The sequence below is a fragment of the Pinus tabuliformis genome, chromosome 5_2 (genome assembly GCF_031772625.1).
Source record: "Pinus tabuliformis cultivar Carrire ecotype Pingquan chromosome 5_2, CPIR1, whole genome shotgun sequence".
NCBI classification, from domain to species: Eukaryota; Viridiplantae; Streptophyta; class Pinopsida; order Pinales; family Pinaceae; genus Pinus; species Pinus tabuliformis.
Genome location: NC_142306.1, coordinates 109,225,559 through 109,297,647, shown reverse-complemented (window position 1 = coordinate 109,297,647; position 72,089 = coordinate 109,225,559). Strand labels below are relative to the sequence as shown.

The window sequence follows — 72,089 nt, the reverse complement described above, 5'->3', positions numbered from 1 at the left end:
CGTGGGCATCCGTTTTTTTCTAACTTCAAAATAGAATTTATAACAAAAGCCACTTGATGGCAATGTCCATGCCCTTGAATTTTTAACATTGCCACCACTTTGTTTTTGTTTAAAAATAATGTTTTGTTTTTATTCTAATCAAAAAATAATATATTTATAAAGTTTTATATATATTATAATTATATTTTAATAATAACATGTATAGTTATATAGTAGAATTTTTAAGATTTTATATTGATCCAGATTTGATTTTGTGTGAAAGGTGTTTTATTTACTATTTAATTAAATAATATTGATTACATTATTAAAAGCCTTTTCGATATGGAAAGGTTAAATTAATTTATAAAATATATTGAGTTGATATGGTAAACATTGATCACTCAATTAATGGAAATTTAAACAAAAAAAATAAAAATAAATAAATAAAAAGGCTACATACCAATTCATAATCGCCCTTTTAAAATTGTTCACTAAATGTACATATCAAATGACTCAAATTGCATATGAATGGTACATATAGTATTGTGTTGTTATGATGACCCTAGCTCTACTCGTTTTCCATTGCCAAGACAAGAGGGAAACAATTTTTATCTCAGAGAAATTTTTCCATCACATAAATGAAAATCTTTATATATGAATAACATAACCCTAAATTTACATTTATAAAACAATACTACCTTCTTTTTTTGTAAGTCAATCTTCTATTAATTTCAGAGAAAGGAGTACATATAGATGTTAACCAAAAAGTTCACCATATGACAAAAATAAAAAAGGGCCTCTAAAGGCAAACACCAAAACCGATTAGGCCATAGGCACCAAAACACAGCTAAAACGAAAAATACTCCAGAAAGCATACTAGTCACCAGTCCAGGGCAATTCCAAGAGACGATGGAGGGCGGAAGTTGCATTGGACGTGCCCTTCGAAGTGCGCCATCCAAGTCTCTAGCATTTCAACTTTCTCTGAGAGGATACTCTGACCTCTCCACACCACAACTACACACTGCCTGGGTTTACTCTGGAAGTAGTGAAGCCGCTCTAAGGTTGCCATCTGCAATGCATGTTCTTCTCTCCGGATGCGTTGAGCAACATCCATTCGATTCATTATAGTAACAATGAGGTCTCCGCAGTTTCCCCACAACACTAGTGGTGGACTTGCCCTTCTTGAGCTTCAAACGTTCCCGTGCCGCTTTTCACTCCACCTCAACGTCCACCACCCCGCTCCTCTACCTGCGACTGTTCTCCACATCCCCCAGCTCATCACCTATTTTCCACCTCTCCTAACACCTCCCCCTCAGCAAAGCCTAGTTGTCCTCCACCTCATGACCCGCCAACACCTCGTCGCGAGCTCTCAGTTGTTTTGCCACCACAGCGAGGTGGATCCAGAACCAACGCTTAGGCGAGATATTCCTCAGTAGTAAGAGGACCAAAGGAGGAATCCTTCCATGACAAAGTCTTCATGGCAACATGCCCAGACAAGGAATTGAGCAGAGCTTCCAGCTCCAAATTGAACCCCACCGGCCTGCACTCGCACTAAACAAAAATTATCCAAAACACAGTCCACTGAATGTCACAGTGTTCCGAGCTTTCTCCCCGAAAATGGCGTCCTCCAAATTTAAGAAGATTTTACCAAATTGGAACATAAATTTGAAGAGTTTCCACCCACAGAATTCGACAAACCAAACTTGATAGCAGGCCCTCCTAGTTTTCCACTGCAGATGAACAGGGATGCCACGAGGGCGGGTCGTCTGCAACTGCACAAAGAATGAAGGTCGATCCAACGACTGCCACCACCCTACCCCATTGCTACACTGCCAATTAACCACTGGAGCCGAAGGAGGGACTCTCCATACTCCGAATATGCCAAACACGCTAGAGAACGTAGCTCCGCAAGCAATGGAAGCCCCCCTCTTCCCTGCGCCTAGAACCTCCCCAACACACATTCAGAGCTATCTGCCCACAAAAACCAGGCTTACCAACTCACCATGCCTTCCAACCACCAGCATGTCACCTTCCTCCAGACATGAATGCAAACATAGATGCAAATACCCAAGATTTCCATCACTATGTTGTATTTCACATCATTCTTGAGAATGCTCGTCGAACACTTGACCACCCTCAACAACATTCTTGAGAATGCTCGTCACACGCTTGACCACCCGCTCCACTGTACCACTCCCCACAACTACTAATTCCTGAAAGGACCGGAAGGCCCATACCTCCCACCTCAAATATTTGGATTTAGTCATGTGGTGACACAACCACATGATTGTCAGCTTTGCACCCACATCAGGGAATAAAACAATATTACCGTTTTTAAATAAAAATACAAATAAAATAAAATAGAAATGTGTCCATAAGAAACAAGTATTTTGTTTTGTTAATTAAAATTACTAAACAATAAAGAAAATTAAAAACATGTATATATACTTTGAAAAGGTGAGTTTCATATAATAATGTACTCATATATATGAACAAGGAAAATTAAAATGTTCCATAGACATAACAATGTAATATGGACCTCTTAAGTATGTATCATATTAATAATTTTAAATATATCAAACACCTAATTGTATAGCATCTTGTGTTTCTTTATGTAAAGAATCAAAAGCTCTTTAAAATGTGGCAAGTCGATTTTGCATTGTAATTGGATATATGGATAAAATAAATCTATGTTCAAATTTCTTGCTCCTAGTCCTTTAACCAATTTCAATGTGTGGAAACAATAGAGAGAATACCCATTATAAACAATACTGCAACATGATAATCAAATTCTATAAAATGAAGAAATTTTATTTTTATTTATAGTAAAATTGTTATGATTTACTCGCTTTTTTAAAAAAATAATAAATAAATAAATAAATTTTTTGGAATATTTAAGTCAAAATTTTGATAAAATTTATAATAATAAAAAATAAAAAACTAAATAATTGAGTTTCTCTAATGCTTTATAATAAAAATTAATCGACTAAATATCAACCAAATAAGCCTGACCGTGCTAGAAATGATATTCTAAAAATATTTTATTTAATTACATGACCGCTTTTAAAAGCCCCATGCGTAAAAAAGGAGTTGCAGCCCGAGGGAGCGAAGGAGCTTTTGTATTTATGATAGTTTCATGAAATAGGACTCCTATGAACATTCATTCATTTCAAATCAGTGTCGCATCTGTTGTTTCCTGTAAGATTTTTGAGATACACAGATCTAGATCTGCAAAACAATAAACAAGCTTGCAAGAGAAGGAAGGAAGCGAGCAAGAATTGAGAAAAGAATGAAAATTGATTCTACAATATTAGTTTTAGAATAAATACATAAAAGAAACTAAGTTAAGCTTAGTTGTACATGCAATAACTAAAGCTAACTAAAGCTAAGTGTGCTTTATCTTATGTTAATGTGTACATGTGCCACATGCAAGCAATAAGTTAACTGGAGCTAATCTAGGTGCATGTACACCAACACAGCTAGTCTAAGTGCATGTACACCAACACCCCCCCTTAAGCATAACTTAGGTGAGTGTGATGCAAAATGAATGAGTCCCGGCAACACGGCCATTTTAGGTACCCATATACAATGCATGGGCATGGATGGCTCCATAGCTAAGAGTGCTTGCGGATCTTCCTCAAACAGAGGGATAGAGGCAGGATCATCAAGGATATCACTCATGTTGTGCCATTTTTGTGTTGAAGGTGGTCGAGAATCTTCCGAACTACATGCAGAAGTATGATCTCGATGTTCAACAACTAGTGGTCTAACAGGGGTCACATGAAAAGACTCATCTTCATCAAAATGTTGGTCTGAAGTTTCATCTGCATACTCATCAATGAGTGGTGATGAAAATTTGGTAACAAGTTCATCTACTGGTGCATGTGAAATATCTTCGTCAAACTTTACACTCCTTTCAATAAAGAGCTCTTCAGTGTGGATATCAAGCAATCTGTACCCTTTGACTTCATCAGAATATCCAACAAACATGCATGCTTTTCTTTGAGGCTCCAAAGCCTTTCTCTTCTCTGGAGGAATGCGGGCCCATGCTCGAGATCCAAAAATGCAAAAATGACTAACTTCAAGTTGCATGCCAGTCCAAGCCTCAAAAGGTGTTTTTCCAGTAACAGATTTATGAGGAGATCTGTTCTGGATGTATGAGGCACAATTAATAGCTTCGGCCCACAATTTCGACGGAAGATGTCTTGCATGCAACATGCAATTAGCCATCTCTTTCAAAGATCGATTTTTCCTTTCAGCCACGCCATTTTTCTGTGGAGTGTAAGGAACTGTATGCTGCAACTGTATGCCTGCTTCATCACAAAGATTCTTGATATCTTTTTTGACATATTCCGTCCCATTATCTGTGCGGAGTATTTTGATGCGTTTTCTAGACTGATTTTCCGCATGCGCTTTGAAAATCTTTAGATGTTGAAAAACTTCATACTTGAGTTTCAAGAAGTAAACCCAAGTGAATCTCGTGTAATCATCTATAAATGACAACACATATCTTGCTTTGCTCATTGAAAGCACCGGAAATGGACCCATGAGATCATTGTGTACAAGTTCCAAAGGTGAAGAGGCTCTCCATGCATGCCCCTTCTCGAAGTTTTCTTGTGGATGCTTTCCAAGAGCACATCCATTACAAACACCATCTGAAAATTCAATGGTTGGCAATCCTTTGACCATCCCTTGCTTACTAGGTTGTTGCATATATCTGAAATTCAAGTGCCCAAATCTCTCATGCCAAAACCTACTTTCTTCATTTGCATGCGTAAGTAGAAAAATAGAATCTAATTGAGGAACAAAATCAGAAAATGTATACAGACGAGATTGATCATTTACCTTGCCAGATGCAATCTTCAAATTGGTTTGCATGTCATAAATGCTCACGGAATCTGGGGTAAATTCCACTTTCCTTCCGCTGCCTGTGTGTGTCATCTGATACACTGAGAGAAGATTCACAGAAAGCCTTGGAATATGCAAGACATTTTCAAAACTTCCATCTTCGAATTGCACTCTTCCTTGTCCAGTTGTTGCAACTGCAGAATTATCCCCCATGAGAATGGGAGGACCTGAGTATGCATGTAGAGAAGAAAAGGATTCCTTTGAAGAAGCCATATGATGTGAAGCTCCTGAATCGATGATCCATTCTTGTGGTGCAGAATGAAGAGCAATCAAAGCATGCCCGTTACCTCTTGGATCTAGTGCTTTTTCTCCAGACTTCTTCTTAGCATTCTCAGGAATGTGGTCTCCAAGATTGTGTTGCTGGAGTGTCTGCGCCATAAGATCTATAGTCTTCTTCATGCATGCAGATTCAGGATGAAAACCACAGTGGCAATATTTGCACATTGATTGCCCTTTCGTTCCTTTCCTTTCCTTTGAGCCAGATGATCCATCATGGGGTTTAGGAGGTCCTCCCTTTCTTGGATCAGGATCCTTCTTCCCTTTTCCTTTCTGATGGTCTTTGGAATGTGCCTTTCCTTTTGCATGCACAGTAAGTGCGTGTGCTTTGGAATTTTTAAGTGTGCCCATTTTGATGAGCTTATCTTGCTCATGCATCAAAGACTGAATAAAAGAATCCAGTGAGGGCATCTTCCAAGCTGCACCAGTTGCAGATCTGACTGTGTGGAATGTAGAGACGAATACTGCATACTCTGGACCAAGTTTTGATAAAATGGAAAGAATCAACTGATTTTCTTGCTTGGATTTGTCGATCCCGCATCCTTTCAGCTGAACCAACAAGGCTTTATACCTTGTGAAAAAATCTTGAATGTTCTCAAATTTTCTCGGATCTAATGAGTTTAACTCATTTTCGAGAATGTGACCTTGCATTTCATCCTATTTTCCAAACAATCCTTCCAAAATTTTCCATACTTCATTTGGAGTTGAACATGATTCAACATGAAATAACAGTTCCGGAGAAATAGATAAACATAGGATGCCGAAGGCCTCGTCCATGCGATTGAAATATCTTGTTTTCTTCATTGTCGATGTTGGTTCAACTTCCGTTTCCATGGTTATTCGAAATAAGCCTCTACTTCTGAGATGAAGTTGAATCTTTGGCTTCCATTCGAAATAATTATATGGAGTGAGAATTGCCAATTGTGGAAACTCCAATTTAGACTCCATTCTTTGTTGTTGCTTCAATCTTCTGAACCTGCAAATAAAATTGCTTGTGCACTGATTACAAATCCCTGTGCTCCGATACCATGTAATATTTTTGAGATACACAGATCTAGATCTGCAAAACAATAAACAAGCTTGCAAGAGAAGGAAGGAAGCGAGCAAGAATTGAGAAAAGAATGAAAATTGATTCTACAATATTAGTTTTAGAATAAATACATAAAAGCAACTAAGTTAAGCTTAGTTGTACATGCAATAACTAAAGCTAACTAAAGCTAAGTGTGCTTTATCTTATGTTAATGTGTACATGTGCCACATGCAAGCAATAAGTTATCTGGAGCTAATCTAGGTGCATGTACACCAACACAACTAGTCTAAATGCATGTACACCAACATTTCCACTTAATGTTTTGCAATTGAATTCTTTAAAGTGAGTATCTAGTAACGATGGCCACTCGTCAACGGAAATTATCAATATGAACAGTTTAACTCCAAAGTAAACATTATAAACTCCCTGAAATTTTTGTTTGTACTAGCAAAGTAATGCTCCAACTTTGTCACTATATATCACAAGAGTGAATTAGCAAATGCTACAGATTTAAATGTGTGTACTCCTCAATACGAAAGGATAGATAAAGGGTGAATGATCAATCACTAAAATATTTAAATGTGTCATACATCAATATAGATAAAGGGTGAATGATCAATCACTAAAATATTTAAATGTGTCATACATCAATAGGGTAAGGATAGAGGAGGGTCTCAAGAAACTATTTGTTCAGGAGATATTTCTTAGACTCTAACAACATTAAATTACGAGGGGTATGAAACACTAGATAGCAGGTCGATTATCAGATCTTAAAGATGTGAATATGTGTCATACATTAAAGGTTAAGGACAAAGGGGTGGTTTTCCTTAAAGCTATCAAACGCGAAATCACATTGATTTACTATTTAAACTATATTATATTTTCAATGTAAAAATAGATTTAAAACCCTAAAAAGATCTTCAAAGTTTTGGAAACAATCAAATTCCAAACATAATCTAAAACCTTTGCCACTTCCCAACAACAACTCCCCTCAAAGAACACCTAAAGTTGCTAAGAAAGTGGAGACTATTTTTTCCCAAGGAAATGGTCAGAAGAGTTGTCAAGGGAATAGGTTGTGGAATGTTGGGTCTCAAAGTAATGCTATGATATTACCCTTGGAGATGAGAAAAGAGAACAGCGTTCACCGCTAACAATGCCCTAGAGAAGGCACTATGGAAATGAAGATGAAACCATTAATCATGAGCTTGTTACTTGTCCTATGTGTGGCTATGCATATGCCTCTAGTAGTGGCTAATCTGTACACTAATATTGTTTCATATCATTGTGGGAATCGCAACGAATATTGGAACAATGACCTAAATGTGATTTTCGACAAACTAGAGATGAATGTTTATTACAACGCATTCAATATTTCTCATATTCATGATGAGAGATCTAATAATTTTGTTTATGGGTTGGTCCAGTGCACAAAAGATTCAATTCCCTATGCTCGTCAACAATGCACATCTACAGCAAAGACATCTCTTTACAAAGATTCCTCTAAACACTACCAATTGGGACCATAGGGGTAATGATACCATGTGTCGAAAAACAATGAAGGCATTACAAGAGTAGTCTTAAATCTAAGCCCAAATTCCCTCTTACCCAAGAACCAATTAATCATGAATGACTTGGCAGGGACACCCAATCTCATAAATAGTTCTTGAGAATCTAATTATAAAACTTGGTTGAGTACATTCCTAGAGTTTTGAAGGTGACCCTGAGAGACAAATAAATATGTGCAACATCAAACTACATTAATCATTGAAAATTTAGAAGGGGGCAAAGACCCTTGAGAAAAAGAGTGAGATATTTATGCACAAAAAAAATCTGTTCATTCACACATTAAGAGAAACACCCACAAAGAGTAAAGCCACAAAGTTGCTTGAGCAAAGAAATTCACAAATATGATGTTGCCAATCCCAAGTGAATGGTTAAAGAATTCTGGGTGTTTATACTAAGTTTTGGGTGCCCAAATATACCCCCAAAAAAAGTGTCATTTGCATATGGCAACATGGCTGGTGTGTTTTCAACTCTCTAAAAACGAATTTTGCATGTCCACAACTCACCAAAGAGCTCTAGAATTTAGTGGAGGAATGTGGGCCTTGAATTGAAGCATATTGAGGTGTTTTGATAAGCAACGAGTCAAGAAATTGCCAAGCAAGTTATAGAGCAGTGAAGGGATTTCTATATTGCCGAGCTAACTAGCTAATAGGCATCTAAGATTTGTTGAGACCCAAACCTAGTACAAAGAGAAATTCTTGGTGTGCTTTAAACTATCTAAAATGAATTTTGCATGTCCATAACTCACCAAAGAGCTCTGGAACTTAGTGGAGTAATGTGGGCGTTTAATTGAAGCATATTGAGTCAATTTGATAAGCAATGGGTCATGAAATTGCCAACCAAATTGTAGAGCAGTGAAGGGATTTCTATATTGCCAAGTTAGCTAGCTAAGAGGCATTTAAGATTTGTTGAAACCCAAACCTAGTATGAAGAGCAATTCTTTGATTTTATTCTTCTTTTGAATCAGAGTTACCTTCACCCATCCTATTTTTCAACGTGTGGACAATTTCCTCTCATGGTATCATTGCTTAGTTAACGAGTGGCCAATTGTAGAAAGTTAATGTGCAAATGAACCTATAGTTGGGTGGAAAAGGCTCATTCTTAGATCAAATTCCAATGTTTCCTCTATTCATTGTTTATTGTCCAATTACTCTAAAATTAAGTTGGGAAAAAATTGCAGTGTTTAATTTCCTATAATAAAAATTTGGGTATATGAGTATGGCATAGATATACATATTCATGCAAACATCTAAAGTTATATTTTAGTTTTACATATTGTAGAACGAATATATATTAGTCTAAGTTTACAAAGCTTTGGGAAAATGTGGAACTTTTAAAAATAAACTGATGTTGATGTACTAATTTTAGTGGGTAGTAACCTTTCATAAATCTACACATTTACATTTGCACTTTCACCTATTTATGTGTTAAGGAGATTATTGTGAACAATGACTTCTTTTAAGTATCTTTATTTACACATGAAGGCTATCTATTTTAGTGCAAAATACATAATTAAATTATGGGGTAGTAACTCATGGTAAATATATTTATCTACATAAGTCCTTACATGTATAAAACAATGTTTGGATAAATTTTAGGATTAGTAACTACTAGTAAAAAATCCTATTCGTTAGGTAAATGTAGCAAATTGTAATCATAGTTCATTCTAAGAGTGAAATTTCTTTTGATGTATTGCGTAAGTGTGTTTTTTTTAATTTGATTGTGTTATATTCATTTTTAATGTTTAATACAAATCCTTTGAGACTTTTGGCAAAGCCTACAAAAATTTACTCTAGGAGTTCACAATATTTCACTAGGTAAAAATGTCAAATAAAATCTATAAAAATTTACTCTATAGGTAGTCTAGAGAGAATTAGCAATGTCAAATTAATGTCAAAGAGGGCTTGCAAAAATTTACTCTTATAGACAATCACGAGATGGAGTGTTCACAAAGTTTTACTAGATAAAAATGTCACATTTATGTCAAAGTCTGAAAAAATTACTCCATAGGCAATTTAGAGAGAGTTTGCAATGTCAAAGACTTCGCAATGTCACATTTGTGTCAAAGAGAGCTTGAAAAAAATTTACATGCAATCACAATAGAGTTTGCAAGGTTTTACTAGATAAAAATTTCAAATTTATGTCAAATGTACAATCCCTAAAAAGTTTAGGGTGCTACGGTGCTATCACATTGGCCAACAATATAAAGTTTAGAATTTTACCCCATCAATGATCCACATGGGACTTGTTTGTTATTTAGTAATAATGGATAAAATTATTCTTGTGCATCTATAAATTAAAGCTCTTTATTTCCACTCATGCAAATACACGAGTGATTAGTAAAAAGTTTAAGGTGCTATCACATTGGCTAACTGTGAAAAGTTGAAATTTTACTCTACAAATAATCCACGTGAGACTTGTTTATTATTTAATAATAATAATAATATACTTTAAAATTAGAATTTTACTCTATAAATAATCCATGTGAGACTAGTTTAATATTTAATAATAAATCAATAAAATTACTTATGTAATCTATAAATTAAAATTTTATTTCCACTCGTGAAAATACAGAAAATGAATTAATTTAAGCTCGCTGATGGACAATGAGGTGGGTCATGAGGTGGCTCATATATAATGTTTTTAAAATGATACTTTCTAATGCACTTTACAATTACAAATGAACACTTATTATAAATGATATATTGATTACTTTGTATAGTGATCTATACACAAACAAGAGCCACAATAATGTCACAAGTCTTTACCAAAAAAAGGAAAAAAAAAAATCACAACTGTGCATTCCTCCATTGTCTGCACAACAACAATCACACAACCATGTATTCCTAACATTATATGCAGAGATTTCTGTAGAGATATTGAAAAGGATTACACATACTTTTACGATCACAAAATTATGTTAATTACAGGTGAATTTACAAAATATGGTAGTAGATTACGATCATTGAAGAAGATTTTAATTTCTTATGATCACATCTACAGAGTGTGTAGACTTAATGATTTTAAAGCATATAAACTTATGATTTGTTAGAAGTTTGACAACGAATTATGTAAATTTGGGTAAAAATGTAACTAGTTAATTTTATACCGAAATAGCAGTTATGTAACAAAAGAGGCTTGTATAAAACTAGTGAATCCCTGAGAAATGTAATAATGGAGAATCATTGTTGAATTAATAGAGATTCCAATCCCTTGCCCCGTGGATGTTTCCTTGACACATTGTCAAGGTTTTACCACGTAAATCATGTGTTGTTATTTGTGTGTGTGAATTCAGTTTTCCAGTTATGAATCTTTCTTGGTCAATGTATAACTGAATGTTTATTTTCTTTATTCATTTCCCCTATTAGAACTACAAATGGTATCAAAGCCGGTTTGGTGCTACGTGAAGGTTTTTCTCTGAGGGGAGGCTGTTGAAGAGCCAGCGTGTTTGAGCGTTGAAGTGCGTGCGAACCAGCGTGTAGTGTTGCTGCGTGAAGGTTTTCTCTGAGCCGTTGAAGAACTAGCGTGTTTTTACGTTGCTATCTGCGTTGAGGAGGTCCTGCTTGAAAGAACTGCATGTTGCATGCCTGAGGGTGGACACCCCATCTCTGCGTGAAGTGCAGACTCTGTGTGTTTGTGCTCTGCGTGGACCAGTTGTTGGTTTGGTAAAACATCGGAGTTGAAGACCCTCCGTGTACTACGTGCTGCTGGCTTGAAGCTGTGTTGACTGCACGCTGCCACAGCTGTCCCTACGTGATGCCTACGTGAAAGAGTCGTTGGACCGGGCTGCACACCTATTGCTAGCACCCTACGTGTGATCATCTTGGAAGGTTCGCTGCAGATAAAGAAAGAGTCGTTGGACCAGGCTGCATACCTGTTGTTGGCCATCTGCGTGTGATCATCTTGGAAGGCCGGGTATTTTTTTTTTTTAATTTGTGAAGAAATTCAGGGTTTGTTGAAAGATTTCTTTGAAAAAAAAAAAAAAAAAAAACTTTGAAGGGTTTGTTGAAAGACTTCTGTGAAGTGAAGAACAAATTTTTTTTCCCATATTTCATTTAAATTGAAGAAAAAATAACTCCAAGGGTTTCTTCCATTAAATTGATGAAAAAGAAAACAAAAGACTTGAAATAAAAAGCTGTTGAATTGGGGAATTATTTTTTTTCATCAAGAATTTTTTTAAGAAAGGAAAACAAAAAATTATAAACCCTAGTCGAAATATTGAAACCCTAGGAAGAAAAAATGGCCAAGATGTCAAATGCAAAATTTGAGGTGGAGAAATTCACCAGCAAGAACAATTTTGCTCTTTGGAAACTGAAAATTAGGGATCTGCTTGTGCAACAAAGGTTGCACAAGGCATTGGATGGGGCAACTAAGAAACCTGCAACCATCACTGATTCAGACTGGGAGGACTTGGATGCCCGAACTCTCAGTGCCATCAAGTTATGCCTGGCGGATGAGGTTCTCTTCATCATTGTTGAAGAGAGTACAGCTTCAAGGTTATGGAAAAAACTATAAAAACTCTATATGACAAAATCGTTAACCAATAGAATTTATTTGAAAAGATAGTTGTACAGTCTTCGAATGAAAGAGGGTTCAAAAGTTGCAGAACATTTGAATGTTCTTAATACACTCATATGCCAATTAACAGATATGGAAGTTAAAATTCAGGAAGAAGACAAAGATATAACCTTGTTGTGTTCTCTGCCCGAATCATGGGACCACTTCGTAACTTCAATCAGCTTGAGCACCGATGATTCTTTGAAATTTGAATCAGTTGTAGGAGCTCTCTTGTTTGAAAAATTACGAAGGAAATCCAGTACTGAAACAACTGCATCAGAGGCCATGATAGCTAGAGGACGGTCAAAGGAAAGAGGTGAAAAAACAAGGGGGTCTTCCATATCTAAATCGAAAGGAAAGAAGTGTAAGGCAAAATGTTGGCACTGCAATAAAATTGGACACTTGAAGAAAGACTGCTAGAAACAAAAAGAATCCAATAACCTAGAGAAGGAAGCGAAACAGGTCGATTCAGGTATGATAGACGAAGTTTATCTGTTAAAGAATTATGTATGATAGATGAAACTTCACCTGAATGTAATGTCTCTCAAGGTTTAGATAGCTCGTTGTTAGACTCTGGTGCTTCTCATCACATGTGTCCACACAGAAATTGGTTTACTTCGTATGAAAATGTAAATGGTAGTTCTGTAATGTGTCATGTCAGACTGTGGGGATGGGGAATATCAAGATTAAGATGTATGATAACACAGTTAGAACATTAACTAGTGTTAGACATGTACTTAATTTGAAGAAAAAATTGATTTCTTTGGGAGTTTTGGATTCAGATGATTATAAGTTTACAGGTCAAGATGGCGTCTTTAAAGTCTTTAAAGGAGCCCTAATGGTTATGAAAGCAAAAAAGGTCGGAAATCTTTACAGGTTAAAAGGAAGTACTCAGGTCAGTGAAGTAGCGGTTGCGTCAGAAAATGAAAAAGCAAGTACTCGTCTATGGCATCAATGATTAGGTCATATGAACGAAAAAGGTCTTCAGACACTGATGAGACGTAAATCTCTTCCCAATCTGAAATCCTTGAAATTAGATTTCTGTAAACGTTATGTGTATGGAAAACAATGTAAACAGAGATTTAAAGTTGGAAATCATAATAGTAAAGATATTTTAGACTATATTCATTCTGATCTGTGGGGACCATCCCCTGTTGTATCATATGGAGGTGCTCTATATTTTTTAACGTTTATTGATGATTTCTCCCGTAAAGTTTGGGTCTTTATGCTAAAAAAGAAAGCGGATGTATTCAATGTCTTTAAACAATTTAAAGCAATGGTAGAGAAAAGAACAGTCAAATCTATTAAATGTTTAAGAACTAACAATGGTGGTGAGTTCACTTCGATTGAATTTGAACAATACTGGAAGAATGAGAGAATTATTAGACACAAAAATATTGTTTATACTCCTCAGCAAAATGGTGTTGCTGAGCATATGAATCAGACTCTTATGGAAAGAGCCAGAAGCATGATCAACAATGCTAATTTGCAAAAGGAGTTGTGGGAAGAATCAATATCTACTGCTTGTTATTTAGTTAATAGATCACCTTCAATAGCAATTAATTGTAAAATTCCTGAAGAAGTATGGACAAGTCAGTCTTGTGATTATTCACATTTGAGGATATTTGGCTGTGATGCTTATTCTCTTATTCCTAAAAATTAGCGTTCAAAATTAGATCCAAAATCGAAATGTTATGTCTTTGTTGGGTATGACTATGCAATGAAAGGATACAGGTTGTGGGATCCTACATTGCGGAAAATAGTCATTAGTAGAGATGTAACATTTGATGAATCTTCTCTTTTAAAATCAAATGTTAAAAGAATTGAACAAGAACAGGTATCGCCAAATCAACAAGTTCAGTTGGAGGCTAAACCTTTCAGTGACAGTCAAAAGGAAGGAGAGACTTCTCGAGAAAAATGTGTTGAAGACACAAAGGAAGCCGTTGAAGCTTCTGAACCAATTCAGCAACCAGTCGCTCTAAGAAGGTCTACAAGGGAAAGAAAAACTCCCAAAAGGTATGAAGATTTTGCTTCATCTTTTGCTTTGATTACTAAAGATGGGGAAACTTCTTGTTATCAGGAAGCAGTAGATGATACAGATAACGAAAAATGGAAAACGACTATGGAAGAAGAAATGGATTCCTTAGCCAAGAACAATACCTGGTATCTTGTAGAGGTTCCTGAAGAGAGAAGTGTTGTTGGATGCAAGTGGGTCTTCAAATTGAAACGAAAAGTTGACGAAAGTATCGAAAGGTATAAGGCGACACTGGTAGCAAAGGGGTATTCTCGGGTTGAAGGTATAGACTTTCATTAGATTTTTTCTCCAGTTGTAAAACTTGTTTCTATACGTACTATGTTGGCACTAACTGTGTTACTTAATCTTGAGTTAGAACAGTTAGATGTTAAAACAGCTTTTCTACACGATGATTTGAATGAAGGGATATATATGGAACAGCCAGAAGGTTTTGTACAAGGTCGCAGCAGAAGATTAGTTTGCAAGCTCAGGAAATCATTATATGGTCTTAGGAAGTCTCCCAGACAATGGTACAAGAAGTTTGATTCCTTCATGGTGAGCCAGAACTTTATAAGAAGTGAGTATGATCATTGTGTATACTTTAAAAGTTTCAATGGCATATTCATTATCTTAGCTTTGTATGTTGACGATATGCTTATTGCAAGCAAAATCATGGAAGAGATCAACAAGTTAAAGGCTCAGCTCTCTAGGACGTTTGATATGAAGGATCTTGGAGCAGCAAAACATATCTTGGGCATGGAGATACACAGAGACAGGAAAAATGGTAAGCTTTGGTTATCACAGTAGAAGTATGTGGAGAAAGTACTTGAAGAGTTCTATATGAACAATTTTAACCCTGTTAATGGTCCATTAGCTTCCCATTTTAAGCTTTCTTCGGTTTTGAGTCCTAGAACTGATGAAAAAAGTAGTATATGTCTCATGTACCATATGCAAATGTTGTAGGCAACTTAATGTATGCGATGGTATCTACAAGACCTGACATTTCACATGCAATTGGATTTGTCAGCAGGTTCATGGCAAATCCAGGTAAAAAAAATTGGCAAGCAGTGAAATGGGTGCTTCGATATCTAAAAGGCACAAGTGACCATTGCATCGTCTTTAGTGGTGGTGAAGGATCAGTCTGTGGATATGTAGATGTTGATTATGCAGGGGATTTGGACAAAAGAAGATCTACTACAAGTTATGTCTTTACTTTTGCAGGTGGAGCAATTAGTTAGATGTCAAAGCTTCAAGAAAAAGTTGCATTGTCCACTACCGAAGCAGAATATATAGCTGCTTCAAGTGCCAGTAAAGAAGCAATCTAGTTAAAGGGTTAGCTTGATGAGATTGAAAGGACGCAGGAGAAAGTGAATGTACTTTGTGATAGTCAAAGTGCTATTCACTTGGCTACAAATCCTGCTTATCACAGCAGAACCAAGCACATTGATGTAAGGTATCATTTTCTGAGATGTGATCGATGGCGGAAAAGTAGCTCTTCAAAAGGTCCATACATGAGAGAATTGTGCAAACATATTCACAAAGCCAGTTACAGTAGAAAAGCTACGATAGTGTTTAGCTTCTCTTGGCTTGCAGAAAAGATGATGAATGGGCATGGGCAAGGGATTAAGAAAATTGTTGTAAAGGTGGAGTTCGTTAGAAGTTTGACAACGAATTATGTAAATTTGGGTAAAAAGGTAACTAGTTAATTTTATACCAAAATAGCAGTTATGTAACAGAGGAGACTTGTATGAAACTAATGACTTCCCGAGAAATGTAATCGTGGAAAATCATTGTTGAATTAATAGAGATTCCAATTCCTTGCCCCGTGGATGTTTTTACCACGTAAATCCTGTGTTGTTATTTGTGTGTTTGGTTTTAGTTTTCCAGTTAGTTATGAATCTTTCTTGGTCAATGTATAACTGAATGTTTATTTTCTTTATTCATTTCCCCTATTCGAACAACATGATTAAAGTCTATTTATTATTATTATTAAAATACGATGCCAATTTTCAATATTGAGTAAGTAAATAATCTAAGTTTGAAGCACAGTGAGCTAGTAATTTCATTGTCAATGATTTGATGGAAATTAACCAAATAAAATGTGAGTTAAATGTTCACTTAATAAACTTAACACTCACTCAAAGTGGGTTTATATAAAGAACCATGGAACCTAAACATCCTTTAAACTTGAATCATTGGCTTGATAACGCCCTAATCATTAGATGAAAATGCAAAAAACTTTGACAACTCACTTTTATGCCTGAATTTCAAAATGTTAGTTATGCAACTTCATGGCTTCCCCTACTGATACTAGTTAATTTAATTCCAACATTCTAAATCTGTTTGAATGCATGACCTTGATAAACTAAAGAAATTCAAACCCAACCTACCCAAATATAACTACAAATATATGAGAATGAAAATACAAATTTTTGCGGTGTGTAACCTAGTATGATAACAAATATTGAATTTTTCTAAACTCGAGCTTTTAATTACAGCAGTAGCTAATCCATACCATACCCAGCCTACCCAAATATATCTACAAAAATCTGAGAATGGAAATACAATTTTTTGTCGAGCGTTGCATAGTATGATAACAAATATTGAATTTTTCTAAACTCCAGGTTTTTAATTACGATGGTAGCTACAGTTAGTATGCTAATTGTTTAACATAGCTCAAAAATAATAATTACGGTAGTAGCTACAGTTACTATGCTAATTGTTTAACATAATTAAAAAATAATAAATTTCTTCAAAGTGAATAAGTTTTTCGAATTACAAATAAAAGCCATTTCAAAAGAGAGGTGGGAACTAAACATCCTATTCAATAACTATAATCCAACTATTGAAATGTTGCAAAGAGTTGCAAGTACAAAGTTTGTATGCTAATAGAGTTGCAAGTGCAAAGTTTGTATGCTAATAGAGTTGCAAGTGCAAAGTTTGTATGCTAATTGTTTAACATAGCTCAAAAAAATAAATTTCTTCAAACTGAATAAGTTTTTCGAATTACAAATAAAAGCCATTTGAAAAGAGAGGTGGGAACCAAACATCCTATTCAATAACTATAATCCAATTATTGAAATGTTGCAAAGATTTGTGAGTGAAAAACTTGAATCAACTTGAATATGATCTAGTGGAATATGTCAACCTAAAAAAAAGGCAACCTTGTTTTGTACATCAAGACTACAAGAGCTTATCATATTAGGGGATTTTTGAGATCTAAAATGGGTCTCCTAAGAAAAATGTACAACCAAAATAAATTTTATAAGAACCAATAGGATTCAAGATGATGATGTCAACCATGGGTGATGATTCACCATTTTTTGTGTTAAAAAATACAAATATTAAAAAATTAATAAAATAATAAAACTACTTTTTCAACTTGTATTTTCAACTTATCTCCCCAAGTTTCTACTCAAATTTTGAGCGGTAGTATTCATTAGATGCAAAATTTAATACGAGTACCCATGTTTCATACTTTTGATAGACCCTATTACACGAAAATGAGAAATACATGAAAAACAACATGATTAATTTGTCATTTTTCGTGTAGCAGAGTCCATCGAAAGTATGCAACATGAGTACTTTTTGAATGAGGAATCAAATTCTGCATTTAACGAGTGTTTCCACTCAAAATTTGAAAACAGTCAAAATTTGAATAAAACCCATACAGAAATAAGTTTAAAACACGAGTTGAAAAAATAATTTTGTCCTTTTTCCTCTAACATTTGATGATGTAATTTAATCTTATTTTATTATCTTCACTATTATTTTATAATTTCCTTACGAAGCCCATTTTAAACCTCACAAATCCACAAATCCAAGTTAAAAACTGAGTATCCAAATATAAAATTCACACTGCCTAACTCTGATTTTCAAATATACAAAAACCTATAATTTATCACGAGAAATACATAATTGTGATGAATTGCAACCCATGAATTTACAGACACGTACGCACAGAAATCTTTCCCTTCAAGACACTTGCTTTAACTATAAGCTGCAAAAAGTTGATATTGTTGTTCACAATGGACCAACGATTTTGCTGGTCAAATCAATTGCCAATTAGATATGAATACAAAAGAAATTTAAATTTCCACTGAGTTACAATTTTGTCTATGTAATTCAATTGTCTCCGTAATTAAATTTGTTTTGTATATGTAATTCAATTTGATAATATACAGTATCACAAAGAGAGAATAATTTCTTTAAAAATAATTAGCCAAACACTTACTTGACTTTTTACAATCAACTTGCGTTTAATCACTTACATTTCCACTCATTGTTACAATAAAACAACATATTCAAAATGAGGGCAGCTAAAACAATATGTAATGCTTTATAGTACACCAACTTCGCATAAATGGCCATTTGATATTTCTAATGCATCATAGGACCACTATAGCAAGTTGAATACGACAGTTTAAAGTACTCTGGCCGAAACTAGCATTAGCAAAACGATTTAATTTACAGAAGCCACATAAGCAATTTAATACTTTTGGAAGCCAGCACAATAATTTCAATTGTGATTTTATGCTCAATTGACAAATCCATGAATTCTAATTGTGGCATGCTGTCAAATACCTGCCTGCCATCCTTGTATAAAATGAATATAAAATATTTATGCCACCAAAAAAATTCTTATGGCTTGGGTGAAATTGCCTAGCTCACCCTGAGCATTCTATAGTCTACGACAGGTTGGGCTGAAATTTCATGCCCATTACAGACTTATATAATCCCATGCATTGACAGAGATTTTTCAAGGTTATGCTACTTTTCCAGATTACCTACGTTTTAGTCAGGTTTGGGCAATCTGCCTGCGATCCTTGTATAAAATGAATATAAAATATTTATGCCACCAAAAAGATTCTTGTGACTTGGGTGAAATTGCCTAGCTCACCCTGAGCATTCTACAATCTACTACAGGACGGGCTGAAATTTCATGCCCATTACAGACCATATAATCCCATGCAATGAGAGATATTTTTCATGGTTATGCTACTTTTCCAGATTACTTACGTTTTAGTCAGGTTTGGCAATTTGATTTGATGAAGAAATATATCACAACGAACATAGATTCAAAATTAATTGGTAATGCAATATCCAATGCCACGGTTGGAATTAAATGTTAGCTGCATTTGTTTCCCATAAAGAGACAGGCTAAATAAAGACAGAGCCAACATAACATTCCTTTAAATTCTGCACATTATATCCACCCTAACAATACACATTTTGGTTGTAACGAGCAAAAAAATAAAGGCATCGGTGTTCCCTTTGTCAACTCAATGCGTTGGCAAGGATTTGTTAGGTGGATGGAAAAAAATTCAAACTCGTTGATTGATTGAATTGGGATGGGTGAAAATTTGAAAGGTTCTATGTAAATGCTCAAAAACAGAAATTCATGTAGACTAATGGGCTCTGGGAAGTAACTTGCATTGTGCAAGATGCTGTTATGAATTAAAACAAACATACAAAAAAACTAGAGAGCTATGGATGGCACAATTAAAAATAAGTACATACGGTTTGTAGAGTCATTATATGCCAGTGGTTGAAGGAAAAAAAAGACCAAGAGATAATAATAAGAAGGGGAGCTCGAATGTGTCTCCTTATGGTCCACCCTCCTATTCTTCTTCATGCCTATATTCCCTTAATTTCTTCTACTATGGAGATCTCAAGTACATTATTTTTGTTCCCCTCTCTCAGAACTCCCTGCCCTTTACCAAAATTTCCTTTGTAAATCCCAGAGTTCTGGAAATTTAACCAGGCAGGTGCCCACAAAAACAAAGGCAATTCATGGTGGTTATTGTTCATGGGAAAAGGAGACCCACGGCCTTGTCGTGTGGTTGGGTTTTCTGAGGAGAAAAAATCTCAGATGGCAATACATCACGAGGAGCTGAGATTCCTGTGTACCTGCACTGCAGTTTACCTTTTGCCATTGGCAGCAAGCCCAAACCCAGCATGGAGTCATGTGCTGAAGAATTAAATTTTTGGCAATGAAGAGAATCAGACTCTTGCATACCTCATGATTATCAGGAATTCTGTGGTTTCTACTAGAATCTATGATGGAAAGTGCAGGAAGGATAGCATCCCTATAGAACCCACAGTTTTACCTTTGGACAACTATCCAGCACTCACAGGCAGACATGCAGTGCCTAAATAACCATTAGCAGAGATAGTTCTACATTAACATTAAATGAAAGCTTCCATACAAAGGCATATCACTGCTCAGGCAAGGACATAAGCATGTTAATCTAATATGTTGTCATAATAGCTAGTACCATGAAAGGATGGCGAAAACCTTGCAGAGTTTATTATTCCCCATTGGATCAGGATGAGGTTTCCTGTGGAAACAATTGTGACCTGCAAGGCAGAACAGACAACTTTGCTTCCCTTCAAACTCTTTTAATTCACAGAACCTGCATAGATATATCACAGAATTTTTGAATTCAGGATTCTGTGTTCCATATTGACTGATTTTGACAGAGCTCCTTGGTTATTGATTGACTTGGATTTTATATTTTTATTTTTCTATTTTAATTTGTGATCTTAATACAGTTCCTAATCTTAATTATTGAAGCTAGCTACTAGTATTTATTAGTATTATTTAAATAAATAATATTTTCTTAGTTAGCCTTTTATTTTGGTTGATAATTAAAAATCTTTTGACTTCATGGCTTGTTTGTTGTTTCACTTTGTTTGCTCTTGATTTATTTAGTATTATTTGTTCCTATTACTAATATTATTAATTAAATAATATTATTAGTAAACTAGCCATTATAGTAGCTTTACATCAATCCTTATTTAAGTTATTGCCATGATCTGTATCTTCATCTTGTCCTGAAGATGAAGCACACTGAATGGTTCAAAAAGCATCGGCAAGAATTTCCCATGTGATTTCTACCGTAAAATTGTCTTTTATATCACAGAATATCAAAGACAAATTATATGTAGAACACAAGACTAGAACCAAATCAAATGTGTATTAATTAATCTCAAATAATTATGCACATGTTGTACATATAAATACATATAGAAAACAATTGAATTAGTTCCCACAAGTTCTTGACCTCCAATAACTACCCAAACTAACCCAAGGTTAATCCCGAGAATTAGCTATCTAACAATCCCCCCCTTAATCTGAAGGGATATACCAAAGTCCAAGAAAGAGACCTCAAATGCAAAAATGCATCTCAGCCAAGAGTTGAATGTCTCTCAGAAAATGGTTTTTAAGGATGACCACAAACCAATGTTGCACGAAACAGGGACGGTTTTTTGAAAGCGGGGACGCGGAAGCGTCATTTTCCAAAAATCTAGGAAGCGAAGCGTCTGCGGAAGCGTCTGCTATATATATATATATATATATATATATATATATATTATTGCATTTATACTCAAAACAAACATCCTAAATACCAAATTAGTTGTAAAAGACATGAAAACATGCATATTATATTGCATTTATACTCAAAACAAACATCCTAAATACCAAATTAGTTGTAAAAGACATGAAAACATGCATATTTTTGCATAGATCAAGATAGATATGGCATCCATGATTCCATTGTAGTTACTAGTATGTACATCAACCATCTATATTCCAGCGATTACAAACATACATCAAATTTTTAAGCATATTATAAAACATAAAACATTTAAGCATATTATAAAACATAAAACATAGAGCATATTATGATTTATCTAGCAAGTGAGCAATTGTCAACATTTGTCATGTCCAAAATTCAAATAATAATGCTTACAAAATATGTCAGTTGGTCACCGCCAAGACAAAAAAGTTCAAAATTCAAATTCAAATTCACAAGCCTACAAGTCTAATGAGTAATCTATGACAAAAGCAGTAAATTGTGAATATATCTACTAATCTCTCCTCCTTCCACCGAGAAGAGAACGTGACAACAGGCCTCCACGTGGTGGCAATGAAGAAGATGGTGCCTGTGGAAGTTGTGGCAGTAGCACTGAAACTAATGAAGAAAAACCCCCTGCTGTTGGTGCTGAACCATGGAACCTAGGAACCAAGGGACCAAATGGGGGTGGGGGTGGCATATCAACATGATCATCATCATCCTGGAATCGCTCAAAAATTCATGCAAAAAAAAAACACTAGTTAACAAAAAAATTAAAAACATGAATTACAGAAATGCCTTATAAGAAAAATTCATACCACAATGGACATACCTGGATAAGAGCATCCTTTAATTGCTCTAATCGCAACACTCCATCCTCCAAATTGGGCTCCTCTGGATTCTTGTCCCAAATCAACAGGTCTTTATTAGACTTTGCATCTTCACAGTAATGGGACAACAATCGCAGGTTGTAATGAACATAAACTAAGCTCTCTACCCGGTCTAAACTCAACCTGTTCCTTTTAACATTGTGGATGAAAGAATAAGAGCTCCAACACCTCTCTGCAAAAGAAGTGTTTACCACATGTGATATCACCCACAATGCCAAAGTCTGTAGAAGTGGAGTAGCCCCTCCGTGCATGTTCCACCACTCAAGAGAAGAAAAAGTCTCTCGATCTCTAATTGCACGCATGCTCCCAAATGGACCAGTGTTAAGCGTATAGTTGCTCAACTGTCTATGTACCAATGCAGCCTCCTCCTCATCAGGGATTAATTTACTCAATGCAGCCATATATTTTTTGTGAACCTCTTGATCTTGGTGTGGTTTTCTCCTGCTTCCCCCCCAGGTGTTGGTGTTGAAAGCCATGATGGATGATAGTATTTAGGTGTCAAAACATATGCTAATGCATGCAATGGATACATTTAGCATTTCCCATCGGTTTTCCACCTCTGCATGAATATAATTGTACAAGTTGATATCTCTAGGCTCAACAATGTCTTTAATCTGCCCCAACATGCTATCCATTTGCTCATACACCTCCCTAATTACTGGTCAATCTGAATCTCCAAACTTGATCATGTAATAAATTGGTTTGGTGAATTGCAAAACATATTTAACCTGTGACCAAAAGTAAATGTCAAGAACAGTGTCCTTGACTGCATTAGCACCATCTCTGTCAGTTTTAATTTCATCCCATGATTCAGCACACACCAAATTAGTTAAAGCTTGTCTCACCTTCACTAGCCGCCTAAAGGTGAGGTAATAACTGGAAATTCTTATCTTTGCAAGTTTAAGCAACTACAACTTGGAGTAAGTGCCATAGAAGTAGTTTACCCTTGTATGCCCTGTGATGAATTTAATGAGTTGCTTCCCTCCTGTAAAGCTCAGTAATCCACCCACATTCTTTGTGCTTCACAATATCATGCATCAAGAGGTTCAATGTGTGAACCAAGCACCCAGACCAAAAGATGTGTGGATTAGTACGCTCAATAATTTTTCCTGCTGCCTTACAATTTGCTGCATTATCTGTAATCACTTGAACCACATTATTCGGACCAACATCTTTGATTGATTGCAATAGGAGATCTGCAATGTTTTGTGCAGATGCACTGATGGAGGAGGAGTCATGACATGTAATAAATACTGCACCACTAGAAGAAACACCAAGAACATTTATCAAATGTTGGTTTCTAATAATTGTCCACCCATATGATACAATGGATACCCCAGAATCAACCCACTCATTTGTAAAACGTGTCAAAGCTCTTTGAACCTTAGCTTTTTCTTTTTCTAATAACATTGTTCTAGCTTTCTCATAGTTGGGGGCCTTGTATCCTTTTGGGGCTTCATTGATGGCATTTACCATTTCATGCCAATAAGGAGAGTGCATCACATTGAATGTTACACCACAAGCACAAAGAAAATAGACTATCTTTCCATCCACATCATCCCTCCCAGCAACATTAAGGAAATCCCCTATTATTCTTCTACCTCTAGAGCTTGCAGAAGTACCATGAGGAGATGAGCTACCAAATTTAGAGGTTGCACTTGATTCAGAATGAGTTTCTTGTTTCTTGTTTTTTTGTTGTGCAGCCTCCTCTATTTGGATGTATTTTCTTCTTTGTTCATATGAAATGTTTGGGCAAATTTGTTCCCCACAGGCCCTTTTTATCATCACTGTCCAGCACCCCACAAAGATGCCTCCACACAGTATATGAACCACTATATGGTTTCTCATGACAACCATGAGGCACACAAATTGTAGCTTCCACCCCCCATTCTCCCATCAAGTTTGGTCACATAGTTCCACAAGGTGTTAATGCAACTTTCCCTCTAGTGTTTCAATTTCCCCTTCAGGTTCAACATCATCCCCTTCCTCTTCAAACCCTTCCTCCTCATCATACATTGGGTCACTCATATTGGGACCACTGCCTCTTGTGCTTCTTATTCCTACTCCCCTTTGCCATCATTAAACCAAGAGTGGAATGATACATAGAAGCCAAAAGAACACCATCTTGAATATGGATATAGGTGGTGGACAACTTGCAAGTAGAAACAATGGGAAAGAATAGGAGATGTACAAAAAAAATGTCAAAAAATAAGGGAGTTGGGTTTGAACTTACCTCTTTCGCTCTTGTAGATGAAGTCCTCCAAGCTCCTCCTCCTTCTCTAGCTCCTCCTCCTTCACTCAAGCTCTCCTCTCTTCTCTTCTCCAACTCTCATAAACTCAAAGTGAGAAAATAACGAATGAATGGCGGCTTTATTCCCTTCATTCCTCACAACCAAGTGGAGCCATATGCAAACTCACCTAAAATGAAATAAAGAAGAAGAAAAAAAGGCATTTTTTTCGGAAGCATGTACAGAACTGTACGGGAACCATATGTTTTGCCCTCCGAAGCGTTGCGCTTCGTACGGCCGAAGCGTCGTATGAAACGCGCTTCGGAGATTCGGAAGTGCGTTTCAGAGGGATGCTTCTGGAATTTCCAGAAAGCGACCAAAACAGGGGGAACCGCGTTTCCGAATTTTGGAGTCGCGCTTCCGGGGACGCTTCTTGTACGAATCCGTACAAGACGCACTTCGAGCATTAGATCAGGAGGGGGGATTTCCTGCAACACTGCCACAATTGAGAGAACTCAAGTCTCAACCTCTAGAACCTTCATAGTGTTCTGAGAACAACTGTTGTTTTAAGGTGACACAATCTGGAACTATCACAGTTCTCGAACAGCTCCAAACATGGAAGTGCTAAATCAACTTGATCAACTCAACTCTGACTCAGGCTGGCTTGACATCTTGAATTCGAACCTGTAGCAAACCATCAACTATTCCCCCCTTGTCAGATACAAGGTGAGAAGTACTATTCATCACGGCAAGGTTGCTCATCACTCTGGAACATATTCTTCGATATGCCCTGTAAATCTTCTTGGTTGTTTTGGTCCAATCCCAAGAAGGAATCCATCTGAAATTTACATTCTCTCTTACAATAGACTTCTTTCTAAAACATCTATTTGTATGATGATTTTGCTTTTTGCAATGCTCACACGGATGAAGATCAAAACATCGATCTTTCATATGTCCAACTTTGTTACACTATTGGCATCTATCAACATGTTCTTGAACAACACTATCCTGAAATCTAGCACTTCGAAATTGTATCGGTTTAGCAAAATCTTGTATGTGAAAAGATACATCCAAAATATCCTCTTTGTAACCCAAACCAATTATGTGTTTATTGTGTCTAATCTCTTCCCATGGCCTTGTGAAAGTTTTGGGAATATCAAGCTTCTCATAAGAACTTTCATGTGCATCCAAATTTGCTTTTGAAATCACTACATTACTCTGATCATTTTCTGATCGGGCTCAAACAAACTATTATTCTGAACAAAAACAAGTCCAGAATTCTTCTTTTGCGATTCTTCTAACTAAAAGTCAGATTCTAGCTCCAAAAATTCAATTTTTCTTTTTGTATTTTGCAAACAAAAGTGGATTTGAGAAAATGTGCCCTTGCTCACTTAGGCACTATTATGAGCTGTGGATGACATTAAACAACGTAATAACTGCAACAAATCATCAACTTTGGTCATTTTCTCCAACAATCAAATTTGAAAAAAAAGTGTGTCGGCTACCAGCGAAAATACACCCAATATAAACAAATTTACAATGAATTAACGAAATGTCAGGTTCAACAAAAAATGCACTCATTTACAAAAAAGATTCAAGAATAAAGAGATTATATAACTACAATTACACAATTAGGAACTTTTATCTTTGCTCCATACAATGAATACCATGAAAACTCAAGTTTGTTGTGAGTTATATCGAATATGCATGAGTTGAATAATTATCAAATAGTGACATGCTCGGGGTCACCAACCAAAATCATGTTCACAACTTCCAAAATACCGAAATCATGTTCACAACCTCCAAAAATATCTCCCAAAATTAACTTTAAAACAAATATATCTTTCAAAATTGTCTCTATAAAAATTTGAACTTGAAACCTTCAATAGACCAAATAACCATATAAACTTCACCAACCACAATGTCATTTTCTCGTCTTGATTTTATATCCATAAACTCTACCTCCAAAAATTTCTCCCAAAATTAGCTTTTAAAAAAACATCTTTCAAAATTGTCTCTATAAAGATTTGAACTTGAGACCTTCAATAGACCAAATACCTATAAAATCTTCACTAACCACAATATCATTTTCTCTTCTTGATTTTATATCCATAAAATCTGTTATTTAGACTTCAACAAAAACAAAATCAAAACTTGATGTCATTCCCAAGAAATTCCTTTTCTCCACTTGCCACCAATCAAAATTACTCCATTTAATGAAAATAAGAGAAGGAAGGAGCAAACCTTAGTGCTTCGTTTATCTTGGCTCCTTTATTGTAAAGTTCTTTGTTTTTTTTTTACTTAGCATAAAAAATACTTTTTATCTTGGCTCCATTTATGTCAAGTTTGTTGGTTAACTTTAATCTGTTTAACAATGAACTTTACATGTTAACATTATGTCGACATAGTGAGAGTTACACGTTACTCCTGAGTATTTTTTATTCATTTCCCAATTTAAAAAAAAACTTTCACAACTTTCTCGAAAATTAGTGTTCACAATAGAAATTATTATTTAAATAATTTTCAAATTTCACCACAATTTAATGTGAATACCATTTCTTCCATGCTCACTGACTTCTTCTACGTTATACTTCTCTCTATTGCAAGCTTCGCATAGTCGGTTACTCACTGATCTGAGATTTCACTGCAAAATTCTCAATCCCCTTCACACTCTATTGTAATCTATGTCCACCCAATATATAAACTGACAAAATCTCCTTTTTAAATCTAGGTCAACCAAAAACTTAGCCTCTTCAATTAAATATTTAATTCAAACCACCAAAAATATATATATCTTTCATTTTAAGTATCTTTCAAAAATATTTCAATAAAAACTTCGGTTTGTAGTAAATGTAAATATTATCCTTCAAAAAAAAACTTTACTTACTGTGATCATAAATGCAAATACTATCCTACAACCATTTTAATGTGATTAACCTCTTGTTTACTGTAGTAAATGCAAATACTATCCTTCTGAAATTTTACTGTGAATGCAAATATTATCTTTCAGAAATTTCACTATAAGTAAACTCCTGTTTGACACAGTAAATGCAAATAAAGCCTCCCAAAATTAAAATAACAAGTGACCCTTAGGTGCATGGAACATAGACTTTTAGCAAACAATCTAACCAATTATTGGTATTTGACTTAGTATTGGAAATTTTTATTGAGAACAACAAGCACTCAAAACTCCATGATGTATTCTAACTTCCAAGGAAAAAACTTCATACCACTGAATTTCTCCAATCTTTTTCATTATGACAGAAAGTTATAAAACTTACAAAGAATCAATAGTTTATGTGTCCCACTCGACTAACCTTATGTTGCATTCAACTATCCTCATAGTGTTCATGCTCTGCGTCTCCTTTATGCCATGGGCTTCAAATACATAGAGTTTAGAAACAACTCAACCAAGGCTCTAATAACATTCGTTCAAATTAAAAGCCTCAGAGTCATTCTATTTGATAGAGAAATTTAACCATGCTCTCAATCAACAGAGCATCTCACCCGCTCTGATACCACTGTAAAACACACGATACTTGAAACCAAATCAAATGTATATTAATTAATCTCAAAGAATTATGTATATGTTGTACAGATAACATATAGGAAACAGTTGAATTAGTTCCCAAGAGTTCTTGAACTAGTTGAAGAAAGTGTATAACTAGGTTCAGTGTTTATAATGACCCAGGATGTAAATCTGTATGTAACAAATTATTTTGTAAAATTTAGGTCATGGGTTTCAAGCTTAAAATTGTTTTAGTAGCTCCCATTGTGAGCTCTAGGCTAGGTGATATGATTGTGTCATTATTGTAATTGTTACACTTGTAAATAATATGTTAAAATGAGAAGTTGTGTCTCCAAGATCAAGGGCAATAACCATGTAAAATTCCTCCTCCAAAAGCAAGGGAAAAGAGCCATTAATTTGGCACAAAAAAGGCTTACACATGCATTGATAAAAAACGGCTTCAAAGGCAGATTTCAAGTCCGCTTAGGGACAGTGATCAAGTCAGCCTAATGAGGCATCACAAAAATACTATAAAAGGGCCCCTCCCGCCTCATTCAAGGACATCAATTCAGTCACTTTCTCATACTCAAGGAGTCTGTCAAAATCAGAGATAAAGTTGCGAGGAAAAGGTCAAGACAAGGAGCCACATGTCAACAAGAAAAAGGAGTTTGTTCTGCCATCCGAAATAGCATGAAGTTTTTCCACACATGCGACAACGGATTGAGACTAGGGCATCATCTTGTGTGCTCATTTTGGCAAGGAAAAGGTTCGTTTTTGGACAATTTGAAGGGCATAAATAAGTGGAAGTATCCTACTAGAAGAGCAAAGGTTTAAGAGGGCTAGAAAAGCCCTAAACCTCTCCCACGTGTGAACTTGAATTGCAAACTTGTTCTTCTCTAATTTAGGGCTGCTAGGACAATCATCCACAAGGTCTCCAAAAAGTTCTTTCTAAGGTCAAGGGTAAGGATCTTGATACACAAGACTAATCCTTAAGGCAACCAAAGATATAGGAGGGCTAGGAGAGCCACTCCTTGACATCTAGTGAAGTCATTCACAATGAAATCGGGACTTACAAAGCGGACTAAAATTACAAGAGGAAGATCAAGTTGTTGGGTATAAACTTGATTTGTAATCACCCTTGAAACAAGTACAATTTGAGGAAAGGTACAAGGAAGGTAGAAGCTACTCCTAGTTCATCTAGAAGTTGGTCCAGTTCAGTATACATCAATTAGAGGACAACAGCAATCAAAAGTACTTGCCTTGATCTTGGAGACACATTAGTAAATGGGTCTTTGTCTAGGTCTTGGAAATTTTGTCAAGTGAAGATTCTATAAGAAGATTTTCCATGGGTTTTCCTCTCAAGGTCTTGGAGAGGTCTTTCCTTGGCTGTTGCCTATATCATGTGTTCTTGTTTTTTTGTTTATTGTTCATGGTCACTGGTTGATGAAGTTAATGAACACACACATAAGGAAGAAATTGTTTGCATAAATAAAAAGTTAAAAAGGACTTCACAAGTAGTTAACTAGATCAAGAAATCATTAACCTATCAAAGCCTTAGATTTCTCAACATGGTATGAGATGGTATGGTAGCACATCAAGGAAGGGCTGACAAAGAACATTAAAGAAGAGGTAAGTCACTTGAAGTTGAAGGCAAAACAAGATCTAGATCTACATTCCAAAACGCTTAATCTATCGAGGAGGGGGGGGCAAGGTCTACTATTCTAAAGAGCAGATCTATAAGAGGAAGGCAACATCGTCAAGGATAAGATATCAAGTTCCCTCACATTCAAGTTGAAGGACAGACATACAAGCTTCCTCAAGGCACATACAAGCTTCCTCAAAGCAACCATCCAAGGACAAGCTTCAAGGATCATCATATCAAGTAAGTATCTTATTTTATGAGCAAAACTAATCTTGAAAAGACATCCTCTTGCAAGGAATGCAATAAGTTAGTTGGGGTTGCCAACTTCCTTGCTTGGAAGAAGAGAATTGACATCAACTTAAAAGAACAAGAAGTTATGGAACATGTGCAAAAAAAAATTATGTTCCTATTGATAGTCAAGAATTGGCCAAGTACAACAAGAATGAAATAAGAGCTCAAAAGATTCTCATAGAATCTATCAAAGACTCTTTGATTCCCTATGTAGTCAAACTTGAAACAGCAAAGGAAATCTCTGACAAATTGATAGAACTATTCTTCGTCATCACTACGAGGGAAGGGATTTCTTTAAGAAATGACTCGTACAAGATGAAAATCAATAAAGAAGAAGGAATAGCTCCGTACTTTGAGGGTTTTTGAAATAAGAGATCAATTGCAGGATTGTGGAGAAATCATCTCTGATCAAGAAATGACAAATATGGTGTTGAATGCACTTCCTGAGGATTGGGTAAACTTTATAGCCAACATATGGGCTAGAAAGGAGGCATCCTCACTCAATGATTTGTTGTCGATATGCAAAGTGGAAAAAGCTAGATTGAAGGCCAAGGAAGACATTGCAGTTGGACCCAAGGAGCAATCATTTGCGGACATGTTCAAGAGAAAAGGGAAGTTCAGAAAAATTGAAAGGTTTGGTCACCAACAACATCCCAAGAAAGACATGTCAAAGATTTAATGCTTTGAATGTCACGAATATGGACACCACTGGAGAGATTGTCCCAAGCGAAAGAAGAATGACCAAAAGAAACATGAAGCAGCACGTCACCCAGGAAATACAAGACAATGAAAAGAAGTCGAAAAAGGAGGACCCACAAGATCTTTACTATGATTGAAAGATCACCCCCTGCTTTCTTACATATATCTTAGTTGCACGATAGATTGCATAAGCATTTTGTGACATGTTGAAATCCATGAACATTCTTATGTAATAATGGTTAGTAGTTCCTTGATGAATATTTTGTCTGACTATGTACATTGTATTTTGTACCATTCATAGAGAAACACTTGATGTATAAGGATATGTTGAATCCTCTAAAAGCACTGTAAGTCATGATACAAGTGTGATGTATAGAAATTTTTTATGAAAGGATTCTAGGAAAGAATGAATTACACTTTGTAGGAAACCCTAACATGAGAACACTTTGGTTCTCTGGATCTCTATAGGGTTTTACAAGCAAATATTCTCTATAAAGAATCCAAGTTCATGAAATTCAAAATGATGGTAATAAAAGAAGCTACAAGAGTCAAGTCAACTTCATTGCAGTTCAAAGATCCTTCAAGAAGTCCACTGCAAGAATCATGGTATGATTCAAGACTGATGAAGTATGTATGTTTTTTTTTTAACCACATGGTGAATCGGTAACTGCCAGTCCTAATATATGGGAGACCTAGGATCAATCCTCGTAGCTGCCACTATAACACCAAGAGTACATCCAACTACCTGCAAGTCGATATACTAAGATCCTATGGTTTTAGCAAAGCGAGACTCTCGTGCCACCAAGGCAGGGGTGGGGAATCTGCTTCTCGAGCATCCACCACAGCAAGCCAGTGTACTCAATGAGATTTGAACTACGGTCTCCCAGGCTTCGCCCAAGTAGACTTACCGTCAAACCACACATCACTGTACTAAATGTATGTATGTATGTTATTTTATATCATGTCATTTGTTTTTGGTACCAAAGATCTCTCTCTCTAGTTTGTGCAGGGGAACATCTAACCTCATTTGAGACATGAGGTGGAGCTCTATAGTATAGAGGAAGAAAGAGATCCAAGAAGATACCATGATCTTAAGAATTAAATATCCAAGAAATAGGACATCTCCCAATAGAAAGCATGAAGCACTGTAAAAGAAGAAGAAGACCCTAACACTTGAACAGCCTTGTAGATAGGAGCATGCAAGATATTGGTACAAGATGTCTCTAGAAAAGGCCATCACCATAAGGTAATATGTGATTTGCTTTGGTTTCTAACTTCTTGGGGAAGGTCTAGACATGTGTGCAAGGCCATGGCAAGAAGAGTTGTGAAGAATGTCACAACCATGTTCCTTGTGATCTAAAGCAATCACCGTTGAAGGAAAAGGGAAGATAGTTGGCCCTATGAAGAAAGCTCCAAATATAAAGCCAAGAGGGATACTTTCGAGGAAAAAAGGAACGACATGATGAAGGAAAGTTAAGGATGGATGGACCCTACATATGAAGAAAGTGATGACATCAAGGTTATGGGTCATCAAGCAACTAGAACACCCTATAAAGTGTTGATGAAAGAGTCCCTGTTTGAAAGGATCTCTAGAAAGTTTCTATGAGGAAAGGAACTTGAACATGTTTCCAAGTAAAGTGAAACTTGAAACTCAACCCTAGTTAAGAGGGAGAGTTAGACACGACATTTTTGTCTTTAGTTTGGAAGAAAGAAGGGAGGATTGTGTAGTCATGTGGCATCTGACACTCTTTGAAGATGTGGTAGGGCATCAAGACAAGAGTGGGCAAGAGGACCGATATTTTTGATCGCTGGGAACCCAAGATGAGAATAGTCCTAGTAGGGCATACTCAAAGAACACCCGAGTGGTTATGACATTAAAAGAGACAATGATGATGCATGTCTATCAGTGAATGGCCTCACCAACATTGTGTGCTCTAATTTAAGTGAGAGATAGAGTTGTTAGTCAAGGCCTTGCTAAACGAAAACAATGTTGGTTGAAATGATGCTATAACAGATGAATTGCAAATCTAATCTTCTTATGAGAATTCTTTTGAGTAATTGAAAAATTGTCCAAGTACCATATATGTATAAATACATCCCTAGTTAAGAAAGTGTTGAAGAAAGTACAACTAGGTTCGATATTTATAATTGCATATGATATAAATTTGTATCTAGCAAATTATTTTGTAAAATTTGAGTAATGGGTTTCATGCTCAAAATTGTTTTAGTAGCTCCCATTGTGAGCTCTAAGCTAGGTGATAGGATTGTGTCATTATTGTAATTGTTACACTTGTAAATAATATGTCAAAATGAAAAGTTGTGTCTCCAAGATAAAGGGCAATAACCATCTAAAATTCCTCCTCCAAAAGCAAGGCAAAAGAGCCATTAATTTGGCACAAAGAAAGCTTACACAAGATTTGATAGAAGACGAGTTCAAGGCAGATTTCAAGTTGGCTTAGGGAGAGTCATCAAGTCAGCCTAATGAGGCATCACAAGAAGACTATAAAAGGACTCCTCTCACCTCATTCAAGGACATCAATTCGGTCACTCTCTCATACTCAATAACCGGTCAAAATCAAAGATAAAGGTGCAAGGAGAAGGTCAAGACAAGGAGCCACAAATCAACGAGAAAAAGGAGTCTCTTCTACCATCCGAAATTGCAAGAAGTCTATCCACATGTGCAACAACAGATTGAGACTAGAGCATCATCTTATGTGCTCATTTTGGCAAGGAAAGGGTTCGATTTTGGATAATTTAAAGGGCAGAAATAAGTGGAAGTATCCTACTAAAAGAGCAAAGGTTTAGGAGCCCTAGAAGAGCCCTAAACCTCTCCAACTTGTGAACTTGAATTGCAGACCTGTTCTTCTCTAATTTTGGGCTACTAGGACAGTCATCCACAAGGTCTCCAAAAAGTTAGTTCCAAGGTCAAGGGCAAGGATCTTATTGTTCTTTTGTTTATTGTTCATGGTAGCTGGCTAATGAAGTTAATGAACACACACATAAGGAAGAAATTGTCTGTATATATAAAAAGTTAAAAAGGACTTCACAAGTAGTTACCTAGATTGAGAAATCATTAACATATCAAAGCCCTAAATTTCTCAACAAAACTAACCCAATGTTAATCCCGATGATTAGCTATCTAACATTATATATTCTTGATCTTCAGTAAATGGACTTCCAGTTATCTATTGAATGAACATGTTAGAAATTTGCAAAGTACACAATCAAAATTATGAAGAAAGAAAAAAGCTCTGGAATTTACTACAGGTCAGAGACTACTTGGGTCATTAAATTGCACCAGATCCTAAACAAAGCATCATTTAATAGAAAAATCATAAAATTCGGATCTTATAAAAACTGTGAGATGGCACACATATCATTAAAGTGTGCATAGCTTTGTTTTCGAGTCTATATATTTTTCGCAAGTTTTTTAAAGATTCAAACCTGGAAAGCAGCGCTTTTCTGTGAGAAAAGGTTGCAATCTTGTGCAGAGAACTGAAGGCTGAGAAAACTTGTCATAGGAAAGAGTGAATAACAAGACTCCTGTGCATTACAAGGTTCATCATATTATGAAGTACTTTTCATCAATTACCTAAACTCCTCAATAGTTCCAAGAACCTAAAGAGTAATTGGCCACAATTCTTAAACTGTCTAGACTATGCTTTAATGATAGGCAACACTGCATAGAGAGAACATATTCACCCTCAAAATGTTAGAAAATTTGATGGTTTGTTCATTGAGGGCATGTGCAGCACCACTCTTCAAAAGCTAAGGGCACCTAAGGCATCAAGGACGTGTTGTTAGTTGTAGGGAAAGAACATTTGTTCTTACATTTTATGGAGGTTAAAAGAACTGTTTAGGTCGGCTTGAAGTTAAGTTATGACCCTTGGTGGTTAAGGGAAACCCACCAAAACCTCTATAAATAGAAGGAGTGAGTTCATTCAACCGCATATCTGAGGGCATCTCATCAAAAGGAGAAAGAGTTCTGATCTGGCAACAGAACTATAGGAGCAAATCCATGTGAATAGAGGATGAGTTGTTGGGCATCTTTTCTTGTGTTTGGATTGGGTCAAATTAGGGCAGTGCTGGCCTAGTTTGAGAGGCACGTTTTGTGGTGTAAATTCCGAGACAAGCAGAGTTATATCCCTGTGCATTGTGGAATGGCCAATCCTCCGTTGTGTTGTTGGATAGTGCTCCTGTAACCAATCTTAGGTCAATAAAGTGAGGCCACGTTGCTTCAAGGTTCAACGCAGGAGGTTAGCATCCTAAAGAGATGCACAGGTATTAGAGGTCTGATCTGGCTGCATTAAGGGAGTCCTGTAGCTATTACAGGACGCCCTAACAAAGGGCCCAAACCTCAAGAGTTTTGTGCACAGGACAGTGGAGTATAGGGCTGAATAAGACATCCTAAGAAAAGGTATGTTGGTTGTCTTCCCAAGTTGATGATTTGCTAGGTGATGAGGTCTGTTGAGCAGCCTACATACAGTTTGTTGGAGGGCTGTTAGAGCTGCTTGGAGCGCCCTAGTACAGTGAATAACAGCAAGCTTGTCACTGTTAAGTGGGCAGGTTGTTTGGTCTCTAGTTCATTGCCCTCATGGGTGGAGGATTATGATAAGAGTGCTGGTCGTTGTGCCCTAGTTCAGCCTCCAAGCCTCAAGTCTGGTGGTGTCTTTGGTGGTGCAAAGGTACAGCTTGTGGGCAGAACTGTATGGGCCAAAGTTTAGTGACATTGGAGTAGTAGTGATCATTGATAGTGGCAGATTGTTGAGCTGGAGAAGCAAACTTTCCGAGGGGGCAGAAGTTGCATGATCAGCAGTAGGGAAGGTAAAATACCCACCAGATGTGTTCATGGTACATGGACTGACAGAACTGTGGCTGCACACTGTCAGCATCGAATGGACTTTGTTTGGAGACAGATTGGCACTCAATAGTTGATACCAAGCCCTAGTTGTTGTCTTGTATCAGAACCCTAAGATTGTTGTATTAAAGTTCTGTAATATAATAAGTCGAGTTGAAAAACTGTCTCTGCTATTGCTGCTAATGTTTTTTCTGCTGTGCAAAATAGTGTGAAATGGCATTTGAGTGTGTTTGTGATTGTGATTCTTAAGTGCCGTGGAAAAATCAACACCATTAGCATAAGTTTGCTTCAACAATACAAAATATTTTTCAAATTAAATCTATCCGCCTTGTTTAATTCTCTAAGTTTTAAATTCCAAGAGACCACAATAAATCACATTTAAAAAATAACTGTCTAAACCAAATTAAACAATGGAATGCAACAATGCATAATAGAATAGATAACCACAATCTAAATTCTTCACAGACTACCTCTGTCAATCATCCTCAAATCAATTATTACAAATATGCAAAACTTTAGTTCCAAATATACAAATACTTTCTTAGATGAATTTTAGTTGTCTTGTTTCCATAATGTTTGTTTTTATAATATTTAGAATCGAAATTAGAAAATTGGCACATATCATGATCCATTCCAATTAAGCAGCCTAAAGAAAAAAACCACTCAATGACCAAATATTTTAATAAACTGGGTCACAAAGATCTAAATAGGACTTTAAAAGGCAATACAGGAGAGAGTAGTGAGATGCATCCACAACATTCTCAACTTGATAGTACGTAGGTTTAAGAGTAGGACTAGGATCAAGATTCAGCATAAAGGAAAGGGGAGGAAACTTCTCCCAATGCAGTAGGGTGCCACCAAAGATGTGTCTGTGTGACATGGCCCTGCTAATATATGTACAATTATGCCAAACACATGCCATAATTGAAGGCACATGCCAATATATGTAAACCTTGCTTGTAACTGGAATTCACAAAAGGCACATCTAAAATATTTTCATGATTACGACACTCCTTTGTAAACAGATCATTATAATAATGAAAATTACTAAAAAACAGAATTAACATTGACTTGACGAGGCTAAAATACATTTCTGCTCCAAGTCCTGATATTTCCATTGTAGAGTTTTATGCACTTACCAGATGCAGAACATCAATGCTAACATCACCAACTTCTACACTTTCAATGCAGAACATTGCTGGCAACATCCCCAGCGTTCTTGTTGTGAAAAAAAAAATCAATTTCTTGTCCGTTGGAGTACTGTTTTACCCCGTACCTAAGCTGGCTCAGATGATAAAGCATAATTTGAAACCATCGAAATTGCTTGAATAAAATCGACCTAGGAGGCATTACAACAAAAATCAGAACTAAGAGTATTCATTACTGCTACAGTTACAAGTTCAACAAAAGCCTGGTTACAATTGACTCGAACATTCACTTTTATGCTGACAATTTTACCAAATGGCTTGCCAAGTTCAATAAGTTCCTCTCCATTACATTCCCAGGGTAAATTTCTGAGGTGCAGAACCTTAAAAGTGGCTGATTGTAACGAAACTGTTGTTATCAAACTATTGAATTTATTTACTCCTATCACACGTCAACGTCTTGCTCCATGTCTTGCGTCAGTCTAAGAGAAAAGAACAGTTTCTAAGATCTGTGAAGAAGGTCAAAAGCATTCAATCATATTACTCTGTAGTAAATTTAACACCCCACAATATAGCATATTTAACACCCCACAAAAGTCTGTAAGAACACAATCAACTACAAAGCAATGAATCATTCAGACAGCTTACAGATTTAATATATTATTAAACAAGGAAAATCTTTTCAATTTTGGACAATTTTGAAATACGTCAACCAATTACAGATTTGTAGTAGACTATTGACTTAGATTGCCAGATATGCATCCAAAGTTAGAATAACTGATATCTGCAAGAGGGGAAAGAGGAAAAATTCTTCTTGCTTACAAAACACTGTAAACCTTACCACAAGCAACATCAGGTAACAGGCAAAAACTGATCGAAAATCCCAGTCTTGAACTCTAGCGTGTCCAAAAACGTAAATGTCTAGAGAGCATTATCCACCACACAGCCATCCGCCACTACTAAATATTTCAAGCATCCTAATATGCAAGAGAACAAACCGGTAACTAGTAATCTACAACAACTCCAAACTTTAGAATTAATCCAAACAAACTTAAATCCAAGTTCCTATGCAATTTTTCACAGCGATGGATTTTTATTTGAACATAGTGATACCGAGGATACTAAACTTCCACAGATCTCACATACCCATAGCAGTGTTCATACCAAATATACACAAACAAAAATTTGTATTAATAGGAAATGAATATTTGGAAAATTGAACGAATATTTGAAATGTTTGGGTATACTACTGAATAACTGCGAAAAAAGGGGAAAACGGGGAATATCTACCCAACAGAGATGAAGAACGATCAATATTTCATTAAAGTCACATGCAAAATCTGTCAACCAATCGTTGGGTTTTGAATTAAATAGCATATAGAATAAACAATATAAAATAATAATACAAAGAAAGATAGAGAGAAACCCAAAATAAAATAAAAAATAAAAAATAAAAAAAAAAAATTGCGAGTGGTTCCGTACAATGACAAAAAAATTCCAATGCCCTGCAAAACAATAAAAATAAAAGTGAACAAGATCTGCTCAGTGATACCTAGAAAATCTTCGAGGAAGGCAGAATATGTGAGCAACTGACGAAATGGTACAGCTATGATGCGTGGTTCAACAACTCAAACAAACATAGCTGATTAACTATTCAAATTTAAGCTAATAAAAGCTTCAACCCCCGATTAAAACCTTGGAATTTCAGCGCTTTGCACTAGAAATTTTGTATATGATTGTATCCAAATGCTCTCTTTCATACGCAAATACACAGTTAAAACTCTGCACTAAAAAGTTTGTATATGATTGTATCCAAATACTCTCTTTCGTACGCAAATACACAGTTAAAATACAAACCGAAAACTTCTATAATAACCCCATTAACCGTCCACTTTCATGATCTAACAGTTCCATCTGCCTACCATATGTATTTATATCATTAATGAAATGACTTCCATAAAATATGCACCATTCAAAATCCATGCCGATACTCCAAAAAAAAAGTATGAAACAGAACACTTGCAGATGCGCCTAAACAAAAACAAAAACAAACAAAAAATTCGACCAGAACTCTAATGATCATAATTAGCACAAACATTAATCACGAGCTCACATTCCATGATTATCACCTAATTTTGTTTTGAAAAATCTTATATCTATATAGCATGTTAACTGAGTGTGGTGGGTATGCGCGTTGAATATGCATGCAGAGTCTACCGAGGTTTCCAATCTGCCCACTGAATATGCATGCAGAGTCTACCGAGGTTTCCAATCCGCCCACTGAATATGCATGCAGAGTCTACCCAGGTTTCCAATCTCCCCACTGCTCGGAAAAATAATGGATATTCCGGCACTGTCCCCAAAATAATGAAAAATTTTGGAATTCCAGGTTATAGTTTTTAAACTTGGCTTTCCCTTTTTTTGATGTTTTAGTGTTAAATCCATTCCCACATTCCCACCTTAAAAACATGATTAAAGTATTCACAATATCCAATTTTTAAGAAAACAAATGACCAAATTAAAACATAACTATTACATACCCAAAAAAATTTGCAGCGAAGTAATAGTAGTACAACATCTACTGTTTGCGCTTCTTTAAATGAGGCATGGCCTACAGAACGCTACTCTCTATGAACTGTGGAAACTAAAATGGAACAGAAAGGCGATTGTGATAATAAGAATAGTGATGGCCGAAACGGGCAGGCAATGCATCTGGGAATAGTAAGGGAAAGAAGAAATAGTAAGTTAAAGTGAAGGAGGAGGATTAAAATCAAATCAGAAGTGAAAAAGAACCAGAAAAACAAGACCACGGGGAAGATAAGTCTAAAAGTATATAACCCCGTGTAACCTGGGCTCCTTACTTTTAGGCTCATCTCTTTTTATTTTCGCCCCTTGGTCTTTTTCACCAAGGATTTTTAAGTGTACCTTCCTCATCTGCCTCAACAGATTATTCTTCTTCCCCCACAATTCATACATACATTTCCGTCCTGTTCTGCAAGTCACCATGTTCATCATCACCATCCCCACCATTCTCATTGTTTCCAGAGCTCATACAAGCAGCCTTCTGCGGGCTATCAAAATTCAAACTAAAGCTGTTGCACTCAATCTTACCTCTGGGGTCCCGAAACTTAGTTCTGGACCGACTAAATTTGACCTCAAACTTCTCTTCTGAGAAATAGAGGAGCACGGGGTATTTAATCTCTTCTGCTGGGATTAGGTATCAGGGTTTACTAATCGGATTTCAAAATACTCAAAAAAATAATAATTAAGAGAGGCGAACGATCTTCAGCTCTCATCAAGAGAAGAGCGCAGGGTGGTTGCCCTGCTCTTGCACAAGGTGAAACCGACGTCTTAGGGCAGATTTTGGAAGTTCTGGGGAGCTTACTTCTTTATTGCATTATCTTTCTTGCAGCTACTCCACCTTGAGGACTGCACCCCATACTGACATTTGATGGACGAGCGGCGTGCGTTTCAGGCTAGATTTTTGGAGATCTAAGTTTGGATGTTGCGTCTGAATTTAGATTTTTGAAATCTAATGAGCAGTAATGATATATACCGAAAAACGCACCAATCATCTCAAATTTGAATCGCGAAAGGTTAAAAAAAATAATTTCAAATTGGCATTAATGACTTTGAGAACAATTTTTTGGAAATTGAAAATGGCATTAATGATGTATGTGGAAAGAATTTTCGAAATCTAAATTTGTATTTATAATATCATCAATAATAGAAAGCTAGAGAGATTTTGTTTTTATGTTTAATTCGTGGGAAAACTTACTTTTTGGAAAGATGATAAGAGTAAATGTGGAAAGCTCTAGGGATTTTGTTTCGATGGTTAAATAGTGCAAAAACTATTGTTTTGCAAAGAAGATAAGAGTGGCTTTGGAAAGTGAGATTTTTTTTAATGTTTAAATATGGAACTTATTGGTTTGGAAAGAAGATAAGATTGACATTTTGTTTCGTTGGAACAATTTTTTATAGAGTTATTTTTTAAGTTTATGGATTTTGATAAATGGTTTTCAAATTTATATTAGTTTTATAGATGAATAAAATAATTAAATCTATATTTATATATGAAAAGTTTAAAGAAGTAAAGTAATGCAAGAACTATGCTTACCATTTTTAATATTAAATGTTTATCTATCTACTCTATTCATAACTTGTTGCTATGTCTAGAAGTGATGGCTTGGTGTCTCATAGTGGCAATTGGTGAGCTACCAAATCCTTTTCATGTTTACTTGTTCAGTTACATACAAGATTTATGAGGTTATTTTCTAGAACTAACATTGTTTTCTAAAGTGATTTCAAGACTTGTTCCATTGTAATGAGAGAATGAGATGCCACAATTATAGAGTCCATCATATCCATTGTCTTGAAAAAACAAGTGGACATCATATCCATTGTCTTCAAAAATCAAGTGCACAGATGGACAGAGAATGCGATGTTACAATTATTTAGTGTCGATCATATCCATTGTCTTGAAAAATCAAGTGCATAGATTATCATTTTTTGGTTTCTTTTTGTAAATAGTTGATAAACTTATATTCAAATTCTAACTAATTCTTCAATCATTTTTAAAATATGTAACGACCCATCTCTAAATACATATATTATATGCTCTAGAATATTAAAAAAAAAAACATATTAATAAAATAGAATAAAAATTAATTATTAGTATCAATAATTAATTAATATAAAGTTTATATTAAAAACAAATATAAATAAAACAAAAGTATATATGAATATCATAAAGTTAAATGACAAACAAATATGATAAAGTACATATAACTGTTATAAAGTTATAAAGGATAAACTATATGGTTATAATGAGGCGTGATAGTGTTATAATGACAATAACACATATATAAGGTTTAAACGTTAAATACCTTAATGCTACATATAAACACTTGTAACGGGAGTGTGACTCACGCTCATGAGGAATGTTGTCACCACGAGAGAAAGCGGTGGAGTCGCTGGTGTGCAGGGCGGCCACCGCTAAACACAGGCTATAAACCGCAGATAATGGGCTGAGAAGGGAGGGAACATAAATCAGGAGAAAACCAGGAGACAAACTAGGAGGAAGAAAATTGATCATTGGAAGAGCTTTAAGCACATTCTGAGGTTCTGGGCACAAGGGACAGTGAGCTTCTGTTGAGAAGCTTACTGGATTGAGCAGCCAGGCTCTGCTCAGTCTAGTTGGGTGGAATTGGTTTCCCGGTAATTGGAGCAGCGTAGCGGCAGGCAACATCATCTGCCGCAATTCAGGTAGGTACCTACTTTAAAATTCTTATTGTATCTGTATTTCAGTTTTTCGGTTCTTACTGTATCTGCATTTCAGTTTTTCGGTTCTTACACATGGTGCTCCGAGTCAATGTGCACCTTATTAATTATGTGGTGCTCTTTATCTATCTACATACCTAGATTTCTGTACAACTGTAGAACCCTAACTTTCCCTCTCGTGGTCCCACACTCAACTACTAAGGAATTGACTAGGAAGAAATTTTAAACATGTCAAATTCTTATTAACGAAACAAGCATTATCACATATATTGTTCAATTTGTCAAGACTTACAACATGTTATAATAAGAAATTGTCACTTCTGTTTGTCAAGACCTACAAAATCTGAAGATTCTGTTATTTGGAGTGCAATATAAAAACAGTTTATCGTTTATGTGAACTACTTAAAATTAAGGATGTCCACCTGCAAACTGTTGTAGAACCCATCGAGTACATTGGTTCTCATAAATTCTATCTTTTCTAGAGATACAGATTAAGTAAGATATTTCATTTTAACAGGTAGTTCTTACTATAGGTTCGACAAGTTGCAAAATGAATACCAAGCAAAAAAAAGTGTGAAGTGCTCACGTAGTGTGTCAATTACTTGATATGATTCCATATTGTTCTATCTTTCCATCTAATTGTGGGTCTAGAAGTTGCAAAGTGAACACTAACGAAAATCTTCTATTTTTTGAAGTACTTACATATTATGTCGATTACTTGATCTCTTGTTATTATTAGAAATTATTGGTTATTGTTACATGTTTTGGAAATTTATGTCTTGCATTGCAACGTCTCTACAAAGAACATGGAAGCCTCTGAAAAGGTGTTTAATAGGGATTCTAAACTACCCAGTGTTGCTTTATCTTAAAATTGAAAGAGTAAATCAAGTACTTGAAAGAGTAAATCAAGTACTTGAAGATATGTTGCGAATGTATGTTAGGGATCAGCAACTTGGGAAAATCCATGCCGATACTCCCAAAAAAAAAGTATGAAACAGAACACTTGTAGATGCGCCTAAACAAAAACAAAAACAAACAAAAAATTCGACCAGAACTCTAATGATCATAATTAGCACAAACATTAATCAAGAGCTTACATTCCATGATTATCACCTAATTTTGTTTTGAAAAATCTTATATCTATATAGCATGTTAACGGAGTGTGGTGGGTATGCGCGTTGAATATGCATGCAGAGTCTACCGAGGTTTCCAATCTGCCCACTGAATATGCATGCAGAGTCTACCGAGGTTTCCAATCCGCCCACTGAATATGCATGCAGAGTCTACCCAGGTTTCCAATCTGCCCACTGCTCGGAAAAATAATGGATATTCCGGCACTGTCCCGAAAATAATGAAAAATTTTGGAATTCCAGGTTATAGCTTTTAAACTTTGGCTTTCCATTTTTTTGATGTTTTAGTGTTAAATCCATTCCCACATTCCCACCTTAAAAACATGATTAAAGTATTCCCAATATCCAATTTTTAAGAAAACAAATGACCAAATTAAAACATAACTATTGCATACCCAAGTAATACTAGTACAACATCTACTGTTTGCGCTTCTTTAAATGAGGCATGGCCTACAGAACGCTACTCTCTATGAACTGTGGAAACTAAAGTGGAACAGAAAGGCGATTGTGATAATAAGAATAGTGATGGCCGAAACGGGCAGGCAATCCATCTGGGAATAGTAAGGAAAAGAAGAAACAGTAAGTTAAAGTGAAGGAGGAGGATTAAAATCAAATCAGAAGTGAAAAAGAACCAGAAGGAGGAGGATTAAAATCAAATCAGAAGTGAAAAAGAACCAGAAAAACAAGACCACGGGGAAGATAAGCCTAAAAGTATATAACCCCGTGTAACCTAGGCTCCTTACTTTTAGGCTCATCTCTTTTTATTGTTCGCCCCTTGGTCTTTTTCACCAAGGATTTTTAAGTGTACCTTCCTCATCTGCCTCAACATGTTGATTATTCTTCTTCCCCCACAATTCATACATACATTTCCGTCCTGTTCTTTAAGTCACCATGTTCATCATCATCACCATCCCCACCATTCTCATTGTTTCCAGAGCTCATATAAGCAGCCTTCTGCGGGCTATCAAAATTCAAACTAAAGCTGTTGCACTCAATCTTACCTCTGGGGTCCCGAAACTTAGTTCTGGACCGACTAAATTTGACCTCAAACTTCTCTTCTGAAAAATAGAGGAGCACGGGGTATTTAATTTCTTCTGCTGGGATTAGGTATAAGGGTTTACTAATCGGATTTCAAAATACTCAAACAAATAATAATTAAGAGAGGCGAAGGATCTTCAGCTCTCATCAAGAGAAGAGCGCAGGGTGGTTGCCCTGCTCTTGGACAAGGTGAAACCGACTTCTTAGGGCAGATTTTGAAAGTTCTGGGGAGCTTACTTCTTTATTGCATTATCTTTCTTGCAGCTACTCCACCTTGAGGACTGCACCCCATACTGACATTTGATGGACGAGCGGCGTGCGTTTCAGGCTAGATTTTTGGAGATCTAAGTTTGGATGTTGCGTCTGAATTTAGATTTTTGAAATCTAATGAGCAGTAATGATATATACCGAAAAACGCACCAATCATCTCAAATTTGAATCGCGAAAGGTTAAAAAAAATAATTTCAAATTGGCATTAATGACTTTGAGAACAATTTTTGGGAAATTGAAAATGGCATTAATGATGTATGTGGAAAGAATTTTCGAAATCTAAATTTGTATTTATAATATCATCAATAATAGAAAGCTAGAGAGATTTTGTTTTTATGTTTAATTCGTGGGAAAACTTACTTTTTGGAAAGATGATAAGAGTAAATGTGGAAAGCTCTAGGGATTTTGTTTCGATGGTTAAATAGTGCAAAAACTATTGTTTTGCAAGGAAGATAAGAGTGGCTTTGGAAAGTGAGATTTTTTTTTAATGTTTAAATATGGAACTTATTGGTTTGGAAAGAAGATAAGATTGACATTTTGTTTCGTTGGAACAATTTTTTATAGAGTTATTTTTTAAGTTTATGGATTTTGATAAATGGTTTTCAAATTTATATTAGTTTTATAGATGAATAAAAAAATTAAATCTATATTTATATATGAAAAGTTTAAATTTTTTTCTATGTATAATTTAATATATGTTAATTTAAAGTATAGCCAATTTTTCAGAAGTAAAGTAATGCAAGAACTATGTTTACCATTTTTAATATTAAATGTTTATCTATCTACTCTATTCATAACTTGTTGCTATGTTTAGAAGTGATGGCTTGGTGTCTCATAGTGGCAATTGGTGAGCTACCAAATCCTTTTCATGTTACATACAAGATTTATGAGGTTATTTTCTAGAACTAACATTGTTTTCTAAAGTGATTTCAAGACTTGTTCCATTGTAACGAGAGAATGCGATGCCACAATTATAAAGTCCATCATATCCATTGTCTTGAAAAAACAAGTGGACATCATATCCATTGTCTTGAAAAATCAAGTGGACAGATGGACAGAGAATGCGATGTTACAATTATTTAGTGTCGATCATATCCATTGTCTTGAAAAATCAAGTGCATAGATTATCATTTTTGGTTTTTTTTTTGTAAATAGTTGATAAACTTATATTCAAATTCTAACTAATTCTTCAATCATTTTTAAAATATGTAACGACCCATCTCTAAATACATATATTATATGCTCTAGAATATTTAAAAAAAAAAATCATATTAATAAAATAGACTAAAATTAAGTATTAGTATCAATAATTAATTAATATAAAGTTATAAAGTTTATATTAAAAACAAATATAAATAAAACAAAAGTATATATGAATATCATAAAGTTAAATGACAAACAAATGTGATAAAGTACATATAACTGTTATAAAGTTATAAAGGATACGCTATATGGTTATAATGAGGCGTGATAGTGTTATAATGACAATAACACATATATAAGGTTTAAACGTTAAATACCTTAATGCTACATATAAACACCTGTAACGGGAGTGTGACTCACGCTCATGAGGAATGTTGTCACCACGAGAGAAAGCGGTGGAGTCGTTGGTGTGCAGGGCGGCCACCGCTAAATGCAGGCTATAAACCGCAGATAATGGGCTGAGAAGGGGGGGAACATAAATCAGGATAAAACCAAGAGACAAACTAGGAGGAAGAAAATTGATCATTGGAAGAGCTTTAAGCACATTCTGAGGTTCTGGGCACGGGGGACAGTGAGCTTCTGTTGAGAAGCTTACTGGATTGAGCAGCCAGGCTCTGCTCAGTCTGGCTAGGTGGAATTGGTTTCCCGGTAATTAGAGCAGTGTAGCGGCAGGCAACATCATCTGCAACAATTCAGGTAGGTACATGCTTTAAAATTCTTATTGTATCTGTATTTCAGTTTTTCGGTTCTTACTGTATCTGCATTTCAGTTTTTCGGTTCTTACACATGGTGCTCCGAATCAATGTGCACCTTATTAATTATGTGGTGCTCTTTATCGATCTACATACCTAGATTTCTGTACAACTGTAGAACCCTAACTTTCCCTCTTGTGGTCCCACACTCAACTACTAAGGAATTGACTAGGAAGAAATTTTAAACATGTCAAATTCTTATTAACGAAACAAGCATTATCACATATATTGTTCAGTTTGTCAAGACTTACAACATGTTATAATAAGAAATTGTCACTTCCGTTTGTCAAGACCTACAGAATCTATAGATTCTGTTATTTGGAGTGCAATATAAAAACAGTTTATCGTTTATGTGAACTACTTAAAATTAAGGATGTCCACCTTCAAACTGTTGTAGAACCCATCGAGTATATTGGTTCTCATAAATTCTATCTTTTCTAGAGATACAGATTAAGTAAGATATTTCATTTTAACAAGTAGTTCTTACTATAGGTTCGACAAGTTGCAAAATGAATACCAAGCAAAAAAAAAGAAGTGTGAAGTGCTCACGTAGTGAGTCAATTACTTGATATGATTCCATATTGTTCTATCTTTCCATCTAATTGTGGGTCTAGAAGTTGCAAAGTGAACACTAACGAAAATCTTCTATTTTGTGAAGTACTTGCATATTATGTCGATTACTTGATCTCCTGTTATTATTAGAAATTATTGGTTATTGTTACATGTCTTGGAAATTTATGTCTTGCATTGCAACGTCTCTACAAAGAACATGGAAGCCTCTGAAAAGGTGTTTAATAGGGCTTCTAAACTGGCCAGTGTTGCTTTGACTTAAAATTGAAAGAGTAAATCAAGTACTTGAAGACATGTTGCGAATGTATGTTAGGGATCAACAACTTGGGAAAATACAGAGGACATAGGTCAAGGATACCTTAATCTATGTCAATTTTGAAAGAACTTTAAACTATGTTTAGTATATATTTACTTCACTGCAATCAGAGACTCAGAAACATTTTGAATGATTATAGATAAACGTGAAATTTTGTGACATAATATATGTTTAACTTCTGCTGGTACATGGATACCAAAACGATATATGTGGTTCATTTTATTAAATTGTAGTTGTCAAAGTAAAGTTAAGACAATTAAATGATTTTACTTCTAATAGAAATTAAGATATTGTAAATCTGTTTTATTTATACATGTCAATATGATCAATGGAATAGAAATCAGGAAGTGAATACATTTTAGATGAAAGTCAAAAGACATGCATAGAATATGGTAAAATATGTTATACTGTAGTGTCATATGTGAATAATACATGAGTTATTTTGAATATGTTGATGCACATTTTACGAATGCATGGATAAGTGTATGATTGCAGATAATAAAAAGTTACCGGAATGACCACGTGATGACAGAACCTCAGAACAATTAAAGCTCCAAGTGATTCTATGATAGGGTGTTAGCCCTAAGTTCTACTGGGAGGGGTGGAGGTGTTGCCCACCGTTTATCCTTCGAACCCTGGAGTCATGGGAGGACTGTGCAAATCACGCTCCCCTAGACGTGTGATGATGACTGCCGGATGCCTACTGGGAATCAGGTCAGTGTAGCTGACGTTGTCACCTTAGAGTTTATGAATGGTTAGGTTAGTAAAATTGACGCTATGGCATACTCCAGTAGAGGACGAATAGGATGGGGGCGGAAGAGATTAGGAAGGATAGGATGATTTTAGAATATCTTGGGAACCTGGATAGGGCAAGGCATATCCATTAAAATCATAAACCTAAAACTCTAATTTTATAGTCTCTTGATATTTAAAATAATAATAATAATAATTTTAAAAACCTAAGAAGGGGGTACTAATTACTATCATAAGTAATCAGATAAGATTAAAACTCTAACTTCGGGACGAAGTTTTCTGAAGGGGGAGTGTATGTAATGACCCATCTCTAAATACATATATTATACGCTCCAGAATATTAAAAAAAAATCATATTAATAAAATAGAATAAAGATTAAGTATTATTATCAATATTAATTAATATAAAGTTATAAAGTTTATATTAAAAACAAACATAAATAAAACAAAAGTATACATGAATATCATAAAGTTAAATGACAAACAAATATGATAAAGGACATATAACTGTTATAAAGTTATAAAGGATACGCTATATGGTTATAATGAGGCGTGATAGTGTTATAATGACAATAACACATATATAAGGTTTAAACGTTAAATACCTTAATGCTACATATAAACACCTATAACGGGAGTGTGACTCATGCTCATGAGGAATGATGTCACCACGAGAGAAAGCGGTGGAGTCACTGGTGTGCAGGGCGGCCACCGCTAAACGCAGGCTATAAATCGCAGATAATGGGCTGAGAAGGGGGGGAACAGAAATCAGGAGAAAACCAAGAGAAAACTAGGAGGACAAACTAGGAGGAATAAAATTGATCATTGGAAGAGCTTTAAGCACATTTTGAGGTTCTGGGCATGGGGGACAGTGAGCTTCTGTTGAGAAGCTTACTGGATTAAGCAGCCAGGCTCTGCTCAGTCTGGCTGGGTGGAATTGGTTTCCTGGTAATTGGAGCAGCGTAGCGGCAGGCAACGTCATCTGCAACAGTTCAGGTAGGTACCTACTTTAAAATTCTTATTGTATCTGTATTTCAGTTTTTCGGTTCTTACTATATCTGCATTTCAGTTTTTTGGTTCTTACAAAATATGTCATTTAAGTTTGCAACATTAGTATTTTGACCCCCAATTTAATTTATAAATTAATTGTAATTGATTATGTTGATGGTTATACTACCCCGTGTTCACATGGATATGTTGCTATTATGACAAAAATTGTAAAACCATAAATTTAAATTTTTTAAAAGGATATAACCATTCAGAACATTAGAATTTATCAATTTGATGTTGAGTACCTACCTGAAGTTTTTGTGGTTGAAGATGCTTTTAATTTACCGGATTCTCGCTCCCACTCCTGCTCTCTTTACTAAACGATCAAAACCTCCCTGCCAAACTGGGCACAGTCTCAGTACCCAACTCCAAAATACTTCAAATTCGAGGTACTCTAGCCCCTGTGCACAAAATTTCAAGAACAATGAAAGCTCAATTCGCTTTGTATTGACTTTGTTCAGAATTTTTCCTCTATGTAAAAACTTGTTTCCCCTATTATGTTCTCCTCAACTGCCTTATATGCTCCATTGGACCATCCCCATCTCTCCACTGCCCTAGCATAATATCTTCTCAGCTCCTTCTTACTACTTTTCCACCTACAATGCCTTAGACTCTTTGTCTCCCTTGTGTTTAAAGTGTATTTATATCTTACGTGACTCATGGCTTTGGTACTTGCCACCTTTATTATTTCCCTTTTAATTTCATAAGTTCTATATTATGTTTATTTTGTCTTGTTTAATTAATATAATGTGCCATGAATGTGTTCATTGTTTTATTCGTAGTTTTTAATAATTCACTTTATTAAATATTTAAATAAGTTATTTTATTTACTTATTTAAATCAATTAAATTAAATTTATATTTTATTTCCTTTAATTATATGTATAGTTATATATGTATACTAGTAGTATGTATCAAAGGCCTCACTTGACATATTTATTATATTATGGTAAGTTAGAAATTTACTTTGATAATTGATTTATTAACCTAATTTAGATATTTTCCAATATTAGACGGTATGTATACTAGTGCAATGCATGCATATGTAGCTATCATATGCATGCTAATATTCACATTCTGTTTGTATTTGTATGAGGGTTATTTCATACACCCTCCATTCAAAAAACTTTGTCATGAAGTTAGGATTTATGTAGTTCATCAATAGTTATTTAGCGATTAGTATAATTATGTAGGATTTTTAGTTTGAACATTTATAGTTTTACAATGTTAACAAGCATACGTTACCCCAGTTGAGCTACCAAGTTATTCTATAATCATCCTATCCTCTTCTGTTCCCATCATATCTGTCCTCTTCTGGAATATGTCATGGCGTCAGTTACACTGACCTAACTATTTATAGACCCCAAGGATGATAGTGTTGACTATATCAACTCAGTTTCTAGTAGGCATCTGGTAGTCATCATCACACGTCTAGGGGAGCGTGACTCACACAGTGCTCCCATGACTCCGGGTTTTGGAGTATAACGGTGGGAAACACCTCCACCCCTCCTAGTAGCATTAAGGTTATCACCTTATCATGGAATTCGTATTGAGCTTTAATTGTTCTTGAAAATTTTGTCATCAAGTGGTCGTTTGGTAACGATGTTATCTACAATGCAAACACTTGTTCACACATTATAACATATGCATCAATATATTCCAAAACCGCTCACATAACATACTTGGCCATGTCCAGCCCATATATCTATAAGTTAGCTTTCATATAAAAATGTAATCATTTTCGTATTTCCACTCCATCATTCATGTCGATATCTAAAATGAAATAAAATTATAGATATCTCATCTATGACATAATTCATAATTTGGATTTCATAGCAAGATTAAACAGATACTAAACTTCATATTGGTATCTATATTTTAGCAATGTTAATTAAATTACATATTTCATATTGGTATCCACGTACCAACGGAGTTAACCAAATAATATATACCATATACTAGCAAAATAGGATTCATTTTTACATGTGATAGTTCAAAATAATAGTTTTGAGTATCCAACTTAAATAAAGTAAACATGTACAAAATAAGATTTTGAGTTTGTCAAAATCAACATAAGTTGGGATATCTTTGACCTATGGTCTTTGTATCTTCCCAGGTAGTCGATCCAAGGCTATACTTGTCCGACTCGACCTTAACTTGGTCTACCAAGCAGTTCCTGAGTTGTCGAACCCTAGGTTACAATATACATAATGGGTCGACCGAAATGGTTCCCTCGTCCGATACCTGCAATTCCTTCCATTGAAGGTTATGATATTTGTTAGTTATGTAATGTCTTAATACAGATACATGAAATATATTATGAACTTTATGCAAGTGGAGTGGTAGTGCAAGATGATAGGCGACATGTCCAACTTTTTCCAGAACTTTGAAACAAACCCAACCCCTTAAAACCTTACTAATATTAAAATACTATTAATATAATATTCACATAATGGTACTCTTATGTAATCTTATGTAATCTTATGTAATAAAATTATAAAATATTAATACTCCCTCTCTTAGTCACAGGCGTTCTAAGAACACATCTGTTGGAATCATTGTGGTTTTCATACCCTAGACAAAATTTTAAGTCATCTCATAATGAGACCAATTCTTTACGTTGGTCCAGTTCTTAGCCACGTAGTTCAATAATCATGAAATGCTTAATCACAGCTGGTAGCTCTAATGGGAGGTGGGCGTCGGTTGGCCTTGTCAGGTTCTCAGAATGTCAACTATTGTTTTACCACATATTGTAAAATAATATTACACCTCACCGTAATTTTTATTAAAACATTTTATTTATTTATTTATTGTAGACAACAATTTTAAATAGACTTATTTGAATTTCATATGTCTCAAATTTGTGAGCCCAATAAGGTTTTTAATTTATTTCTTTATGGGTTTCGTTGGGCATCTATTGTATTTTATAGATATCTCTGGAAGCTTGAAAACTAATGACCAAATATTTGCAGCCTTAAAAAATTCGAATAAGGAGACCACATGGAATGTTTTGATAGGAAATTTTATTAAACCATCTTCTACGCAAGTATGAGATTAAACGTAGAATATATATATATATCTATATATATATATATATATATATATATATATATATATATATATATATATATATATATATATATATATATATGAATGAGATAGACTTAGAGTTCAAATAATGTATTTATGCCTTAATTTCTAAAGTTCTGGAACTACCTCAACCCCATGAAGAAAAACGATGATCAAACAAGAAGTGGGATTTGTTCTTTTTCTTGTAGCAAGGGATTTTGGTTATGAATTTTAGTGTGAATTGTTTGTAAATCCCTGAATCTCATCACTCATATTTCTATATAAAGGGGATTGTTGGACTTTCTAAGGCAGGAGTCTACCTGAAGCTATCTGCGTCTTTCCATCTGAAACATCCTAACACCAGTCTCTCAAGGAACAAATTTGTATTATATTGAAAAATTCTTGAACTATGGTGTGCCCAATTGTTCACAAACCTTTATGCAGGACCTAGCTCAAAATTTGCATTTTTTTTAAAGCATTCATGTATGGTATGCTACGACAAAAGATTAAGCACTTGTTGAGGATTACACATATTATTTATCAAAGGTTCAGTGTTTAAACTAATCTAAAAACCCTAGCTTGTGCATAGAAACATTGATGCTCTATGGTCTATGCATCTATACCTGAAATAATATATAAGTGAAATATAATCTTGAAAGTTTTGGTCTTTCTTAAGAGTAAAATTCTGAACTGAATCTTGCACAACAATCACATTAACATATGACAACACCCTAGGTCATTGAAAATTATTGTGTAAACATATGTACCTGGGTGTGCAATGGAGTGTTTAACTTGAGCAGTGCCGCAATATCAATAGGCCTAAATATGGCAGAGGTTGACTTAGCTATAGTAAGGATTTGAAGTACATTCTATGGTTAGGGTTCTTGCAGTATTGGTGAAAGAGAGTTGTAATGACAGTAACCTCAGTGACTTGAGACAGTGACCTAAAACATAACTAGTAACCTGATCCGGTGGTGCTCAAGAAAATCCTTAATGATAAATAGACTAAAAATTAGGAATAATTTCGAGAGCTCTCACCGTAACAAAATGATTTAAACTAAAGACAGCCAATTACGACCATAAAACAATAAAGCCATAATTTCCTGAGATATATTTGACTAAAAAGTAATCTAAAAACTAAAATTTAGAGCTCTCAACTTTACAAGGCCATTACTTGAATCAACAATGGTAATACAAAACAACAAAGGTTATGGCATCAGCCTTACGTCACAACAATGTTCAGCTGTAAATGATGCCAATGATTTTGTCAGATGCCCTTGGTTGGAAGCCATGAGTATAGTCCAACATATCGAAGACTTTGAGACAATTTTCCTCTCCCAAAATATGCACTAAAACACTTTTCCTATCATCTGAAGCCTTAATGATAGGGTCCACCCTTGGTTGTAAGCTCACAATGGCCATTAGCTGAGATTTTTGCTCGATTAACAACCCACACGTGGACTTTTTTATTTTACTAAGGAGCGTCACATCCTTACGTCTAAGATGGGGTGATGTGCCTGATCTTTCTGAGAAGAATTGTCCAATATTCTCTCATTTTGCAAATAGCCTCTAACATAACAAAATTTAGATGAAATAACCATCTCCCTCTATCTCGAACAAAGCATGCACACTGTGACGCATGTAGAAATGCCATGTACCCTCACTCATAGCCCAAGTTCTTAAATATGGTGACCATTTTTTTTTAATATATGAGCCCAGAAAAATGTAAAAAAATATAAAGTGAAACCCTTAGATCTGCAGGGTTTTAATCTAACTTTGATAGCAGATTGTAAAACCCTAAATTAAAAATTTTTAACAAGGTATAGCCATTCATAAACTCAGAATTTATCAATTTGATGTTGAGTACCTACCCGAGGTTTATGTGGTTGAAGATGCTTCTAATTTATTGGGTTCTCGCTCCTGCTGCCGCTCCCATTACCAAATGATCAAAACCTCCTTGCCAAACTAGGCGCAGTCTCAGTACCCAACTCCAAAGTACTTCAAATTCAAGGTACTCTGGCCCCTGTACCTAAAATTTCAAGAACAATGAAAGACCAATTCACTCTGTACTAACTTTGTTCAGAATTCTTCCTCTCTATAAAAACTTGTTCCCCCTGTTATGGCCTCCTCAACTCCCTTATATGCTCCATTTGACCGTCCCCATCTCTCCACCGCCCTAACACAATATCTTCTCAGCTCCTTACTACTTGCCACCTGCAATGCCTTAGACTCTCTGTCTCCCTTGCGTTTAAAGTGTATTTATATCTCACATGACTAATGACTTTGGTACTTGCCACCTTTAGATTTCCCTTTAATTTCATAAGTTCTATATTATGTTTATTTTGTATTGTTTAATTAATATAATGTCCCATGAATGTGTTCATTGTTTTATTCGTAGTTTTTAATAATTCACTTTATTAAATATTTAAATAAGCTATTTTATTTACTTAATTAAATAAATTAAATTAAATTTATATTTTATTTCCTTTAATTATGTATATAGATATATACGTATACGGGTGGTATGTATCAAAGACTTCACTTGATATATTTATTATATTATGGTAAGTTATGAACTTACTTCAATAATTGATTTATTAATCTAATTTAGATATTTTGCAATATTAGACGGTATGTATACAAGTGTAGTGCATGCGATGTATGCATATGTAGCTATCATATGCATGCTAATATTCACATTTTGTTTGTAATTGTAGGTTTGTTAAAAAAATGAACAAGCTGAATCCACAAACAATGTGTATGTAATATAAATGTGTGATTAATATATATATATATGTTGACACCACTAATTAGGAACATATGGGCACTAATACAGGCTATGATATCATGAGTCTAAAAATGTTGAGGGTATTGCAAAAGTTGTCTTGCCCAAGCCTTGCCATGAAATCTCAATTTAAATCTAAGCCCTTTCCATCTTGCCTAAGATCCAATTAATTATGAGTGACTTGGTAGAAACAATGACACTCGTAAATGTGGAAGTTAGGGCGGTTGTCACAATAGTGCTTGAGAATTTAATAAAAGAAATGGGTTAAGTGCATTCTTTGGATTTTGATGTTGAGCCATAGATTTCTTGGGAGATTGAAGAAAATATATGTACAACAACAAATTTGCATTGATCATGGAAAAATCTAGAAAGGGGTAGAGGCCCATGAAGGAGAAAGAGTGTACGATATTCAAGCACACAAATTTTTTTATTGGTTCTTGCACAAAGAGAGACGCCCACAGATAATAGAAACATACAAGTGCCCAAGAAATGAAATTTGTGAGTGGAATGTTGCCAATCCCAAGTGGAATGATGGTTGACGAATTCTAGGTGTTTATACTAAGTTTTTGGTGCCCAAATATGCCTAGAAAAATGCTAATTTGTAATGCTCTATCTAATCCTATTATCTTACATTATCTTATTAGTGTATATTTTGAGTGATTTACTTTTGTGATTAATTACAATAAGTATTATTAGTATATGTACAAGATATGTGTATGTTAACTACATATCACACCTCACAGAAATACACTAGTATTCTAAAGCTTAAAGTGTTGGATGATTAAATAAACGGTTAATCATTATTAGTAATTGATTAGCCTTAAAACATGATTTATAATTAATAATTATATTTTAAACATAATTCGTTCAACTATTAAATTAATAACATTCCTCAAGTTTGACTAACATTTTGGAATAATATTATTGAATGGTAGCATTTATAATAATCATATTAATTATTGAATGGTTATATTTTATTAAAAGACATAGTCTGACTTATACACGAAATAAACTTTTTCATCGGAATCTAGCAGAACAAGTTCAAGAAGGAATGTAATTTTTTGTTGTTTAAAATGCAATTTTGAATGCATAAATGGAATCAACACCTTGAAAACCCCCCTGGGCACTGGAATTTTGCAGGTTAAACAACTTGAACTCAAGTTTTTAAAAATGTCTATCAGATTTTGATTACTGTTAACTAGAATCAAATGTCATAAAAAATGTCATTTTGTCTATAAATTAGACTATGCTTTATTAAAATAATAATAGTATTAAATGGAACATTTATTAGAATTGTATTAGTTATTGAATGGTAATATATTATTAAAATAATATTATTCTGAATTGTACTACTTTATGGAATCAATAAAAGGTGGGTAGGGAATGTACCACTTGCATGTTAATAAAGAGATAAGGGGGAAGGGGGATATGTAACAAAAAAGCATTGTTTACAATCCAAAAGTTTTCGAGCTCTACAACTCGGCTCCCACTGCAAACCCTTGAGCCCACATCATGCGCGTTCGATTGACAGTGAGCGTGCCCGCTCTCGGCTGCCCTGTTCTCTGCGGGGATCCGCCTAGGGCTCTCTTTCATCCCGCGGGCAAGCTGGTTAATGGAGGACTGCTATGTTTCTTGACATGCCCATCCCCTAGGGCTTGCGGCCATGGAGGCACTGGGCACTCCCCAAGCGTCCCCTCCTTCTCCTTCGCCCCTCTCGCCTTCTGAGGCCTTCAATTGACTTCTGGCAGGGCTTCCAAAGAAGAATAACCCTGAAGTCTCGAAATTTGTTAAAAAGCTAGATGATATCCCTGTGATCTCTCTCCCACCTGAAACCCCGATCCAAGTTGCTTTGTCTTTGGCCGAACGGGCTCTCATCGGACAGTTTACTGGGCTATGGCCGTCTCCAAAAACCATTGAGAGCTGGGTCACCAGAAATTGGGCGTTGTTGATCAAAGAAAGTGTTACTTCTTACTTTCTGGGGAGAGGATACTTCATTTTCGAATTCACTTCAAAGGAAGACAAAGATCTGATCTTCCAAAACGGTCCCTACTTCATGCGTCCTCAGGGTCTGTATATGAATAAATGGACCCCGGACTTCGACCCGACAGTTGATTTTCCCAAAGCAGTACAGGTGTGGGTTAGACTCCCAAATCTCCCAGTCCATTGTTGGAATTGGGACTCACTGATGCATATTGGAAATGCCCTGGGGAAATTTATAGATCGAGTGAACAATAAGGACCAATATGACTGTGCCAGGATCTGTGTAGAAGTAGATCTGGAGGTAGGGCTTCCTGAGGCCATCAAAATAAACGTAGGAAGTTGGATGCACTTGCAGAAACTGGATTATGAACAGTTACCCTTTAAATGTCGGAAATGTCACGTTTATGGCCACTTCGCCAGAGGCTGCCCAACCAACAATGAGGTTGTGCAGGGGAAGGAGGATGGATGGAATCAAGTCAAGCACCCCAAACCTCCCAAGTCACAGAAGCTGGGAGGCCCTAATGGCAAAGGACCTCATCAGTCTTCTGCTCAACAGATCTCGCCTAATCCAGCTTCAGAAAATAAGTTCGATCCTCTCAACTCGCAACCAGAGGAAACCCAGGAGGCAGAGACCCAAAAGGAGACAGAAGCTAATCAAGGGATCGAGAACCAAAAGCCAATCTCTCCAAGCAAAGGTACATCTTCAGCCTCCCTTAAAGGCACAAGAGCTTAAAACCCCAAAGGTAAGAATTTAGAAGATAATGAAGAAGAGAAGGACACAAACGAGTCAGAGGAGGAAGGAGAAATAGGAGAGTCTCAAATCTTGGTAAGAAGATCTGTGAGAGGCCGTAAAACTAACAGGGAAAAAAGAGAGCAGGAGACGTACAAAGACAAACTACAAGGCAGCCAGCCAACTCTGGAAAAATTGCTAGCCTCAAAGCCTAGGATATTGAAAAACCAGCCCCAAGGCTCTAAGGGAACCCACCAGAAACATAAATAATGAAGGTAATCTCCTGGAATTGCAGAGGTATGGGGAGTAAAGTCAAGGAAGAAGCCATGAGAAGCCTAATAAGAACAGAAACTCCAGACATACTTCTTGTCCAGGAGACTAAGCTGGAAGACATAGTCTTCCTGCAAGCAAGCAAGAAACTTTGGTTTAAAAGTGAAGCAAGAGCAGTGTCTGCCAGGGGCGCCTCAAGAGGGATTGGCACTCTATGGAATGCTAATAAATTTGCAGTCATCAGTGAGGCTAGCAATACTCACTGGTTGCTGCTGAAAATGCAGAATTTGGATACTAAAGAAACTATATGTCTCTTCAACGTTTACTCTCCAGTCAATGTAGGGGAAAAAAGGCTTGTTGGGATTCGATAAGACATCAAGTAGACTTAATGAACCTAGAAAATATTATTATTGCTGGGGACCTCAATCTCACCCTTCACTCATCTGAAAAAAGGGGAGGTAGTGCAGTCCGAGATCCGGCAAGGGAATGGGCGGAGGATCTGATGCAGGATTGGGATTTGCTGGATATCAAGCCTTCTTCCGGTAAGTACTCTTGGACTAACAAAAGAATAGGCCCAGGTCATATTGCTACCAGATTAGACAGATTTTTCATTCAAAGCTCCTATTTGCTACTAGGTCTAGAGCCCAGAATGCATATCCTTGCTAGCAGTATCTCGGACCATAAGCCCATAAAGCTAGATCTTCTAGCCCATCTTGATATGGGTCCTATTCCCTTTAGATTCAGCCTCCTCTGGGCCAAGGAGCCAGACTTCATGCAAATAGTCAAGGAATGTTGGAGTAAACCTATCAAAGGATCCCCTTTCTATATTTGGGAAGAAAAGCTCAGAAGGACAAAAGGAGCACTAAAACGATGGGCTAAAACCCTGCCCAAACCTGATATAGAAAGGAAAACTATTAAAGTCTCTCTTGCCACACATCAAACGCATATGGAGAATGCTACAGTCACTGAGGAACTGTTGGATCAAGAGGCCCATCTGCAACAGTGCTATCATAAGGCCTGCCTAGCCGAAGAAGAATACTGGAGATTAAAATCTCAAAATCTTTGGCTCAAAGTAGGGGACAGGAATATTGCTTTTTTCCATAAACAAACCGAGGCCAAAAAATGCTTCAAAACTATTTCTGAGATTAAGGAGGACAACGACACTTACAAGGAGTTTGCAGACATCAAGAAAGTAGCCTACTCTCATTTTCTAAACTTGTATAGTGAAGAAAAGGATCAGCATCAATTCCCAAATCTGTTAGACACTATTCCTTCTGCAATTTCTCCATGTATGAATGACATATTGGAGGCCAAAGTCACTAAAGACGAAGTCAAAAAGGCCCTTTTTGATATGGATCCGGATAAGGCCCCTGGGCCGGATGGCTTCTCTGCCAGGTTTCTCCAAGTTTGCTGGTCAATTGTTGAAAAGGACCTGCTCAAAATGGTTCAAAAGTCACAAAATACACAGAAAATAGGCGGCAACACAAACTCTGCTTTCTTAGCCCTCATACCCAAGGAAAAAGGCGCCAGCAACTTTAGTAGATTCCGTCTGATTTCCCTATGCAATACTGGGTACAAACTAATCACCAAAGTAATTGCAAATAGATTGAAGCACATCCTTCCCAAAATAATACCGGAGAATTAAGGAGGCTTCATCCAAGGAAGGCAGATCGTGGACAACTTCACCCTTGTACAAGAGGAAATTCATTCAAGTCTTCTTCGAAAAGAATAAGGTATGGTAATAAAACTTGATTTAGCAAATGCTTTTGATCGAGTAAATCATAGTTTTCTTTTAAAAGTCATGAGCAGGTTTGGTTTTGGAACAAATTTCACTAACTGGATCCGGGCATGCATATCGAAGCCATGGATTGCTCCTCTTGTAAATGGAAGAGCCACAGATTTTTTCAAAGCTTCGAGAGGGCTTAGGCAGGGGTGTCCCCTTTCCCCTCTGCTATTTGTCATTCAAGCCGCTGTTCTCAACTTCCTGCTAGACAAAAAGATGCAAGCTCAAGATATTAATAGACTGTGTATTGCAAGAGGGTTCAAAAGCATAAATCACACCTTATTTGCGGATGACACTCTGCTCTTGGGTGCTACCTCTCTTTCCTCTGCCACTAAATTTAAAGCAGTTCTGGAAGAATTCAGTGAGGCCTCAGGCAGTGTTGTAAACAAGAATAAATGTCACATCTTCAGCTGGAGTACTTCGCCCAGATTGCTCACTGCTATATCTATATGTTTTGGATTTGCAGCCTCCTCTTCTTGGACTTCTTTCAAATTCCTGGGCCTCCCTGTTGTTCATAAAATACTTGCAAGCAAAGACTGGCTCCCTCAGCTAGAAAAATTTAAGTCAAGGATCCAAGCCTGGGGTTACTCCTGGCTCAACTCTGCTGGCAAATCTGTCCTAATCAAATCAGTGCTTTCCAGCCTCCCTCTATATTAATTTGTTGAGTTGCTCGCTCCATCATCCATATTAAAAAAAATGGAAGAATTCATTCGGAGGTTCTTTTGGAAGGGAGGAAAACAGAACAAAAACAAGATTCCCCTTATCAGTTGGGAAACCATCTCCAAGCCACTGTGGGAGGGTGGATTAAATTTCAAAAGCTTTTGTCAGCAGAATTGGCTACGGCAGCTATGATTATATGGAGAATCATCGTGCCCAAACCTGGCTGGGCCCAATTGGCCCTCTGGAAAAAATACTTCCGAGGTCCTCGTTCTAGTTGCCTAGACAACGTGATCCATTTTCCAAACTCGTCTTTCCTCAAGCTGTATGCTAAAGCTGTTCCTCTAATTAAAGATCACACCTATTGGATCCCTGGAAATGGCAAAAAGATCAACATTTGGACTGATAAAATCATGCAGATGGATCTGATTGAAGACAGAGCCCCCATTAGAGCATTGCGATGTTGGATGGACAGAGAGGGGCTGCGTTCGCTGTGGGACATCTCTCTTTGGAGCGATTCTGATTGGGCAGGGTGGAAAAGAATTGAGGTACCGGTCCATTTGACCAATGAATTGTCCACGCTGCTCGACCTTCTTCATGGATTGGCGCCCATGCACAGGAGGAAAAGAGATGCGAAAGGCTGGGGGCTGAATGCCAAAGGATATACTGTCTCCACAGGATATGCCAAGCTATCGAGAGACCACATGTCCCCCCCAATCCAACACCTTGGCAGGGGGTCTGGAATTTCCAGTCATGGCCTAAAGTTAATTTTTTTGCCTGGATCCTTTGTCATGGCAGAATCCTAATGTTTGATGTTTTGCAAAAAAAAGGTTTTTACGGTCCCTCCATTTGCTCGTTATGCAAGGAAAATGCTGAGACAATGACTCATTTAACTCTGGAATGCAAATTCTCCAAGCAGATCTGGTTCTCCCTTATTCACACCTTGGATCCAAATTTTCTGCTCCCTTGCTCCACTGCTGATCTTTTTTCAAATTGGGCAATCAAATATCCTGGTCCCCCTCCTAAAAACCAGATAATCAAAACAACATGGGCTATCCTTCCAAAGGTCATTTGCTGGCAGATTTGGCTAGAACGAAACAGAAGAATCTTCAGAAATTCTAATCAGAATCACAAGGCCTTAGAAGTCAAGATCAAATGTCATTTAAAGGAATGCTTGACTGATATAAAAGATGATTCAAACCTCAGCCAACAGGATATCGCTTGGGGCTCACTCCTTGACATACAATATCAACCAGCAGTTAGAATCATCCCTCCTCTTAAAGACTGGAAAATAAGGAAATTGGAAGCAGACTTTCTAGATTGGCTCAAATTGCACTCAAGGCACTCTCTCTTTTTCGATGGGGCAGCTAAGGGCAATCTGGGCAGAGCTGGTGCAGGAGGTGTTGTTGTAAATTCAATGGGGGGAAAAATTCATTCCTATGCCTGGGGACTTGGACACTCAACCGGCATTCAAGCTGAGGCTTTGGCACTCTTGCAAGGCCTCAAGATCCTTAAGGAGTTAAAGATAAAGGAAGCAACTGTTATAGGTGACTCCCAGATCACCATAAACGCAATGGTCTCCAATTCCCCAGCTTTGGATCTTAAGCTAGCCAGGCTGATATTCAGAATTAAGGGCTTGGAAAACACTTTTCAGAAATTGAACGACTACCATGTGCTGAGAACTCATAATAAAGACGCAGACACTGAAGCCAACAAAGCTGCCCTCCTCTCTGCCGGGGTCAAGATGAAAGATGGAGAAGAATCATGGGAACCCATACCATAAGCTGACTATCATCATGTTTTACTACTTGATCTTAAATAAATTTGTTTGTATTTCCAAGTGGGGAAAAATTTCGGAAATTGAATTTATAGAACCCCTATCAAGGAAGAAGTCCTCAAACTTCAGCAACATTCTCACTCTCAACAGTGGGATGCATCAGGATTTATACATCCTCATTGTAAACAGTTTTTCGGCACTCAGGCCAAGATGAATATAAAAACTCCATAACTGTTTCTATCAAAAAAAAAAAGAGATAAGGGGTAGTTGGAGTGATAAGGAGGGGGAGGCTCAAGGATGTGTTAGAGGGGTGGAAGTCAATAGCATTAAAGTCGAGGATGTGGGGTATTCTTGAGAGGCAATGGGGATGGATTAGAAAGGAAGGATAAAATGAGGAAGGGGGGACTTCTTTTTGCTTGGCCTAGGGAATTTTGGAATGGTGTGAAGGAGATACCAGGGAGAATTGAAACTATAATTTATTGGATTTCTTGGAGAGAGTTGGATCTAAATCTAACCTAGACACATTACAACTAGTTAGACTTGGGCTCGGAAGGCTAGGGAACCCGTTGAGGTTCCTTGGGCTAGGAAGTCGTTCCTACTTGGTTGGGAGGTAAATTCAATCAGGCAGCCCTAGCAAGAGCATCCCCAACCGAGCCACTGAATCAGGTATTCTCAATTTATTATTTTATTTATGTAAATTGTTACAATGAAATGTATAGTATGTTACAGATCAAATTTTATGTACATGCTAATGATGTTGTTTTATAAACATGAAAATTTCCTTGTTCCTATTTTTTTAATTGTTTTGTTGTGAAATTTAGTTGAATTAATGTAGTAGTAGTTGAGGACCCCTGGTTGGGGGCCTTACATGACCAGAATCAAAATTTGGACCCTAAAACCTACTAGAAGTGGCCTTAATCCTTTATGTGTAAAAATACTTACTTGAAAAAATAAAATAATTATAAAGATTGGGTATCAAACAACTTAAATTTGCATACTTCAAACAATGGAATATTTTGTTTTTTTGTTCTCATACTTCATACAATAATGAAATACTTTGTTTTCTATAAAATATAACAAACTTCAAACAATTAATATTTTGTTTTATGTTCTCACACTTGATAAAATAATGAAATACTTTGTTTTATATAAAATATAACAAGCAAAAACTATTATGAAATTTTGCATACTAAGAAAGACTAATGAATTTAAATGAGATCACTTATGATATTGGAAAGAGAACTTAAATAATAATGAAATCTCCATCACCGAAGTCAATTACTGTAATTGGTTATATAATAAAACATAAATCGCAGAAAATATAAAAGTAAAACTTACATAGAATGAATAAAGTTAAAGAGGTCGCCGAATTTTGTCACTACAGAGGATATGTACTTGCCATATCTACATCCATTATCAATTCCATTTCCAGCTATACAAAGAAGAAGAAAAATAGCTACTCCCCATGTCCAAAATAAAGATAAAAGAATGAATGAACAACCCCCTCCAGGTCCCCCCCCCACGCGAAAAAAAAGAAAAAAAAAAGAGAGGAAGTATAATAGTAAACACAAAGCAATAGTAATAGTAAATTATAATTATAACAATTAAAGCAACAACAAATTGTAGTAAAGAAAGAATAATGTAGTACCAAAAAAAATCGTAGAATCAAATTTGAAATAATAATAATTATTATTTTTACTATTATTGTAGCTTTGCAATTCAATTGCCGTATCTATACATATATCTGAAGAATTTAATTGTCATATCTATACGCAAATCTGAAGAGTTTAATTCACAGATCTAATTAGATTCAGAGAATTAAATTGTCACAGATCTAAAGAGTTTAATTCTCAGATCTGAAGAATTTAATTGTCATGTATGCTGGGATGGGATTCCCTAGGTTAGTTTTGGGGTTAAGATCACTCAAGTTTTGATACATTTTTGTAACTAATGTAAAGTCTCCGCGATTTGTGGATGCGAAGCACGCAAATGATTAGGAGTCAAAAGGGTTTTAGTCCCTTGTTTATGTAAAGTTTGAGTCGGTTTTGAGATCCACCCATGGTTCGCGGTGTTGAAATATGGCAACAAGAATATTCCAATTTAATTTGTCCTTGAATTAAATTGTGAATTAAAATCAAATTTAGTCTTAACAGCTACTTGAAAATAATTAATTAATTCATTTTGAATTAATTAGTTGGAGAAATTCAAGTTAGAAGTCTTTCTGAACTCATGCAAGAGTTATCCCTTAAATTAAGGAGATAAGATTGAGTTATATTTGAGTCGTAATTAGTTAACTCAATTTATTGAGTTAAGTCCAGTTAAATTAGTTCCAAACTGTTTGAGGAACTAATAGAGAGTTAACAGTTTGTTGATGCATGCATGCACTCAACTAGTTTCCGAAGAATTGTCGTGTATTCTTGTTTACTTATGTTTATGATATATGGTGTCTATGAATAATGCATTTTATAGAATATTGGTTATTAACGTTGCGTGATTCTATTATTAATGATGTACGCAAAGCATGTTTATGTATGTTCGCAAAGACTCTGATGAATTCCCTGATGTTTACTAATAACTTAAGTAAATTTGCACGAACCCTAATTTAGGACTGCTTTCTGATGCACATAAGTAGATAGATTGACTATTAAAGGTCCACAAAGACTAATCGTAGACCTTCGCGAAGGTCTAAAGGCCATTTTGACAGAGTTGCAGCAGTGTGCCCTAAGAGTGTATCGATCTATGCGAAGGCAGATCTGAGGCACTGGAAGACATCACACTAGTCTCTGGATGCATAAACTTGGTTCTTGCATCCCCCCATACTACTTCGGGTGAGACTACAGCCTGCGCTATGCGAGTTGTTTCCGAAAGGGCCAATATTGTAGGGATTTGTTGGTTGGCACAACTAACTCTGAACTTGGGTCAAGACCCCCTATGCTAACAAATGGTTCTGTTGTCGGGACCGGGATCTACTTGGAAGAGATGTGTGATGTCACATCACTGGAATCCGACCAAAAAGGAAATTGAAAAGTGGTTGGATCAAAATATTCACGAGTTTGCGACGCAAGAAAACAGGAATTCACGCATGTCAAAGGAACAGTGGTTGAATAGGTATATGCATACAGAGATACACGAGATCTTCTTATGCGCCTTCCCCATTGAATTGTATGAGTGGTTGGCTAAATTGACAGACAGTCAAGGAAGGTGGAAGCTCGATAATCCTATAGTGTGGACTCTAGAACTAATGCGACGATTAGAAACCTCTGAAAACAAGATCGCATGGGTTGTTGATCATTGGCTCAGTCGAATTATAGGAGGATTTGTTATAGAATTTGTAATTGATACCTCAGTCAACTATAACGAAGCAGAGCGAAGATTTTTCAAAGGACCGCGAGGTAAGTATTTAAGATAATTAAACACTTGGACTAAAATGTTGATATGTGAAAAACAGGTGATGCCATTACCTTGATGTTCAGAGCTACGGGAAGTGGACGATTCTTTCGAAATCGTGAAGGATCAGGACTGGAGTATAGTCCATTGATTGGACCTCCTTTAAGTGACGACGAAGGGGCTAAACGAACTCCGTCGTGAAGCACTGTTCAGCTAATCACTCAGGGGATTCCTCAAGTAAATCACCCATCCACTCCACCTCCGCCTCCACCTCCACTACATACACCTTCACCCATGCCTCCACCTCCACCACCACCATCCGACATGGAGAACACGATGAAATTGTCGATCTTCAAAGACATAGGGAGTGAAGATACAGAGTAGTTCTAGTTTATTGCGAATGTTGTGTGGACAGTGCAACAAATTATTGATGACAATATAAATAAGGCACAGTTGGTTACCACTCTACAGGATCACGCACTAACGTGGTATATTAAGTATTGTTCTGATAATCCTCTTGCATTTCTAGTAGAGATTATGGCGGCTTTGAACAAGGAGTTTAGCAAGCCTAAGTTTGACTCACAGTCAGTAATTGTATTTAAAGAGATCATGATGAGGGTCAATGAGACGTCGTGGGAATTAGATCAAAGGTTTAAGTGTCAAATTCGAGAAGCTAACATGCAAATTTCAAATAGTCAGCATCACGAATGGTTTATGGCTTCGCTTCTGACCCACCTGAGAATTGCTTTGTCACAACAGAAGATAGGAACATAGGTAGAAGCCTTGGAAATCACAATGAGGTTGCATGCAATGCCTATTCATGATGCAACCTTGGGGGTACAACAAATCCACTCACAGTTACAGAGCTTACACTTAGAACTATAGAACTTGAATAAAGACAAGGAGACTAAACCAGAGGTGTGAGCGGAAGTCTAGTGTTTGAAGTGCAAGAGCCAGGGTCACAATAAAGACCATTGTCCAGTGTATGTGAATTATATTACAGGAGGAGTGTTGATTCCCCTGAAACCAGAAGCCCCATCAGGACCGAGCATGGGGGCTGCGCTATGGTGTGCTATTTTTTCAAGTTGTTGGACAACATGCGACAGATAATTGTCATTTACTTCAAAAGTTCGTCTAGACACCCCAGCAGTTGTTGTGTAACTTTTGCAAATCGGTGGGCCACGACGAGCGCCACTGTTATAGCTATGAGATGATGATGGAATGGACACCTACATACCAGATGCAGGCAGAAACTCATCCTCCAGATCAGGGTGTCAAAGGAGCATGAGGAGTTTATCAGGGACAAGGTCAGGGCTAAGGAGGAGGAGGACCTAGTAGAGGCTGCAGTCAGCTCATCTACTACAATTGTGGAACACCGGGGCATTATGCGCAAGACTTCTAGAATCAGATATGCCCGTCATGTCAATACTGCAGCAAGTTTGACCATACTATAGAAGAATGCACGATGTTGATAGCTGAAATGCAAGAGAAGAAAGCGCAATATTAGCAGCCTATGCAGAACTTACAAACGATGAGAGTTGAGCCCCGTGAGGAGGATCAAAGCATGAATATAGTGCTGAGAAGTGGAATAATGACCGGCAATGACAAAGGAAACTTGGAGCACGCTAAGGAAACTTTTATGGAAGCCAAGAAAAGCTTCGTTGAGGCCTCCACCTTAGAAAGCCAAAACAAGGTGCAAGAAACCAACCCCCCTACAGAGGTTGATCCCTTTGTGCTCACTACGTTTTTGGAGACATGCATAAAACTGTTGTGCGATAGAAAAGATGTGGAGGGCTTGCATGAATTAATAAACAAATGTGCCAGCAAAGAAAAGGTCTCAGATGGACATCGGGTCGTCAAAAAGATTGGCAAACGTAAGGCAAGAACGCGGTGTGAGATGAGGCTCACCGCGTAGATAAGTGATTATGAGATGGACCAGGTCATCTTGGACTTGGGGTCTGATGCAAACGTTTTTCCAAAACAAACATGGGAAAGAATGGGGAGACCTGCGTTATAGTGGTCTCTGATTCAGCTCAGAATGGCGAACCAACAGAAGATCATCCCCATGGGACGATTATATGGAGTAATAGTTGATATAGAAGGTGTGAGCACGATGGCTGACTTTGAAGATATAGAGATCGTCGATGAAAACAATCCATATCCCGCGCTCCTGGGAATTGACTGGGCCATTGATATGGATGGGGTCATCAATTTGAAGAAGAGGACAATGTCGTTTGAAAGGAAATCGCTTAGGGTTGTAGTACCATTGGACCCTGCAGAAGGGACGCGCTGTATTGAAACAGTCTGCGATTATGAAGAAAGTGAGGACATCACGAGATTAGGATTGGATCAATTCGACGGCAAATGGACGGATTGCATGGGAATGTGAAAGTTCCTGCACCTCGGATTTAGACGAAGAGTTGGAGAATTGGCAGAATCGTTTGCATGAAGTATCCACACTACGATGCAATATGATGATGAAGTCGTTGCACTGTGTCTCGTCAGAGGTAAGGAAACTACTCTATTATGATGGTTTAACTAACGTAGATAAGTTTTTGGATGAATTTGAGCGCGAAGACCTTGAGGACCATCGCTTCCAAGCATTAGACTTGGCACTGCGTGCTATGCCTGCACGGTGGTGGGGTACGCATAAGGATAATTTTGATGGATGGCGAGATTACATAAGACTGATGAGGTTACGGTTTGGGCGGACTAACACTATATTAACTAAGAAATATAATGGAAGGCATGATCCGCGCGATCACCTAGCGAAATGGACTAAAGAATGGGGGACATAACTGCAGCCAGAGTAGGTAGACATATTTTTCCATACTTTGGATACAATTTGCATGAACTAGTATATGGAAACGAAGCTTCGCCATGGCACCGCGGAGTGGGATATTTTGAGGGAAGGGTTCTTATTGACCTTTAGCTTTGAAGACGACTTTGCCAACATTGATGAAGCTCTACAGGAGATTAAGGTAGTTATCTTCAGAACACCACAAGAACCTATGGAATGGGTCCAACCAGACTAGAGCACCTAGCTACGCCATGCGCTGGAATGCTATAATGTAACCGCTGAAGAGGAGGATGAAGACCCAAGAAAAGGTCCAACCAGACTGGAGCACCTAGCTGAGGATGAAGTATGAAGGTCCAATGAGACTGGAGCACCCAGCTGCGCCATGCGCTGGAATGCTATAATGTAACCGTTGAAGAGGAGGATGAGCCTCATCATTAGGTAACTATATGGACCTTCATTCACCTCCTAGATTATTCAAATCAAATCTTCTCACAACTTATTACATGTTTTGATTATATTTTGCTTAATGAGATGAGTTAAAGTGATATATTATGCCTAGTGGACTAATGTGCATTGAATTCAGGTTTGTGAGAGAAAATTAGAGAATTTTGGCAAGATTAAGGGTTGAAACTCAAATGGGACAAGGAAGAGAGATTGTAGGAGGTAAATCCTCCTCATTTACTCCTCTTCATTTGAATATTCCTCTATCAATCACACCAGCTCGGAGTACAAGCAACCAAGTCATGAAGATCAAAAGGCAGCCGAGCAAGTGATAGTCAAGGAGTTAGTTCATCTCGATTTTGGGAGCTGAGCCTCCATATATTTAAGGAAGTCATTGGAGACTTCAATTTTATAAATAAAGAGGCCTAGAGCCTCATTAGGATTCAAATTTTTGTTGTAAAAACACTAGTTATTTTTGAGCTCTAGACTTGTGGAAGACATTGCTATGTAATTTTTTGTTTTGATAATGAGCTTTTTCATGATCCAGTACTAAGTTAACTCTGAGGGCTGGAGCTCTTGGGTTAGGGTCCAACCCTAGCATCAAAGGCTCCTCTTCTTGTATCTGTATGCTTAGATTAGTTTCATAGATTTATGGTTAAATTGTCCTTAGACGTATTTCATTGCAAGTAATGTAGATTTGATTAGTTTGTTTATTAGTTGCTTCCATTTGTGCTTTACTTCAGTAGTAGGTTAGAAGGGATAAAAGGAACACCAAAAAGCTGTCAATAGGTGTCTTGGCCTCACTTCTTCCTCCAAGGATCAGGATTTGAGGAAAGGACCCCTATGCAACCCCAAAAAGATAGATTTCTACTTTCTCATAGAATTTAGAGTTTACTGTACTTGAACCAGAATCTGATCAGTTTGCAAGTGTAGGATTTAATTACCATTTCCTCCATTTTCAGTCTTACAGTAGATATCATCAATGATTCCATTTTATTCTGCAATTTCCCTCATGCATGAAGTAGATAACTAGCTCATTAAACTTTGTTTTTCTAGATTAGTGAAATTCTTCTTGTTTACATGATTTTTTTGGCAAATATCAATGTTTGGTGTAGATCAGGTGCTTTAAAAGTAGAAAAATATCTCATAGCAAGAAACCACCTTCCAACTTCATCCATCCATAATGATTCCTTTCTTTTACTAAGACCTTCACCAATTTCATCATTTTACATGGAAACTTCTCCAAGCATGTTGAGAAAATCCAACCATCTTCCAAACTTGGTTTTGAGTTTTGAGTGATCCTAGGCATTTTCTCACTCCATTTCACCCACCAACCACCTTCCCTAGGCCTTCAATCACCTTCAGCACCCATCGTTTTGCTCTTAGCTGTATCCTATAGAAATATAGGGAATCATGTAGGTTTTTAGGACATCATGTAGGTTTTCCTGTAGTGGCCTATTTTGAGGCCGAATTGAGGAAAAACCTACAGGAAGCCACACAAGGTCACCTAGGTTCTCCCAAACCTTCCAACCATCCACCATCATCCTTAAGCCACCTGCCACACCACCAAAAAGAGATTAGCTTTCACACTTGTTTTTCCATAAAAAGAATAAAAAAAAAACAGATTTATTTCAGTCCTTTACATGCACAGTAGTGATGTTTGATGTTTTGAACTTCCATGCTTAGGATAGTATCATTTCATACATGTTAGCTTGGCATTCTTGTAAAGCATAGTTTCTCAGCAGTTAGTTAGGAAATTGTGTGTTTTCAGCATTGGATTTCAATCATTTTCCTTATTGCAGTAGACAAGCTTTCTCCTAGAGTAGATTTCTCTTTCTTTCATCAGTAATCAAGCTTCTTCTGAATCCATAGAAGTCTAGCTTGAAAACCCTAGTGGTCTCTCGCCAGCTGAACAGTGACAAAAGGCAGAACCATCACTTTTACTTGTGTATACAACACTGTCACCTCCAAATTTGTACGAACCCCGAGTTGATCAAGTAAAGCTAGTAGCCCCAGGAGTTGCAACATTCTTGTTGCAATACCGGTGCTCATCACTTTTTGGCATCGTTGTCAGGGAGGTGTCTAAGTAATATGTGATTATGTTGTGGTCACCAACAACCCCCCTCTTTGTTTGATATTAGTAATAACATCAAGCAAAGGGGGACCCTTAACCAAAAATCCAAAAAATATTTTGTTTAAAAAATCATTTGTATTAACTCCCTCAGAGCTATATCGCGTCGCAAAGGTAGAGAGAAGCGTTTTCCCAAAGCGCATAAATACACTGAAAAAGAGCGACGCGAGAACCCATCGCATCGCGTGCATTAAAAACGCTCAAAAAGGGAAAACCTAAGGAATCACCGACGACCGATATGCGACGTCGCACGTCGCAATGTCGCATAAGCAGCACAAAGTGATAAAGCGAAAACCTAGCGATCTTGCGATCTGTGATATTGGCAATTTGCGATAACACTTAATGACGTCGCAGTCCTCGATACTGCGATTCCAATCGCAGAAGGGACTCATCGCAAGAATTCTCTGACATAAACGGTAAACCCAAAATTGAGCGCGCACCTTAAGGGAAATTAATGATCACATGCTTCAGTATCCAAGAATGATTGTATCGCATTTTTCGAAGAGTCAAATCATGATGAGTGTTAGAATTACGCATTCATTAGAACTTAATGCTTTCATGTCAATCTTTTCGTCATTTCTCTTCTTCTTTGCGTAAACTGCAAGACATGTAACTAATATAAATCTATATGCAGGAAACATCTAAAGAAAAGAGGAAAGCGCCAATGGGGTAACAGAGAGAAGATGCCTCCGCAAATGGATGCCGCATGCAGCAGGACCGCGGATTCCAGAGTATCACCCAATAGGCGCTGATGAAAATAGACTATCTAAGACTCAGAGTCAAAGGCGCACAAAAGCAGCGTGTTTGCAAAAGATCTTGAAGCTCAGACTGGGTAAAGCAAAAAGAGAAACGCAAAAGAAGGAGGACGCTCCAGAAAATCCTGGAACAAAGAACGGAAGCAATTCTCGATACAGGGGATTGTCCATACAACGCGACTCCTAACTCATTGAGTCATTCGCACGACCGGAA

The 72,089-nt window shown here is 36.4% G+C and overlaps 1 long non-coding RNA gene across 1 annotated transcript; it reads right to left on the bottom strand.

Annotated features, from left to right (window-relative positions):
• Nucleotides 1-36,875: 36,875 nt before the first annotated feature.
• LOC149157741 (uncharacterized) lies at nucleotides 36,876-40,447 on the bottom strand. Its single transcript, XR_016262007.1, has 2 exons — nucleotides 40,335-40,447; nucleotides 36,876-37,458 (listed from the first exon to the last, which is right to left on the bottom strand). It is a non-coding gene; the product is annotated as an uncharacterized LOC149157741 (long non-coding RNA).
• Nucleotides 40,448-72,089: the final 31,642 nt, after the last annotated feature.